The sequence below is a fragment of the Protomyctophum parallelum genome (genome assembly GCF_964188405.1).
Source record: "Protomyctophum parallelum genome assembly, chromosome: 14".
NCBI lineage: Eukaryota > Metazoa > Chordata > Actinopteri > Myctophiformes > Myctophidae > Protomyctophum > Protomyctophum parallelum.
In genome coordinates, this window is record NC_139709.1 from 46,854,229 (window position 1) to 46,906,932 (window position 52,704).

General features: G+C 42.5%; 2 protein-coding genes across 4 annotated transcripts in view; both read right to left on the reverse strand.

Annotated features, from left to right (window-relative positions):
• The window catches only part of LOC310870121 (lactosylceramide 1,3-N-acetyl-beta-D-glucosaminyltransferase A-like), a 20,439-nt gene extending 19,453 nt beyond the window's left edge, over positions 1 to 986 (reverse strand). For all 3 annotated transcript variants that reach the window (XM_083781181.1, XM_083781180.1, XM_083781178.1), the window contains exon 1: positions 908 to 986. The gene's annotated coding sequence lies outside the window, so the exon portion shown is untranslated. The remainder of the gene's footprint in view (positions 1 to 907) is intronic.
• A 24,529-nt stretch (positions 987 to 25,515) lies between these two features.
• Positions 25,516 to 50,310, reverse strand: LOC310870120 (F-box-like/WD repeat-containing protein TBL1XR1). Its single transcript, XM_083781177.1, has 16 exons — positions 50,152 to 50,310; positions 44,579 to 44,646; positions 41,413 to 41,516; positions 39,964 to 40,109; positions 38,831 to 39,080; positions 34,355 to 34,487; positions 33,369 to 33,513; positions 31,519 to 31,582; positions 30,974 to 31,071; positions 30,804 to 30,864; positions 29,984 to 30,105; positions 29,090 to 29,164; positions 28,802 to 28,929; positions 27,784 to 27,949; positions 26,852 to 26,953; positions 25,516 to 26,080 (listed from the first exon to the last, which is right to left on the reverse strand). The coding sequence occupies exons 3-16, from the start codon at positions 41,468 to 41,470 to the stop codon at positions 26,054 to 26,056; spliced, it is 1,575 nt and encodes a 524-aa protein (XP_083637303.1). The 5' UTR covers positions 41,471 to 41,516; positions 44,579 to 44,646; positions 50,152 to 50,310; the 3' UTR covers positions 25,516 to 26,053.
• Positions 50,311 to 52,704: the final 2,394 nt, after the last annotated feature.

Sequence of the window (52,704 nt, forward strand, 5' to 3'; positions counted from 1 at the left end):
TGTGTATGTATCCGTCGGAGCGCACACACACACACACACACACACACACACACACACACACACACACACACACACACACACACACACACACAGTGTTTTTTGGGGAAAAGTAATGCTTGGAATGGATTCAGAATCATGAAAACCCCCTAGTTTGACATGTCACATGCTAGCATAATTCAATTGACATTTTTGCCATATATAGGATGTTAATGCTATGGTCACATATAAACCCCTATAAAAAAATGCCGACAGCTCAATGCCGACAGCCGGTCAGCAAATATATTCATGAATGTATATATATAGACAATATTTTAGGCCAATAAAAAAAGATTATAGTCAAAGTCAAAGTCATACGATTTGTCACACGTTACCGCAGTGAAATTTGTTCTGTGCATTTGACCCATCTCTTGGAGCAGTGAGCCGCAGCCAAGGAGCGGTGAGCTGCAGCCGTGCCATGCTCGGGAATCATTTGATTAGTAGATTTGACCCCCCAATCCAACCCTTTCATGCTGAGTGCCAAGCAGGGAGGCATTGGGTCCCATTTTTACATTCTTTGGTATGACCCGGGCGGGGATCGAACCCCGACTGGTTTGGGGGGTCAAATCTACTAATCAAATGATTCCCGAGCGCGGCACGGCTGCAGCTCACCGCTCCTTGGCTGCGGCTCACTGCTCCAAGAGATGGGTCAAATGCGGAGAACACATTTCACTGCGGTAACGTGTGTGACAAATCGTATGACTTTGACCTCCCAATTTCAGGGCGGACACTCTAACCACAAGGCCACTGTCTGGTATAGAGATATACAAATTTCCCAATTTAAACAAAGGAAGCCTGTTGACTCCGCACACACGCACACACACAAAAGATTCACAGAAAACAAAGTAGGGAACAGAAATATTATACACACCTCACTGGCTGTAAACTCCCACCTTTGCTGAGTGATACGAGTGGATCACAGTGTTGAGACAGCAGTGGTGTGTGGTGTGCGGGGTGGAGTTCCTTTCCTAAACGGGTCAACAGACAGGAAGATCAAGTTGAAGTGGTGTTGTTGTGGGTATGATGATGCTGGCGGTGGTGTCAAGACAGCATGACTACAGAACGCATGTTGTTCCACTAAAGACGACCGCAGGCCAGCCCCTTATCTCCACTGTAACCATCCCTCAAGAAGACACTGCTTCTCAAAGTCTGTGGAGCCCCAGGGGGTTCCCAGACAAACGGTCTAAACCAGGGGTTTTCACAGGGGGCCCGCGTGTTTTGCTCAAGGACACTTTGACACTTTGCCAGAAGCCGGGAATCGAACATGGAAACTTTGGATTCCAAGGTGGCCGCTCCACCTCCTGAGCCACTGTGTGGTAAGATACCCCCCAGAGCAGACCAAGTACAGAGCCAAAGGTCAAGTTTAAAGAGAATCCAGGGTTTAAGTAGTTAAATGTCTGAATATACACATCAACATGACAACACTTATGCTGTGAAACAAGTCTGTGAAACTATCAATGAAAGCTATGAAAAAGTTTAATCTGCAACACAATTTTATACAAGGGGTCACCGCCCCGGCCTGAAAAATCACACCTGTGTGAACTGAGCGGTGCAACTATACATTGTTATAGTTACTGTACTGTGCTCTGAACTGCATTGTACTGTATTGTTCTCTGTAGTGTACTTTGATTATTTTTGGAAGAATCTTCGAGAAATGACAGTTACCATGTGGGGCAGTGGGGGTCCCCCCCCCCCCCCCCCCCATGAACGCAGCCAGGGGGGCGGCCCGGTTCTGGCGAGCCTTCCCGCGACAAGCACACAAGGCATTGCAGCAGGACACGTGTATTTGCTGATTGGTTATTTTGGGGCCCAGGGGTTACGGTTAGGTAGATATTGACAGTTTAAAGTAGAAATAACATGCATTTTAAAACCGTTTTTAATATTTAATATCATATTGTCTATGTCCCTCAAAGTTATTTCTAATGGTTTGAGCCTCGATCACCACTCAGATATAACCAGTCAGTTAATTTCAGTTCAAATGCAATTTTTTTACTGAAGACTGAAGAAGAGGAGGAATTATACAAAGTAGGGTGACACTGATGACATCATGATGAGGACAAAATGAGTTGAGCTGTTCCTGAGAGCAATTTCCATTAAAGCACCCATATGATATGAAAGCCTGATTGTTCAAAATTGGTTATTTGTGGGGATAGAAAACACATATGGGAGCCCCAAAAACACAAAATAAATTGAGAAAGTTGTAGTTAGGTCCTTTAAAGAAAATCACAACAATGTAATTAATTAGGAACGCTTATGTGGACTACAAAAAAGCTGTAGCTATTTTCCATTGTGGTCCACCTTGAGACAGAACACGCAACATAGAAAATGTTTATATAAACTTGAGAGCAATACATGCATTAAATAGGAGAGGTACCCCAAGAGAAGAATCCAAGTTAGTGTTAAGATGGAGCCATGATTTGAGTCCATACTTAAATCTTGTAAGATAATTTAGGGAGTTCAGGGCTGAAGGGAGGGCATTCTGCAGTGGCTGCGTGATAAAACGTAAAAAATCTCACCTGTGTGAAGTGAGTGGTGCAACTCCATGTGGGTGGGGGGGGGGGGGGGGGTGTTCCAGACCCACAGGAAAACACTCAGGGTGCCGGCCCGATTGTGTCGAGCCGCCCCACGTCCGAAACGGTTGAGAAATGACAGAGTTACCGTGTGGCGGTCCCTCTACTGTACTGTACTGTACTGTACTGTACTGTACTGTACTGTCACTGTACTGTACTGGCACACCCGAAATCACCATATATACAGTTAATGTGTGTTTGTTAGGTTGCGCACAGGTGGTGAAAAAAAACCATTCTGTGTTCGTGCTCAGACGCACCCAGCCAGCCACCCACCCACCCACATAGCTCCGCAAGGGAGTGGTTGCACCACTCAAAAAATGGCTCACACAAAAAAAAAAACACATGTTTGAAATGCTGAGGAAGGCCGACGTGTCAAAACGTGTCCGTTTCTCTTGGTAGACTGCTGCTGCTGTGCATACCTATTAGACAGTCAAGAGCATAAACTACTCAAGAGAGTGCAGATAATCCTTTCATTGTATAAATTCAAGAATCCGCAGCCAGTTTAATTCATTCATTGTAAGAGACACCTACTGTAGCCTCCACTTGAGTTGATCGCGCCTTCTCCTGGCGGATTTGATCCGGTAGGAGAGTTGCCTAAAATGTCCTCACAAGTATAGTAATACAAAACGTGTGTGTGTGTGTGTGTGTTACATGATGTGTTTGTATACTGTACATGCGCAGTGCTAACTGCCAACTGTGGGATCTATTCTACTGTGTACATACTACTACCTATAGGCTTCCCAAAAAGGTCAGCCAGGAGTTGAAGAATTTTAAGTGTTGTTCCCAGTTCCTTCATGTTAATCAATAGCTAGACTGAAGAAAACTTTAAAAAACAAAACACTGCAGTTTCAATTCCATGTCAATTAAAAACAAAACACTGTGTAATATGCTCTTTTTGTCACTATGTCACTATTAACCACACGAACCCTTTTCTGCGAAAATATTCTACAAGCTGGATCTGCTAAGAGATTTGGTGTGTAGATCAAGGTTTTCAAATTTGGTACGCCGTCATGAAGAATTACAGACCGCCACGCCCTGACAAGCACTTGGAATTGTAGAACATTTTGTTCAACTCAGTTCCACAAATAAATATGTTGTGAAAATGGCTGATCTACAAGCTCACAACGTCTCACACTGAGAGGCATTGTGAGCTTGTAGATCGCCTATTTGCACAATTGACGCCTTGGCAAAAAAGCTTAAGTTCACGCTGAGTTTCTTCTACAGAATGAAGTCCTGCTTTTATAATGCGTCTCGCAAAAAGCTCAGGGCTCTTCCTGTCTCAGCTCGATTATGGCGATGCTGTCTACCCCTTTGCTAGTTCCTAAACTCTGAGCAAACTCAACCCCTTGTTTCATGCTGCATTGAGGTTCATAACCAACTCCCCCTATAGGACTCATCACTGTACTCTGTACGCAGGTTGCTACATTGGTACCGTAATTTCCGGACTATAAGGCGCACCTGAATATAAGCCGCACCAGCCAAATTTAGGGAAAATCCCAAATATGTACGTATACAAGCCGCACCGGACTATAAGCCGCAGGTGGCCCCCTAGTGGCCGTTTCGTTAGCTCAGAGCCTTAGATGGCTCTGCGTTAGCTGTAAAAATCCATAGATAAGCCGCACCGTTGTATAAGCCACAGGGTTCAAATCATGGGTAACTAGAAAAAGTGCCCTTCCGGGCACAGGTCTCCACCAGGTTATCCACAGATCCGTGCAGTTAGAGGTAAAAACACTTTTCGGCCAGTTATAGCGCCACCTTGAGGCTGAGTTGAAATTGTTCATGTGGCATTTCGTCCTCAGCCTAGTGGGAATGTGGGTGCACAATTTCACGGAAATCACGCGATGTGTTCATGATTTGCAGCATTTTGTTTGAAACTGAGCACTCCTGTGAACTTTGGAAGCCAATCTTAACCAATCAGGATGGAGTCTGATAAATCTGAAAGACCCGTTTCGTTGAATGGCTCTAGAGAGACTGTGTACCAATTTGCGTGATGTTTGGACAAAATCTGTAGGTGTACTGTGCAAAAACTTGTTTTGCACAAAGCGGCCTCCTGGTGGCGCTATAACAGGCCGTTCTGGAAAGTTTGGGGCAGAGGTTCATGGTTGGCATCCAGGGAGTGTGTGTGCAAAATATGGCATCGACCGGGTTAACGGTGGCCGAGATTAGCTGTTCACGGACACACGGACACACAAACGGACGGACGGACACGCGGACGGACGGAGTGCAAAACATACTCTCCCCACATGCCTTCGGCCTGGTGGAGACAAAAAGCTGCGGCTTATAGTCCGGAAATTACGGTATATTCTCACTTATACAGCCATTCTTGGTAATCTCCCACTATTGGTTGCGTTACTAGACGTTCCTGTTCTCACTTTGAGCTTCTTCGGTAGTGGGTGGTATCCACAGGTTTGTATACCACCCTTGGGGGATCTTTGAATACATTACCTACTTGTGGGTCTGTACTAACTATATGCCAATGTTTTTTAATGATGCCCTCGAGTTCCTTGCCAACAGGAGAGTACTACAGGAAACAATACAGTACAACATGTACTGGTGTCAGTAGGTTTAGCCTGTCTTTTTGTGAGACACTCTTCCTTAAGATTTTTTTTTTTGCGGCTTACGCCTTTTATTGATTTTTGAAGGGACAGACAGTAGGCTGACAGGAAACGGGAGAGAGATGGGGGGATGACATGCAGTAAAGGCCGTGTCGGGTTCGGGAGTCGAACCCGCGGCACACTGCGACTGGATTACCAGTCCGGTGCCCAGACCGTTACGCCACGGCCTGGGCCGAGACACTCTTCCTGCGTGATAAACATATACTTATCTCTAGCTGATTTTATCCACTGTTCTGGGTAACCCTTTTGTCTAAATCTCAAGTCTAGTTCGTTTGCTTGTTTTTTGAAAACGGCCTCATCGCTGCAGATTCTGCGGATCCGACTATATAGGCTGATTGGTAGACTTTTCTTTAGATGAGTAGGGTGGAAGGAATCGGCCTGTAGATAGGAACACTGTTTTCTTTCTATAGAGGTCAGTGACAAACCCATTACCATCTCTCTTTATGAGTATGTCCAGAAAATTGATTTCCTGCAGGTCATGGCAGATAGTAAATTTTAGATGTTCATGACAACTGTTTACATAGGTAAAGAACTCCATAAGAGTGTTCTCAGAACCTTGCCATATCAGGAATACATCATCCACATAACGTTTCTATAGAAAGAAAACAGACAAGTGTTCCTATCTACAGGCCGATTCCTTCCACCCTACTCATCTAAAGAAAAGTCTACCAATCAGCCAATATAGTCGGATCCGCAGAATCTGCAGCGATGAGGCAGTTTTCAAAAACGAACTAGACTTGAGATTTAGACAAAAGGTTACCCAGAACAGTGGATAAAATCAGCTAGAGACTAGACAAAGTGCCAATCGGCACAGGTCTCCACCAGGGCAGGTCAGGTTGTGGCCTCATGGTGGCGCTATAACAGGCTGTTGAGGAAGATTTGGGCCGGAGGTTCGTATTGGAGGGATGCAGGTACAATGTTTTTCCATGTGTGCATACATAAGTTGTATACAGATCGATGCAGTTATAGATAAAAACAGGAATTGGCCTGTTATAGCGCCACCGTGAGGCTGATTTTGAGGAATAAATTGTGGCATGTCGTCCTCGTCCTAGTGAAAATGTGCGTGTATAATGTAATGGAAATTGCACACTGTGTTTGTGATTTGTGGGCTTTTTTCGAAATGGACGAATCGTGTGAGCTTTGGAAGCCAATCTTAGCCAATCAGGATGGAATATGAGAAATCAAACAAACCTGTCTTGATCACATGACTATGGAGATCATGTGTACCGATTTGCGTGAAATTTGGATAAAATCTGAAGGAGTAATAATAGAAAATGTGTTTTACATATGTCGGCCTCCTGGTGGCGCTATAAAGAGCAGATGTGAAATTCCAGGCAAAGGTTTTTCCTTGGCCTCTAGGGAGTTGGCATACAAAGTTATCCACAGATCCGTGCAGTTAGAGGTAAAAACAGTTTTCGGCCAGTTATAGCGCCACCTTGAGGCTGAGTTGAAATTGTTCATGTGGCATTTCGTCCTCGGCCTAGTGGGAATGTGGGTGCACAATTTCACGGAAATCCCGCGATGTGTTCATGATTTGCAGCATTTTGTTTGAAACTGAGCACTCCTGTGAACTTTGGAAGCCAATCTTAGCCAATCAGGATGGAGTCTGAGAAATGTGAAAGACCGGTTGGGTTGAATGGCTGTAGAGAGACTGTGTACCAATTTGCGTGATGTTTGGACAAAATCTGTAGGTGTACTGTGCAAAAACTTGTTTAGCACAAAGTGGCCTCCTGGTGGCGCTATAACAGGCCGTTGTGGAAAGTTTGGGGCAGAGGTTCATCGTTGACATCCAGGGAGTGTGTGTGCAAAATTTGGCATCGACCGGGTTAACGGTGGCCGAGATTAGCTCCTCACGGACGGACGGACACACACACACACACACACACACACGGACACACACACGGACGGACACACGGACGGACGGAGTGCAAAACATACTCTCCCCACATGCCTTCGGCCTGGTGGAGACAATAAGTATGTTTATCACGCAGGAAGAGTGTCTCACAAAAAGACAGGCTAAACCTACTGACACCAGTACATGCCGTTTCCTGCAGTACTCTCCTGTTGGCAAGGAACTCGAGGGCATCATTAAAAAACATTGGCATATAGTTAGTACAGACCCACAAGTAGGTAATGTATTCAAAGATCCCCCAAGGGTGGTATACAAACGTCCCCCAAATTTGAGAAATTGATTGGTTAAATCAGATCTACCTCCCCTAAGAAAAGGTACTTTTCTAGATGTCCCAGATGGGAACTATAGATGTGGAGCCTGCACACAGTGCAATTTCACTACGAAGTGCACCACATATAACCATCCTCACACAGGGAAGAAAATAAAAATTAGAGGGATCATTACCTGTAACCAAAACAATGTTGTGTATCTAATATCATGTCCCTGTGGTATCGCCTATGTAGGAAAGACCACCAGAGCTCTCAAGACCAGGATTGCTGAACACCGGAGCAACATACGCACCAGGGATCAACGCAGTCCAGTGGCCTTACACTTTGCTGAAGCAGACCATAGTGTCTCCTCCCTGAGATACATTGGTATAGAGCATGTAAAAAACCCCAAGAAGGGGAGGTAACATAAATAACCTCTTATTAAGAAGAGAAAGTTACCACATTCATACTCTTCAAACCATGATGCCGAGGGGCCTAAACCAAGAAGACGAAATTAGACATTTCCTGTAGAAACCCCTTTGTTTGGAGTGAAGCTCTGCTTCTCCATTTTAATTTAAAAAAATTAAAAAGTAAAAAATGTGGTTCAAAATTATACTGTCCTAAGCTTTAAAAAAGTGGCCTCCTGCGTTGAATAAATCCAACCTGGTGCATATGTTGTTGTTTTCATGCATTTCTTTTCGGTGTGTACTTTATATATATATATAGTTTTGGTGTCTTTATGTAGTTCATTTGGTAGTGTTCTTGATTGTTCTTTATGTGTCTGCATCAGTATTTTCCTGTTTTTCAGTTTTTTGCAAAGTTTTACCCTACAAAAGGAGAACAATGCAACAAATTTCTCAGAGACTCAGCCTTTTCCATAGCTCCAGTCATCACCCACATAGTTAACCTCTCCATCAAACAGGGACAGGTCCCCCAAGATTTTAAACTGGCCAAAGTAACCCCCTTGTACAAAAAAGGGAGTAAATTAGAACCCGGCAACTACCGCCCCATTTCTATTCTAAGCTCCATCTCGAAAGTGATGGAAAAAATAGTCTATGAACAGGTTGAAAAGTATCTTGCCACTAATAAATTGCTGTACGAGTTCCAATCTGGTTTCAGAACATCCCACTCCACTGACACATGCCTCCTCTATTTGAGCGATCACATCAAACACGAGGTGGATGCTGGAAAATACTGCGGCATGGTCATGCTGGACCTCCAAAAGGCTTTTGACACCGTGAACCACTCCATACTGGTTAACAAGCTTAAAGCTATTGGTTTTGATAGCACATCAGTGAGCTGGATGCAATCCTACCTGGAGGGGAGAGAACAGATGGTGGAGGTGAACGGAACACTGTCCCCTCCCCTCCCAGTGAGCTGTGGCGTCCCACAAGGAAGCATACTAGGGCCTTTACTGTTCCTAATTTATGTTAACGACATGACTTCAGCTTGTGACTGCAACTTGTTCCTGTTCGCAGATGACTCAGCACTGCTGGTCTCGGACAGGAACAAACTGCAGGTTGAAAAGACCCTCGGCTCTGAACTCGGTAGAATTTGCACCTGGCTCGCTGATAACAAACTATCCTTACACCTGGGAAAAACTGAATCCATCCTCTTCGGATCAAATAGTAAACTCAGCAAGGCAGATGGCTTCTTGGTTAGAGTGGGTGACAATATTATCACACGAAAAGATCAAATTACCTACCTAGGTTCCATCCTGGAGGCCAATCTTTCCGGTGATAAAATGGCCACCAACGTAATCAAAAAAGTCAATCAAAGAACAAGATTCCTTTACAGGATCTCCTCACTGGTCAGCAAAAACACCTTGAAGACCTTGACAGGAGCCCTCGTACAAGGTTTCTTTGACTATGCATCCACCTCTTGGTACCACAGCACCTCAAAGGCCCTTAAAACAAGGCTCCAGACCTCCCAAAACAAACTGGTCAGGCTCCTACTTGGCCTCACCCCCCGAACCCACCTCACCCCTGCCCACTTTGACAGGCTGGGATGGCTTAGGGTCGTCGACAGAGTACAGCATCTTGCAATGGGTCTGGTCCACAAGATTCGATACACCACCAAGATACCCATGTACCTGTCTAAATACTTCCTTAATGTAAACGAAGTCCACACCCACAACACCAGAGGGAGTGCAACAAACCATGTACAACCCAGATTCGGCACAAACAAGGGACTAAATTATTTTCGCTCCTATGCCACCAAAATGTGGAACGCCCTACCAACAGTCATTAAGACATGTGAATCCCTTGACTCCTTCAAAACCGCTCTCAAAGGGCACCTACGGATGGCTGCAATTCGAAACTGGCCTCTGTAAAATCTGAATCCCCCCCACCCCCCCACCCCATTTTCCCTCACTGTATATTGTATCTTTTCCCTTTTTTGCTTCCCATATGATGAATTCCTGTTCTGTTCTTTAGCTACATAGAAATGTCTATTTGTATGTCTCTAAATGTTTGTATGTCTTTAAATGTTTTGATGAATTGAACAATGTGGACCCTGTTGTAAACAAGTGTAATGCTTAATTGGGTCGTCCACTCACAGTTGACAGTCTTTGTATTGAGTTTGTGCTTAAAATGTACTGTAAATTCTACAAACTGTTAATAAATATTTCAATCAATCAATAGAAATAACATTGGAAATGGAAATTTAAGCCCACAGACCGAGTACAGGACATGTGGGACCTTTATTTGATGTACCGATAATTTGAATATAGACATACATGTATGTTTTTTAAAATTGGTGTTAAAATGTTTTTAACTAGTGCACTAAATCTTCTGAACAGACTATATTCACATCAATATGTCTGGGTCCCCACCCACTCACTCAGGGTTGACGAGTCACACCTGTAGTGATGGGAGGGGCACCAAAATGTGGTGTTTTTGATTGGGTAATGGGGGCACTCCCTTATTATAAATGTACAAACTTGTGTGTATGTTCACATGACCTGATGAAGATCTAACAGATCGAAACGTTGTCAGTATTTAAATAAAGAACGTCTTACTAGTACCTATGGTGTGCGGGCTCCATCCAATTCACTTAAGGACCCCCAGTTTGACATGCATTAGTCTATTTGGAAACCATTGAATGGCATTTCTAGCTTTGGGACCGCCAATATATAATAAAATAAATGTAAATGTGTGTAACAAATGGAACCGTTATTGGTTCCATTTGTTACACTCTCAGAGTTACAGACCCATAATAATAAACTTTATTTGTATAGCACCTTTCATACATAAAAAATATTAAAAATGCAGCTCAAAGTGCTTCACAGGGCAGGACACAAAAATATAATACAATAAAACACAAGTAGTTAAAATGATAGAACAATGGCAAAGAACAAAATTGAATATAAGAACATAAAATAATTAAAAACAAATAAAAACACCACATGCAGCAATCAGTCAGGGCAGGGTAGGAACGTGCATAGTAAAACTCAACTAAAAGCAAGAGTGAAGAGGTGAGTCTTGAGTTGAGATTTAAAAATGTCTACAGAGGGTGCGTGTCTGAGCTTGAATGGAAGTTTATTCCAGGCTGTTGGGCCGTAGAAGCAAAAAGCTGCCTCACCATATTTTTTTGTGCACATTCTTTTAGGCACTTCAAGTAGGCCAGCATTGGAGGACCTGAGGGGGCGGTTAGGGACATATCCAGGTAGGCAGTCACAGAGGTACGGAGGTGCGAGACCATTGAGAGCTTTATAGACAAGTAAAATAATTTTAAAATCAATCCTAAAAACAACCGGAAGCCAGTGCAGTGATGCCAAAACTGGAGTAATATGTTCGCTCATCTTAGTTCTAGTTAAAACTCTAGCTGCTGCATTTTGGACAAGTTCTAATCTGTCAGTCGTTTTCTTAGACAGTCCTGAAAAGAGTGCATTGCAGTAGTCAAGCCGAGAAAAAACAAAGGCGTGGATTAGCGTTTTTGCATCGTCCAAGGACAAATAGGCTCCGATTCGTGCAATATTTCTAAGGTGAAAAAAGGCAATCTTGGTAACATGATTAATGTGTGAATTAAAATTCAGTTCAGAATCAATAACCCCCAGGTTCTTTACTGTACTGTTACTTTCTACAGTCAGGTTGCCAAGTCTAATATTATTGATTCTTTCTGCTCGCTAGAACCGATTATGAGAACCTCTGTCTTATCCTCATTCAGCTTGAGAAAGTTCTCACTCATCCAACATTTGATGCCAGACAGACAGGTCAACAGCGGGTCTAAAGCACAGGGATCATCTGGGGCCACAGAAAGATATAGTTGGGTATCATCAGCATAGAAATGAAAATTGACTCCGTGATTGGTAATGAGTTCGCCCAATGGCAGAATGTACAAGGAGAACAGCAGAGGACCAAGAATCGAGCCCTGTGGAACACCAGAACTGATGTCGTGTTTGTCTGAGTCAAACTCGGCTAGATTGACAAAGTAACTTCTGTTTGATAGGTAGGAGGAGAACCAGGACAGGGCCGTACCAGACAGGCCTATCCAGTGCTCCAGACGCTGTATTAAAATTGAATGATCAATCGTGTCAAATGCAGCCGTTAAATCTAGAAGTAAGAGAACGGATACATGTTTCTTGTCAGCAGACACCCTAAGATCATTCATTACTTTTACAAGTGCTGTTTCTGTGCTGTGATTTTTCCTAAAGCCAGATTGGAATTTGTTGTGCACATTATTGTTCTGTAGAAATACATCCAATTGATGAGAGATGCATTTTTCTAAAACCTTGCCCAGAAAGGGTAGATTTGAAATGGGTCGATAGTTACCCAAAACAGAGGGATCAAGATTGTGTTTCTTGAGTAGGGGCCTAACTACGGCAGTCTTCAGCGAGTCTGGGAAGACGCCTGATTGTAGAGAGCTGTTTACAATTTTTAGGATATCTCCAATCACACTGTCTAAGACCTCTTTGAGAAAGGTGGTGGGAATTGTATCCAATGAACAGGAGGAAGATGTCATCTGTGATATGGTTTTGCGGAGTTCGTCTTCATCAATTGTGCAAAACGATAATAGGCTCCCCCTGGAGAGATCTACCCTGGGACCATTAGCTGCTGTTTGAAGGTTTGCGCTAGCAGCAGCACCATTCATAATATCAGCTCTAATGTTAAAGATTTTGTTATCAAAAAAGCATGCAAAGGCCCAGGCCGTAGCGTAACGGTCTGGGCACCGGACTGGTAATCCAGTCGCAGTGTGCCGCGGGTTCGACTCCCGGACCCGACACGGCCTTTACTGCATGTCATCCCCCCATCTCTCTCCCGTTTCCTGTCAGCCTACTGTCTGTCCCTTCAAAAATCAATAAAAGGCGTAAGCCGCAAAAAAATATCTTAAAAAAAAAAAAAAAAAAGCATGCAAACTCATTACACTTAGCTTTAGAGGCCGGGAATGACTGCTTGTAGGACTGGGGGGGGGGGTTAAAAGTCGATCAATGGTAGAGAATAGGACTCTGGCATTTTTCTTGTTCTCGTTAATAATGCCAGAGAAATATGCCTGCCTTGCTAGACGCAAGGCTTTGTTATAGGTGACTGTTGACTTTTTAAGAATCTCTAGGTGGGTGGGAGTTTATTTTTTCTCCAAGCTCGCTCAGCTCTACGACATCCTTGCTTCAGTGAGCGTGAATGCTCATTTAACCAGGGCGTCACTCTGGTGTTATGTTTCTTTTTTGTTTTCAAAGGAGCCATAAGGGTCCATTTAGTTCCAAACTATCATTTAGCTGGGGACCCCCTGGAACTCCCTCAAGGACCCCTGCGTCCCCAGAACCCACTTTGGGAACCACTGCTATAATGCAGTGTAACAGCTCTGCCATCACACAGTGCAAGATCTTATGACAATGAATTCCCATGAGTCCATTCAAACAAAGTACAGTTCAGATTCTGTGCTGATGTCAAATTATACAGTACAGTATACAAATTGCACAAATGGGTACCATATTTTCAACACACACACCCTGCTACAGAATCTTTCTCTAAAGAAAGTTGCTGTGTGTGTGTGTGTGTGTGTGTGTGTGTGTGTGTGTGTGTGTGTGTGTGTGTGTGTGTGTGTGTGTGTGTGAGAGAGAGAGAGAGAGGCAGAGAGAGAGAGAGAGAGAGAGAGAGAGGCAGAGACAGAGAGAGGCCACTCAAGGGACAAAAACGTTTACAATCTAATTTGTACCTCAATGGCAGCAATCAGCCTGTTCTAATTTGGTTTCTATCTCTCTCTCGCGCACGTGCACACACACACGCACGCAGTACTCAGGGGCTTTCCTTCAGTAGAGCTATCATCTTATTTCTTACACAATATAGATAGGCTAATCCACTTTGTTAAAGCAATAATTATCTTGATGAATAGATGCAATTTAGTTACCCGTAGACTACTCTTGTGCTCAAATCTGGTCTGGATCGTAGACTATGTACCTATTCTATGCCGACATACTATAATTTATCTTGAGTATGCATCTGTAATAATAACAGAAAACAGTATTCTTAAAGTTTGGACTCACTTTGGTGCGTGCACAACAGAATGAACGAATGATTGTTGGTGGCGGCGGTGCAGCCGGCGTCCACCTTGCAAGCATAATCCAGCAACACATTATTCAAACCAAAAGACTTGCATAACCACGAATCATAATATTAAATAGTCTACTATACCCTCAATACACGTCCTCCATATTCAGGCACAAGTTCAAGGAAACAAGAGGCTGCAGGTGGGTACGTGGTTCCTCTTCATGGTGATTTTAACAAGCGGTATTATATTATTAATGTTTGTGTGGTTGGCTTCGTAATGGGTCGATGCCTTCACTGTCACGTACACTCGATCTGATTTACCAGAAGTCAGAAGAGAAAACTGTTACAGCTGACAGGAGTTACAGGATTGATGAGAACGAGCTGGCAGACTTCCAAGTTCCAACTGCTGCTCACACACACACACACACACACACACACACACACACACACACACACACACACACTCTACACCCCCAAAAAAAACAAATCGTGTCGATAAATAAATAAATAAATTAATGAATTAAATTGTAGAGGCGTGTCATGCCATATGTCACATGACGTCGAAAAATGAATAAACACAATTAAGTAAAGAAAAATAAATAAAGGAAAAAAATGTGTTTACTTTAATAAATTAATTGGGGGCCTGTTGGCACAATTTTAATTAATTAATTGGACACAAAGTCCATGAAATAGGTGTAGTTTAGCTCTTTTGTCATCAGTGTTTTATTTTGATTGAAATATTTATTAACAGTTTGCAGAATTAGGCTACAGTACATTTCAAGCACAAATACAAAGACTGTGAGTGAACGACCCAATTAAGCATTACACTTGTTTACAACAGGGTCCATGTTCAATTCATCAAAACATTTAGAGACGTACAAATAGACACTTCTATATAGTTAAAGAACAGAACAGGAATTCATCATAAAGGAAGCAAAAAGGGAAAAGAAACATATACTTATACACTATACAGTGAGGGGGAAAACGACTGTAGCTCTATAGCTGGTCCATATAGCTTTTGAGCTAGCACGACTGTATGATTGTTAAATACTTAAAATCCAATATTTGAATTCATAAGGCCGCTGGCGATGGGTTGGGTTCCCAGATTCCAGCCCCATCATGATTTTCTCTTCGCAGATAAGGCTGCACCGAGGGTACAAATTCTGACCCATTAAATGGGCTGTGTGGCACATTTATTGACGTAACCACTAGATGGCACTCATTCCCTAGCTTTCATAACGTTGAAGCGAGTCTGTTTAAAAAGACTGTGATTGCTCATAGTAGTGTTTTCATCCGTTTCTGCAAATATAACGGAACATATAGAAAATATCAATATATCAATGAGATAACAAATATCTCATTGATACCTTTAATACTTTTGTGTTGTATTGTGCCAACTTATATTATTTAATGAATAACACTTTCTATCTATAGCCTCACATACAAAACCAGTTTCACAGCACCTCAAAGGCCCTTTAAACAAGCCTCCAGACTTCTCAAAACAAACTGGTGGTCAGGCACTTGGCCTCACTGATACCCAGGGCCGGTTGTAGCCTGGCCCACTAGGGTGGGCAGGACGAATATATGGGCTATAATGGGGGGGCATCCGCATGCACCGCATAGCGTAATAACCCACCGAAATGCATAGAAAACTATGCGATCATCATATCAGATTATCTATCTATCTTCTCCTTCTTTAACAGTAAACCAATTTCCATCAGCACCCTGTCGGTTAACGGCACTGATGGCAATTTCTCTAAAAATGCTGCACACCCAATCAGAAATGATATATGGTACTGATATTTTGTGGTATTTTTTTTATAGGCCTATTGGCTAAAAATAAATATTCTCCGTAACATTGATTGATTTGATATTTTGATTGAGTCTATCCAGTGCCTCAGTGAGGTGCATAAAGTTCATGCTACCATGCAAGGCCAAAACAAAGTTATTATGGAATACTGTAATCACGTAGGCCTAATTGTTAAATTTTTATTGACTGTCTTATGTCAAACTGTGAATATCAGCAGTCAAAGGATTTTTATTGCAGATGATTTAACCCATTTTGGGCGGGAACCCCTTTTGGTGTTATGCTTTAGCTATTGAAAAATAGCAGATCTACAAGCTCATAGCGCGCCATTTAGAAAAATCGAATCGAATCGGATTTAGAAGACATTTTTAGAATCTGATCTCAGGTCAAAAAAGTACAGTGTCCTTTGTCCTTTTGATAATTATGCTTTCATATTGTTTATGCAGTATATATTAATCTGTCCGACAGCAACACAGTTCCCTAAAAGATGATCGTCCGAGCCAGTATATATATTAATTTGTCCGACAGCAACAGTTCCCTAAAAGATGAATGTCATGCTAGTATATATTAATCTGTCTGACAGCAACACAGTTCCCTAAAAGATGATCGTCCGTCCGTGCCAGGGCCCCTCCTACGTCTCACCAGGTCCACTCCTGCTCTCACCAGGCCCAGGACCTGTGCGCTGCACCAGACTCCCAGCACCAGGCACTTCATTCAGGAGTGGTGGATTATAATGGCCCTCCTAAAGGCCTCACTGAGGTTTGTTGGGCTTCGTCCTCACGGAGGACACAGGCTGGGGTGCTAACCCATACTGCTCACCCGGTTGCCGTCTACATTCCGGCTGTCTCTCCGGTTGGCACCAGACTATACCCGGTTGTCACATAGTCTATTCCTATGAGTCACTATATATATAGAATAACTATAACTAAAAATACATCGCATGGATGCACCTGGGACGTATCCTCAGTGATGTATCCTGAGGTCAACAGGGTTTCGGGTCTACCAACATCATACCCCTCACTCAGGCGACCCAGCTGGGGTTGATCAAATCCTGACTTACGTCCCAGTAGCTACCCTCGATCAGTCCATCAGGGAATGAGCAAGGCCACACAATCCATTGCTCTGGAACTACTCTGCCCCTCTGCCCCTCTCTCTCTCTCTCTCTTTGATTAGGTGGGCAGGACACAGATTTGGGTGGCCCACCCTCAGCCCTGCTGATACCCACCTCACCTCACCCCTGCGTCCCTGCCCATTTTGATAGGCTGGAATGGCTTAGGGTTGACGACAGAGCTAGGACCTTGCAATGGGTCTGCATGATCACCAAGGTCACCACCAATTGATTGATTGATTGATTGAAACATTTATTAACAGTTTGCAGAATTACAGTACATTTCAAGCACAAACTCAATACAAAGACTGTTAACTGTGAGTGGACGACCCAATTAAGCATTACACTTTGCAAGAGGGTTCACCTTGTTCAATTCATCAAAACATTTAGAGACGTACAAATAGACACTTCTATATAGCCAAAGAACAGAACAGGAATTCATCATAAAGGAGGTAAAACGGGAAAATAAACTATACAGTGAGGGGGAAAAGGGGTGGGTGGTGGGGGGGATTCAGATTTTACGGGGGCCAGTTTCGAAATTGCAGCCGTCCGTAGGTGCCCTTTGAGCACCACATCAAGCACAAGTAGTCATTACGTCATACGCTGGCATGGTGCATAGTTGCATACACATCAAACGGCGACATACAAAGGATTAGTAACAAAGGATTAAATTAATTTAGCTCCTATAGGCTATGCCACTAAAATGTGGAATGCCCTACCAACAGCCTTTAAGACATGTGAAACTCTTGACTTGCTGCAATTCGAAACAAGTCCCTGTAGATAAAGCCTGAGTCCCGTCCCCCCACCCCTTTTTCCCCATACTGTAGGTTTTTCCCCTTTTTGAGGGGTGCTAGCTCTATATTCAGCTATTAGTGTAGATTTTCGTCTTTTATGATTCTCCATTCAGTGTCAATGGGAATTTAATGTTTGTGTGTGTCTGAGCAAATCTGTATTTTTGAGGGGCGCTAGCCCCTTCTATATATAGGTTTTTTTAAAAACACCATTGACAATGAAGGGAAAATGTACGTCATCTTGTCCCTAACACAAACATAAAAACCCATTAACAATAAAGAGAATTGTTTTGACACCGTTTGTTTTATATCATCATTACATCACCTAATCATAGCAACATGAGTTAGAGTAGACCTTAATATATTAGCGCCCCTCACTTCACACAGGTGTGACTTTTGTCCTACAAAGTTCCCATTGCCAATGGGGAATTTAATCTTTAACATAATCTTTGTGTAGGACAAAAATTCCGATTTGCTCAGACACATGATGTAAATTCTCCATTGTCAATGGGAATTGAATCTTGACAAACCAGTAAGACGCCTGAGGGCAAGAATCGACGCGTGGTCAGGTTCACGCATCCGCCTGGGTGACAGCAGACTGCTGGGCGAGCACTGGCGCTTTGGAATGGGGGGTAAGATCAACATATCTGCCTGGGTGACAGCAGACTGCTTGGCGAGCGCTGGCGCTTTGGCATGGGGGGTAAGATCTTAATTTTCGGGCCTGTTAAGAACTTATAGTTTTTGACGGCTGCGGCTGCACTAATAACTTTGGGGCAGGCCCGTCTAGAGTTTAAAAGAACAGGTAGTCAAAAGGGAGACATCGAAGAGGAAGGATGGATGGGGAAGGATCAACATATGGAATGTCAGAACAGGTCAGCTCCATATATGGAGATCTAAGGGTTTGAGGTCAGATGGAGAGTTGCTGATGACATCAGGGATCTCCATATATATGGGCTTAATATTGATGATATCAGGGATCTCCATCCCTTATGTCACGTGATGTCACGTGCTCTCACCCGACCAAACACACACAATGCACGATTCCATAGTAACTGCGACCTTCAAGTCACAATGAATGGAGAATTTACATCATACTGTATGTGTCTGAGCAAATCGGCTTAATGTCCATTTTTGTCCTACACAAAGGTTAAATTCCCATTGACAATGAATGGAGAATTTTACATCAGTGTCTGAGAAAATAGGCATATAGTGTCTATGGTGATGTACGATGATAAGAGCGCCCCTTACGTCACACGGGTGTGATTTTTAACCTTTATGATGATCTCAGTGCTGCACTGTTGCCTGCTAATGAGAGAGAGAGAGAGAGAGGAGTTGCACCACTCAGTTCACACGGGTGTGATTTTTGATATAGAAGTGTATATTTGTACGTCTCTAAATGTTATGAATTGAAAATGGTGGACCCTGTTGTAAAGAAGTGTTAGTGCTTTATCATGGTTCGTCCACAAAGTAACAGTTTTTGTATTGACTTGTGCTTTCGTTTGAAATGTATACATTCAACATACAGTGAAATAAAATGTTCAATTTGTATACTGTTGTAGGTACCGCCAACCCAGCACAGACCGTTTCATTTGAGAAAACTGGGAAGTTAAAAATGACACTTTATCGTGTCTGGTTGTGCTGTGCATTATAACCAGTGGGGACCATCCAGGGACCCTTAAGGTTCCTTGAGGGGGTTCTAAATGGATCCTTATTACGAATCTCTTGAGACCTGTAATAACGGTCAGAGATGAGGGTCGTTGATATTCACAAGTTTGAGAGCCACTGAATCATAATGACTCATTCACATATAAGACACAAACAAGAGAGAACGAGTTAATGTGAGATGATCAGTGAATAAAAAAAGCACACCTTAATATTATCAAAATAGATTTTATTCTAGACTTTTGAGATCTGAGTGATATGCCAACAGTCAGACCGCACCGCAGGGCTGCAGACTGAGCAGCCATGTGAGTGAGAGAGAGAAAGAGAATACAACATAGGTGAAGACAACACAACATCAACAAACAGAAAAAAAATCTGTAAATTGGTATTTACATGGTCTGGGTGTTATGATACATCAATAATGATGTTTTCTTTTTTTCCTTTTTTTTCTTCTTTTTTTTACATTTTGAGTTCATAGCTACACAAATAATCAGAATTACAAAACGTTTTTTTTTCTTTTTCTTTTTTTCAAAGAGTACAAAAACCTTTCGAGGGCTTTCAGACCATAGCAAAGATAGAATTAGTTACTTTAGGTATAGAACAAAAAAAAAGTAGCAAACACACTTGAAAGCAGTGTAAAAAGCGTCGTCGTCTAAAACCCTTCAACATTATAAAATACCATTACACCGTCATAGGCAATATTTGAAGTATTAACTGTTGATCCAACAGTACAACATTATTTATTATGTTTCTCTTAAAAAAAAAGGTAATCTAAATAAAAAAAGATTACAAAAATGGTTCAGAGAAGAAATGTATGAACATTGCCGTTTTGTTTCGTTTTTTAGTGTCATGGCTATCGGATGAGATTTGGAATGCCATGAAGTTAGCTTGATTCCAATATACTTAACCCCTTAAACCCCAGCATACTTATGGTGGAGAAAGCTTTTGCACAAAACAGCAGATCGAGAAGCTTGTCGTTCAGCTATTTTCAGCAAAAGCTTTCCCTACGATAGCAGAAAACCGAAAATACACCAATATAGAGCCCTGAGGGACTCCGCTCAACCATACAGGTTTAAGTGGTTAAAACCTTGAACACTTTTTAAATCTAAAGTGCAGAAAGAAAACGTAAAAAAAAATCTTAATGAGCTGCTCTCTTCATTCTGCTATGACTGTTTAATGGTATTTTATAAAGCATCCCTGTCAGGCAGAAACCATATTGAAACTTTTTATGATTTTTTCCCATCACTTTAATGCCCTACTTCGTCATACAAGAGTGTTAAGTAAAAACACACAAAAGTAGCTGACGCAGAAGCTCAAAGCGCTGCACGTTTTGAGCTTGTGGATCTGCTACTTTAGCAATTTCCTGAAAAGTAACGTTTTTGGACATTGCGGTTTCCACCAGACAGCGACGAAAAAAGAAAGCCATTCCTCATTGATCCAACACCCCACCGGATGCATAAGAATAAATCACATTTCCAAGTTGTCCTTGAAAAGGTTTTAAAATCCACCCTTTAGCATGAGTGGAATATAAAAAGAATCCCCTGTGATAACACAGATATATATTATATGTAGTTACAATGTTACATCAAGTCATATTTCTGCCTTATCCTCACCACCCTCACAAAAAGAAAATTGAATGGTAACGAAAACCCAAAACCACAGAGCTGCGTCATAAGGTCACCTCTAAGCACACTACAAATAGAAGCGCAGACTAACCCCCCTGCATAGGCTTCAATGTAGCCCGTCTCTCAAAGAGTTTAATACAGGTGCTACACTAAAATGGGTGATATATGGAATTCTGTGACAACTTCTGTGGTCCCAGTTTTGTACATTTAGGCAAATCCAGGATTTTTACTGTTGCACAAAGGAGAGGGGATGGCAGGCAGGTTGACCTGAAAGGTTTGACATTATTTGAAGTTATTGTCACATATCGTCTCTGTCGGGTGGAAACCTAAACTGTTACTCTTCAGGATTTAAATTCAGAAATGGCAAAAGTAGCAGATCTACAAGCTCAAAATGCGAAACTATGCTCTTGTGTGACACTGTAGTAAAGTGTAGTATGATCAAGTAGGGATTTAATTTAAGAAAGAAATGCAAAACATAAAACATGGAGATGAGAGGTTTCTGCGCGACAGCGACGATATCTTGATGGGTATAAGTGCCAGTTTTGATTTGTTTGTATTTAAATATAGAAACAAAAAGCATCGAGAAGGACATGCAACACATGTCTCCAGCCCCGAATTAAACCAGGGATGATGCAACTGTGTGGTGGTCGACATCCCCAGTGGCTGCATGTTATCGAAAACAGAATCAAAGAATCTTAATGCCACCAATTGCCGTGTAGCACCCGGGCAACCACCACACAACGGACAGCCAAAGCTATATGGTTACCAAACTAAACAACTGGACAAGAGAGCTGCACACACGCACCAACACAGAGGTTTTTCTCAGATGAAACAGAGATCGAAGGCAAGCTCTGCGAACGCCACAGACGAGCTGCTCGACACAACAGGACTGTGAAATGAAGTACAGTACAGTATAGTCTGTAAAGGTGGAGGCCCTTACACATACACACAGGCACAAATACAAAATGATGTCCTGATTTGATGTAACCACTCAGGGCCCCATCTTACCGTTGCTGTTAGGTAGAAACCTCTTATATCTACATTTAAACTTTGAGTTTTTTCATAACTTAATGCAAAACTATATAAAGCAGCACATTTACGGGCTCGAAACACAGAGCTTGTCAATCTGCTACTTTTTGCTATTTTTGAATTTGAAAAGTAACCGTTTGTGGACATATTCAGGTTTTTACCCGACAGACGTTCTATTTTTTTGTACGACGGTGTCACGAGGCTTGCACATACGCTATTTTAGCTAAATATGCGCAATGCTGTCTCTCATTTTAGGTCTCTCATAATTAGGAGTATTAAGCAAGACTGTGTCCATGATCTGCAGGCCCGTCAGCAAGGGTGGTGAGATCGACACCATCAAGTGGAGTCCCACTGTGCATGATGGGACCTTGAACGTTTTCACCCATCATGACACACACTAAATAAGGGAAGCCGAATGACCTAAGCCAGCGAGGAGGCGAAAGAAAAACCGTTTAAAGAGGACAGGTCTGATTATCATTTTGCACGTTAGCAAACAAGCCACGAATCAAGGGAACAAGCACTCTAGTGATGTACTATGTGGTTCTCAAAGTGGGATCCCCAGGGGTCCTTGAAGGGGATTTCGACAGGGCTAAATCTAGCATAGGAACCAAATGGACCTTTACAGGTCTGTAACAAATCCAACTGTTGGGCGGAAATGTCCAAATCTGTTACTTTTACTGTAGTATGAAAAAACACAAAGTCAGAATATGGAGAGAAGGTTTTTTTCCCCCGACAGCAGCATAATGATATACGAAAGTATAACCACTGTGCATTCCTCAAGAGTTATGGGGTTCCGGCATGGACTAATAAAATTAAAAACGTACTGTACTATGAAAAAAGATTCAGGTCATACAGATGCTAGCTAGTAGTTATTGTGGGCCTGCAGTAGAGCTACCAACGGAGAGCAAACTATTCCAACAGACCAAGTACAGCTGGTACACCTAGAATGTAAATACATACAACACTACCATCACTTCCCATCAAGCACCATCTACACTGTAGGGCTGGGCAGTTAACTGAAAATATATCCAGACAGACATTTAGAACCAATAGCCCACTTAACACGTTGTGCCTCGTTACCATAGGCGGCGACCAGTACCAGCAAAATACACAAACAATCCAGAGAAGAGCCGTTTACTGGCCACATAAGGCGCAAGTAAAAACCGTACATTTTCGCAGCTGTTTTCTAGCAATAGAACCATTGATATGGTTAGCGGGACCTCGAATTTGTGTTTTATTAAGCTCCCAATATCGTACTTTATCCCATTCTGAGCCCTAAAACCACTAAAGACCACACGCTCGGAGGATTTGGGATTTAGGCCGTTTCTACCATGGAAGCAAGCGGTGGCTAGCAACAGAAGCTAAAATAAGGTAAAAATATTAATTCGGGATTAATGCCCTTTTTATCAAAACTCGTGTTCAGCCAAGATGGGTTTAATAGCTTTCCACGGGATATCTCGAGGTTAGCATGGATTGTGTTCATGTTGCTTATGGTTGCTGTCAGGCAGAACCTCTTATCTACAGATCTTTTATTTATTTTTGTCTACTACAGCGTCAAACAAAATCATCAAAAGTAGCAGATCCACAAGCTCTTAACAGTTTTGAGCTTGTAGATCTGTTACTATTTTTTTATTTGAATTGAATGAAGTAACAATTTTGGACATGTGAGAATTCCACCCGACAGACGTGCTATGTAGGTTAATTGAATATAAGAGAAGGGTTAATTAAAAAAAAAAAAAATCCTATATCAACGGATTGACAAAAACATTTTTTTTTAAATAATCGACTAAATCAATTAGCCTGATTAACCACTTAAAGCTTGCATAATCTTTCGTTGTACAAAGGTGGCATGTGAAAATAGCCGATCTACAAGTACAATGTGTTGACGTTGTTGTGAACTTGTAGACGGGCTATTTTCACAATAAATTACAAATATCTTTAATTGCAATCGCAGGGTTAAAGTTAGAAATATTCAGGATATCGATTTGAAGTCAAAATGGCCCAACCCTAGCCGACCTTCACAGTAAGCCAGGGGAACATTCCTTTCGACCTGAGCACAACAATGACGGGGTGCATGGCAAGTATACAGCTTCTCTGTCTGCCAAAAGGCTGAGGAAAACATTTGAGATTCTATGCGTTAACCTGAAAGCTATTTAACACCTGAAAAAAAGCATTATTGAGAAAAAAGAAAAAAAAGATTGTTGCTTGCAAAAAGATTGTTAGCTGTGCCACAGCTAACGCACCCACACAAACTGCTTTATAAACTGCTAAAAAGAAAGAAACTATGGTCAAAATGAAAAGAAACCGGATGCGGGGACAAAATGAGAACTGAAACAAATTATATATATAAAAAAAACATTTCAAACATTTGAAATATAATCATTTTCTTTAACCTACAAAAAAATATTGTACAGTGCCAAAAAGAAATGAAGGGATTTTTTCTCTCTCTCCCAGTGACAGCTTTGAAGCCAGTTGTCTCTGCCTCCCACCGTGTAGTAATAATAATAATATATAAAAAACCTATGGAAATCAGTAAAATGCTAAGTCAACATAACAATGGCCACAGGACAAAATATGCTGAAGCGTGCAATATGCACGCACACCGACAAAGACCAAAATAAATCCTTTACAGTTCTGGTACAAAGGGTTAAAAAGAGCAAAAAGTCAAAAAAACAAAAGCTGACATTTTGGTACGTGTGTCATGGGTCCTTTTTTTTAAACGTCTTGAGAGCTTTTTGGGGGCGTGGGTCTGCAGGAAGGCAAACCGTCTGCAACACTGGTTCTCAACATGCGGCTCAGGGACCACCAGGGGTCCAAAATGTACCCACAATGAGAACCAATGGTCTAGAAGAGGGTTGGTCTGTGTGTGTCCAGAGCCAATCTCACAAACCACTGGACCGATCAGCGCCAGATTTCTTGTACCGCCATGCATGTCTTTCCCCGACATAATGTTTTAGATGTTTTGAAATATTAAAACTGTAAATTGTATATAATGGAAGTCAATGTGGGCTCTGGTAGGGGCTGAAACACTAGCCCAGAGTCATAGATGACTGACGTCACAGCCTGGCCAACATAAAGTCCCAGATCCACAATGGAGCCACGCTGTTCCCATGGGTCTGACAAGTGCCCACGAGACGTGTGTGTGTGTGTGTGTGTGTGTGTGTGTGTGTGTGTGTGTGCGTGCATGTGTGTACTTGTATTACTATACTCTACTAATAGAATTACAGTAGGTTGCGGTAGAAACCTCTCATCTCCATATACTAACTTTGGGTGGGTTTTTTGTCTCGTAAATTAACCTGACCTGAGATCAGATTCATACGAGGTTTCCACCGGACACACACTGGTCTGATGAACCCATTCTGACCTGAGATCAGATTCTAAAAATGTCAGTCGTTCTTCGATTTTTCAAAAAATAGCAGACCTACAAGCTCGTATCGCGCCACTCGGTGGCGCGATATGAGCTTGTAGATCTGCTATTTTTCAATAGCTAAAGCATAACATGATGCCGACACCAAAATGGGTGCCCGGTCAGAATGGGTTAACACCCTACTTGATCATACTACAGCGTCACACAAAAAGCAACCAGCAGTAACAGATCCGCAAGCTCGAAAAGCTTGTCGAACCATTTTCCTGGTCCTCATGATGAATATTGTTTTTTGTATGGTTACACCAAAAACAAAACGTAAGCTTGCAATTAGGAAAACACTCAAGTTGGAGTTTGGATTAGGCAATTATTAACCTGGCCCAGCCAGCGTGCTTTCTTGGTCTAGAGGGGGTGAGCAAGCCCTGGACAATATTGGTTCACCGCTCACTGTGAGCTGTCGTTAGGATAAAAAAGTCAATTGTCAAAAAAAGAAAGAAAAAAAATTGGCGTTCATAAACTCACCATCCTAAAATGATGATGTCCTCACAAGTATAGTAATACAAATGTGTGTGTGCGTGTGTGTGTTTGGGGGCAGAGTGCTGGGTTTTGGCTGTATTGACAGGCCATGGCGTGGTGACGTGACAACAGCAGTGTGGGGGACAGACAGGCAGAGGGACGGGGGACAGACAGGCAGAGGGACGGGGGACAGACAGGCAGAGGGACAGGGGACAGTCAGTCAGTCGTTTTGGCTGCTATGTACACATTCGTAGTCGGTCCACGTGTTCCCCAGCAGGCAGAGTGTCATTTCCTCAGGTCTAATACACAAACCTGCAGCAGCAAACGACAGGAAGACAAGACGAGACATCCTCAGGCCAAATGGAACAGAAATGCAATTTTCAGTCCTAGGTAAAGTGAATCGTGGCATTATGGTCTGCGTATCGAGTTGTTATCATGTTCCAATTACAGTCGTGTGATGTTACACAAAGTTGGAAGTGATGATGCATCACCTCATTGGCCAATGGACCGCATGTCAACACCGCCACCATATTATATTATATTATATAGGGCAGCTTGCCAAAACTCCACTGCAAGAAATTATGCCAATTGTAATACAATTATCGATTGTTACTTTTTATCTTTATAAAACTATATGTCTATAATACTAATCAATTAGTCCTATTAAAGAAATGGAATGCCGTGATTTTTGCACTTTTTCTGTTCTGTGTGTGTCTATGGAGTTAACATTACAATAGTAGACTTCCAGGTGTGGGTAGAATATTAAAATATGTCTTCCCTGTGTATTTTTGGTTTGTTCCTGAAAACTGAAAGCCTTTGAGTCAAAAGACCCAACCATTATCATACAACACACAGCTGTGGCAGAGGCTTCAGTTCAGGTGGGTGGTGCTAAGAAGAAAAACAGGTATACTTAATGAACTGGTGGGTGTAGCCACATAAAAACATAATTTTAACACAATCTATGCCATGTTCGAAAACTCTCGCATCTAGAGCTTAAACCCGGATGTGCCAAGACGAGATTTCTCGTCACGGCACTCCATCTTTAACTAGAATGAACACACAGGCAGTGGTGGCAGAACTCACCGATCCATCTGATGCACTGGCTCCCACTTTGTCTCCCGTAGCGTTCCAGCATACCTCGAAGATTCCCCCTGTCCCCCGGTAGCTGTGGACTAAAGCCCCCGTCTGAACGAACACACACACACACACACACACACACACACACACACACACACACACACGTTTAAGAGAATGCAAAAAATTGGATATACTCAATCTGTTGAATAATTCTGATTGGTCAATCACTAAATTCATCAGTCTGCTATTTCTGAACAATGACCGCTCAAGTCAATAACAGACTGCTGTCTAATCAAAGGCTCAGAGCACACCTGGCTCATATCAATCTGCACTGCTTGATTCTGTGCCGTGTCCAACATGGCAGCCATGTAAACAAACACACAATGTCATTTACAGCTGCTAAACATTGCTCTCAAGAATGTTTAAGCGAGAAATGCAATGCAGTAAACACTTCCAGTTGCTTTCCGAGGTCGACCGTTGCATTGGACGCACCTGGCATACAATTATGGACTACTTTCATTACTGTAATCCCGTTTGGTTGTTACTTTTTGGGTAAATGTATTAATTTCTTTATTAACCCATTCTGACCGGGCACCCATTTTGGTGTCAGCATCATGTTATGCTTTAGCTATTTAAAAATAGCAGATCTACAAGCTCATATCGCGCCACCGAGTGGCGCGATACGAGCTTGTAGGTCTGCTATTTTTTGAAAAATCGAAGAACGACTGACATTTTTTAGAATCTGATCTCAGGTCAGAATGGGTTAATCAGACCAGCGTGTGTCCAGTGGAAAACCTCGTATGAATCTGATCTCAGGTCAGAATGGGTTCATTTCTTTATTAACTAGCGAGATAATCACTGGGGAGCAGTGAAATTGGTAATCATGATCACAATATCTTACAGCTGGAGTGTGCGGTGCCATGGCATGGATTGCATACCTGAGTGTTCCAGATGTGGACACACTTGTCGAAGGATCCGCTGGCCAGGTGTCGGCCGTCGGGGCTGAAGGCCACGCTGTAGACGGGCTCCTGGTGTCGGGTGAGCGTGTGGATGCACACGCCTCGCTCCACGTCCCAGAGACGCACTGTCGAGTCAAACGACGCGCTGCGTAGCACGTCCGGGGGCAGGAAGAGGAAGAGGGGACATTATGTAAAGCGAGTCACAATGGTGAACACTCTCCCAGCCAAGGATGCAAAATATCAAAAGAGGAAGTGAAAAGTAAGCGATTTGTACCTTACCACGGAGAAAACGAAACCTAATTATTATATGTACTGTATGCTGGAGACACCTGTTACTGACAGTTTACATATTCATGGGTTAAAAGTCCTACTATTTGTCAACATACATTGCTGTGTGCCGTGCGCGCTCGGGACGACACTAAAGGTGTCAAAAGGTCATATTCTACTTAACCCTTAACCCTCCAGGATGAATTAATACATTCGCTGTAATTCGCGCGAGGATTCTTACCCTTATTTTGAAGATGTTACAAATGTTTCTTACACCGTGTGTGTTGTCGAACTTGTCGGGTTAGATAATGTATACTAATTTTTACAAATGATTGTTTGGGAAGAAATTTGCGCAGCCTACCGGGTTGTTGTGTTGCTGTGCTGGCCTGTCCCCAAACAGCATGACTGTGATAGCCACGGAGCGTGCCGTGCGCTCCCAAACGCACGCGCATGAGCACACCTCGCAGGCACGTAGCGGTAGCGTGGGCCGCACACAATTATCATCAACGTGACTGTGAGAAGTGTGTGTTTGAGCGACGGTTTGTCTTTTCTCACCACAACGGACATTCCGTTTATATTTTCCCTGTGCGTCCTTGAAACAGTGGCGAGTTGTCTACTACCATCTTGCTTCATGCTATCTGACTGAACGAGTGAAATATTTTATAACCACCAAGCAGTCCAGCAGCACCACCTATTCCTTTCCAGCATTAAGTGCTAGTGTTGTCTGTACCTGGCCAGCATGAGGTTAGCGCTGGGGTTGTTGGTTCCGGGCCCTGTGGGACTCCACTTGATGGTGTAGATCTCCTTGCTGTGGGCCTGCAGGTCATGGACACACTGGTCTTGCTTCATACTCCAGATCTGTCCCATGATGAGAGAGCACACGGCAATGTTAAAACACTTAACATGGTTTTATACTTCATCACATTACTCCATTAGTGTTAATGTCGTCGACTAAAACTGTGACTAAATATACTGGTAATTTGATCAGTTAATATAAACTAGAATAAAGGCTACTGACCTTCAGTGTCATGTCGTCGGAGCAGGAGGCCAATAGGCTCCCGGTTGGATCCCACTTGATGGCATTTACCTCATTCTGAACACACGCAAACACAAGAGACCAACATTATAGGTACAGTAGCAACAGTGACAGACACGGCATGGAAATGTATCAGCCTCACCACGTCTGTAATTAAATCCCCACTATGAGAACCAACTAGTGATTATACTGTACATGTTTAACTCAAATCTTTGCTTCTGGAGGTCCCTGTAACAAAATAATCTTGCGATGGGGGTCCGCAAGCCAAATACATATAATTGTGGGGTGGTTCTTGACATGGAAAAGTTTGAGCACTGCTGATATAGCTAAAGGGTCAAGACGGTTTTTAGCTTTAACTCAACCGTTTGGACCCTTTGGTGTAGTTAGGGCTTTACTGGGGTTAACCCATTCTGACCGGGCACCCATTTTGGTGTCAGCATCATGTTATGCTTTAAGCTATTTAAAAATAGCAGATCTACAAGCTCATATCGCGCCACCGAGTGGCGCGATATGAGCTTGTAGGTCTGCTATTTTTTGAAAAATCGAAGAACGACTGACATTTTTTAGAATCTGATCTCAGGTCAGAATGGGTTAATCAGCCCAGGCCGTAGCGTAACGGTCTGGGCACCGGACTGGTAATCCAGTCGCAGTGTGCCGCGGGTTCGACTCCCGGACCCGACACGGCCTTTACTGCATGTCATCCCCCCATCTCTCTCCCGTTTCCTGTCAGCCTACTGTCTGTCCCTTCAAAAATCAATAAAAGGCGTAAGCCGCAAAAAAAAAAAAGAATGGGTTAATCAGACCCAGTGTGTGCCCAGTGGAAACCTCGTATGAATCTGATCTCAGGTCAGATTGGGTTAAACTGAAGCCTTTTACCGTGTGTCCCTGGAAGGTCTTGACGGGCCGGTCCTGGCCTAGTTTACACACGTGGATACACATGTCTGTGCTGCAGGACGCAAATGTGTTGTTGCTCTGCCAGTCCACGTCCAGTGCTGGTGCTGTGTGGGAAGACAAGAGGACAGAGGTGTGAGGTTTAAGCCTGGATTTCTGGACCGGCTGCCAACACTATAGCTTTCATATCATGCCGTCTTTGTTGTGTGAAAGCCTAATGCATGTACAGTGGAATAAAGCTAAATAGAATCTGACTGAAAGTTTAATGATGATGTTTAGGAATCATCATTCTAAACCGTTGCTGCTTGTTTTACATAGAGCCAACCGGGTTGAAGAAATCCGTTTCGAGCCTTTAACCTTTTATTGTTTATGGAAGAATAAAACGCTTCTGGACATCTATTCTATATTGCTAGTTTGACCACTTCAAATACCCTTTAATCTTAAAATAACTAATGACGGAGACTATCCGATCTACAAGCTCACAACACGTCGTGTTTCCCATAGCAACATGGCTACTATGCTGCCTTCTATGGAATCCAAATGACTGAAATCAGTCATGGCGACTGAGAATTTTAATCCATGTATCGTATATCAAACTGATCCTTTTTTCATTGTGGAAAGCAGCAGCAGCAGCAGGGTTTTATGGAAGATGCTTCTGATATACCGGTACTCTTTATAGTCTTAAAATAAAATCTATTATATCTGTATGGATTGACTTTACCAGCCACATAGTGGTTCAGGTCAGCAGTGTTTTGAAGAGGTAGACTATTGAATCCAAATGACTGAATGTCATGGTGGTGCTCACCTGAGTGGAAGGGAAACTGTTGCTTGGCCTCGCCTGTATGTGCATCCCAAATGATAGTTGTCTGGGGAGAGGGAGCAACAATTTTTTTTTGTGTCATTGGAAATAAATCGAGCCAAACATCAGCAACCAGAATGCATGTAATGAAACAGCAGCGATCTCATTTGTCCAACCTTGTCTACGCCGGCACTGAGGATGAAGTTTCCTTTCTTGTTCCACTTGAGCGCAAATATAGGACCCTTATGCTGCCCCAAGGTACTGGCCAAATTACCTGGAAAGGGCACAAGCATTACAGGAGGGATTTATTTAATAAGACAGCTCATAGGAGTTAGCAACACTGTTTTATATTGTGGCAGTTGTGGTTGTGGCAGTGGTTTGCAACCTTTAATTGAGCCCACTTGTTTATCGTCTCTGTCGGGTGGAAACCTCATACTGTATGTCAAAACTGTTACTTTTCAGGATTCATATATTTTTTTAAATAGCAAAGGTATCAGATCTACGTACAAGCTCAAGCTTGCAGATGTGATACTTTTATGCTTTTGTGTGACGCTGCAGTATGGTAAAGTTGGGCGTTAATTTACCAAAGAACACAAAAATAAGAGGTTTCTGCCCTACAACAAGGATATTTGATTGTGTTCCAGCTGGGATCATGCCATACCGTCACGGCCCACATGTTGGGAATCAATCAAATGCACTGTGACAGAAACACAGATTTTACCGTCTTTCGTCCATATTCTGGCGAAGCCGTCATAGGAGCCTGTTGCCAGCAAAGTGCCTTCACTCTGAAAGAGAAACAGGCCGTTATTGTAGGTAGGTTGTAGTACTCAACACCTGTGGTCTATATATTCGAACTGTAGTACAGACAACCATATAGTTTAACCAACCATATATGTTAACTTTCTCTTCTAACTATGGAACTGTGTTCAGAAAATAATCCTAATTCAGCTAATACTGACAGAGAGACAGCCAAGGAGAGGCAGACTGAGTGAAAGCCGAGAGGTTTTAATGCACCTGTTTGGGTGGGACAACACATGGATATTTACAGCGTGGCCGTCAAGAAGTGTGCGTGTGTATGTGTGTAAAACAAAAAAAATATCACATATCACGCTGTTCCCATCTTGTTTTATGATTGGTTCACAGAATTAATTGCGTGATTCTTGTGATAACAATGCCTGAAACAGGATAACCATATACTGTTATCGTCTCTGTCTGGTGGAAACCTCATTTGTCCAAAACGGTTACTTTTCAGGAATTAAAATAAAAAAATAACAAAAGCAGCTGATATTGTTCGAGCTTATAGATCTGCTACTTTCTATGTGTGCCACATATGCCTGAAGGAGGTCTTTGACCGAAACGTTGCCAATAAAGTTCGTATTGCAAGTGCAGACGGTGTGCAGGTCTTTGTGCACTTTATGTGCATTTTTTTGAATATGTGTGACACTGTAAAATGATCAAGTAGGGCATTAACAGTTACAATTATGGAGAGGAGAGGTTTCTGCCCAACAGCAATAATATCAGTCAATGTTTACATACCCTAAATGGCAATTCACATTTTGTATTGGAAACAAATTAATTTCGAATGAAATTTCAAATTTTAGATGCTTACTATTTATGAACATAAAAGCCTGAATGGCACAGTTTAATGATTGGTTAATGTGGATTTCCAGCATGAAGGGAAGGGAGAGTAAGAGACCAAAACACGACAGAAGGATCTGGGGTTTGTATTTTCTCTAAGATGGGAGTGACTCCACCACACGTATCCGGTTCACAAGGACAGCCAAGGAATGCCTTTGGCAGCCGCGGTAGTCACATGCATCAACACACACACACACACACACACACACACACACACACACACACACACACACACACACACACACACACACACACACACACACACAAGGACATCAACATGTTAGGGCGGTGATTTTAGGAATGCTTTTTGGTCCCATAACATTGAAGCCGAAAACAACCCCACGTACAAGCTCACGTCGTGCAGCTTGTAGATCAGTTATTTTTTAGTAGGTTTAACTCTCTCCAACTCCCAAACTCTAAAACAAAACCTCCAAATGCCTATGATCCTCACTCCTCTCAAATTCTACTATACTCGTGGGGACATTTGAACCATCACATGGTATAGTACCGGCAATACAAGTACACTACACACACACCACTAGATTAGATTACGAGAAATTGCAGTCACTGCAACACTGACACAAACGCATTCCATTTCCTCCACACACACAGTCACACACACACACACACACACACAGTCACACAGTCACACACACACACACACACACACACACACACACACACACACACACACACACACGTATTACTATACTTGAGAGGACATCATCAAGCCTCATCAACATTTAGGATGGTATAGAAAAATGTTGAAAACAGCCTAAAAATAACTACCGGTAATATAAAATAGGGAAAACTTCTAACCCTTAATTTTTCTCACAAGGGCCAGGAAAATGGTCCTCCTCAAAGCATGTATTTCTCATATTCTACTATACTTGTGGGGACATTTGGTCCTCACAGTTAAACACACACACTCACATTCCAGTCCAAGGAGGTGACGTCTTTGTTGCTGGGGACGTCCTGCCCCCCCTCTCGTATGCAGTGTCTCAGCACTAGCTGGGTGGAGCCTCCCGTGCTGGTGTTCTCACTCAGGTTCCATATGCGTGCCGTCGAATCCCCGGATCTGCACACACACACACACACACACACACACACACTATTACTATACTTGTGAGGGCATCAACATTTTAGGATGGTGATTTTATGAATGCCTTTTTTTACCACCTAAACCGTCTAGACTCTAGACCTGTAAACTGGACCTGACAATTTATTTTTATATTTTTTTGGGGGAAAATGAATAAAAAAATAAATAAAAGAAAAGCGCTGTTACCATGGCCCCCTCATGCATTTAGAAGGACAAGTCACCAGTCACCAGAACCAAGAACATGTGTTTTCAATTAATCTAACGTGGCTAAAATGGGAGTTTGGAGTTATGCCCAAACAGTTTTAAGGACATGTCACCCCAATGCAACTCAAGTTGCCATTGGGGATATTGGTTTCATGCAACTACATTAAACAAGGAGTTCATAGCGAATCATTGGTACGGTTTGGGCCTTACAATGGGTTTGTATAAGAAGGGTCAAATAAATCAAATATTTAAATAAATACTGAATCAAGCAACTTAAAATGTCTGGGGTAAAACAGAAAAGCCTGTGCAGACGTTTAAACTGCCCCGAAAAATGTTTGAAATTGAAATATGCCTTTAACCCATTCTGACCGGGCACCCATTTTGGTGTTGGCATCATGTTATGCTTTAGCTATTGAAAAATAGCAGATCTACAAGCTCATATCGCGCCACCGAGTGGCGCGATACGAGCTTGTAGGTCTGCTATTTTTGAAAAATCGAAGACACTTTTAGAATCTGATCTCAGGTCAGAATGGGTTAAATCAACGCAGCCATGTGTACACTGTACAGGGGGAGACAGAGTCAGACAGAAGATCAGGACATGCAGAGAGACACTGACCCGGATGCGAGCAGGTCATTCACTGGGTTCCAGGCGCAGATAAAGACTTCGGACTCGTGTCCCCGGAGCACCATGGCTTTGTTCTGGGGGATTTCCACGTCGTTGTCCACGTCCATCATCTCTGCGTGGTGGTCTAGAGAGGGAAGGAAGCAAAGTGAATGTTTGTTCACCCGTTCTTCTGGTGCAGGGGGGGCCAATCAGGTGCCTTCACTGCTGCCCTTTAAAGACCCAAGTCTACAAATGTCTGCTAAATCAGTAGTTATTTTTTATTTGTGGCATTTTGAGCCAAAATTATATGCATTTGGCCGTGTGCTTTTTCTCAAATTCTCAAAACAACTGGAAAAGATGGGTTTCAGCCCTAAATGTGTTTTCCGAGAATCAAATAATGATTTTGTTTTTATTATTATTATTATTATTAAAATACAACCACATAGCTTTTTAAACGTGTGTAATTATAAATGTATTGCTTTTCCCACATTTTAATAATTTTGTTGGCACATCAAAACCCCAGAATTATTTGTTTACCTCTGTAAGCTGTTACCTTTCACCCTAAATATTTATTTTAAGGCAAAAGAGTGCCATCTAGTGGCCAAATGTTTTGTAGTCCACATAATGGGGACTGGATATCCTCGCCTGGAATGGCAAGACTAATATCACTGCGTAGATTTTGTTCCTGTGGCAGAGTGGCAGATTAGTCTAGTTTCCAGGCTAGGGACTGTGGAGTAACATGAGTTGACAGTCGTGATGGACAACGCAAAGAGTTATAACAACGGTTGCAACGTTAACGTACAATTAAAGCACGTTTCGGTCAACTGACCATCATCATCTGCCAACTTCCTCTCCTACGCACCTGTCCACTTATCCTGGGTTTCTAGTCATTACTTAATCTCCTCCTGTGTGCTCGTTCATGTGCAACAGGGTGCGTGTGTATGCCGTATTTAAACCTGGCAGTGGTACAACTCTATGTGGCGTTGCTTCACTTGAAAGAAACTTCACTTGAAAGAATCACACAGTCTGTTCATGAGGAAAAGACATTGCTGGATACGACTGCTTTTATACTATGTCTATCTGTCTGTTTGTCTGTCTGTCTGTCTCTCTCTCTAGGTTGATTAAGATAGATAGCTAATTTGTATCTGCATTTGCATGATAATATTTTCTAATTGATGTTGACCGGGAAAAGTGCTTAAGTGTGCCTGTGTTCAAAAAAAGGTTTTCTTTTATCTATTTCCTGAAAAGTAATAAGATATCATATGTTGGTTGGAAACGTTGTGTGACGCTGTAGTATGATCATTTATGAACAAACTCAAAACGTTAAAATATGCAGATAAGAGGTTTCTGCCCGACAGCAACGATATAAGACAGCGGTGTCGGTGTGTGTGTGTGTGTGTTGTAACAAGTGCAGAGCTCTGCAGAGGATGTGTGTGTGGAGACTGTGTTCTTCTCAGGAAATGAAACAGTGAGGAGGGAGGCCTCCCTCTGCAAATGTCAGCGTCACCTCAAGAGGTTGTGACTTTTGGTTAACAGGGTCATGACGATGCCTCCCGCGTAACCCGCGTTGTCATTACCAACGGTGTCAAAGAGCTCAGAGGAGATTCAATAGCATCCGTGATCACACAGCACTGTCGCCGCATTTACCACAAAGAGATTCATATTTGGCACAAAGCATTTACACCAGAGGCCGAACGCTTTCCAAATACAGTTTTCCAGAAAGAAACAGGGATGCTTTCCCGGGTTGAAATGTATGAAGAGAAGACGTATAGGTTACAACAAGAAAGCATCCGTCTGTCATTTTAGAATGTATGAACTTTAACTATTATTTTATACTACTATTTTATATGTGAGCCTTTAGATCTGTTTTTTTTTTTTTTTTTTTTTTTTTAATCGCAAACATTTGTGACAACTCTTTGAATATATACATGTATATTTTTAAAGTGAACATTTTAAACTTAAATCTTTTCTTCTGGGCATCCATAATGTTGTTGGTCCTTGACATGGAGAAGTTTATGAACCACTGATATAGAGTAGTAACATGTGTTTTTCAGAAAACTGTAAGAATGTAGAAGACATTTGTATAATACAGGTCTTAATGGGTTAACAGAAACCAATTTAGAGGAAAGGGTAAGGGAAACTACAATTGAGGTCAGCGCGCCATGTTGAAAATGGTAAACAGCTGAAATTAATTTGACGTCTAAACACAGGTTTCTCCGGGGAACAGCCCCCCAGGCAATTCTCCTAGCGAAGCTGCATGTTGACAGGAAATTTGACTGAGTAAGCATTGTGTAAGGTGGCAATGCTTTTAGTCGTTAAACAAGCTATTCAAATATCGTCGCTGTCAGGTGGAAACCTTATGTCATGTCTAAAACGGTTTTCGTTCAGGAAATGGAAGAAAGTTAACCTGTGTTCCAATGGTGGACGTGGTCATTATTTAGTTGCACGGTCTATTAAGGTTCAATTACTTCAATATATTGTTGCTGTAGGGAAGAAACCTCTTATCTCCACATGTTAAATTAAATGAATGCCCAACTTGACCATACTACATACAGTGTCACACAAAAGCATCAAAAGTAGTAAAGCAGGCCCAGGCCGTAGCGTAACGGTCTGGGCACCGGACTGGTGATCCAGTCGCGGTGTGCCGCGGGTTCGACTCCCGAACCCGACACGGCCTTTACCGCATGTCATCCCCCCATCTCTCTCCCGTTTCCTGTCAGCCTACTATCTGTCCCTTAAAAAATCAATAAAAGGCGTAAGCCGCAAAAAAAATATCTTAAAAAAAAAAAAAAAAAAAGTATTAAAGCAACATATCTGCTACTTTTGCAGTTTTTGAAAAGTAGCAGTTTTGGACATGCAAGGGTTTAAAAATCAGCCTGCAGTAACTGGAGTTGCACCGAGGCTGAGATGTATGCTGTTTGACACGTTGTGAGTTTGTAGATCAGCTATTTGAACTATTCTAAAATGTTTTACAATAGTAAATAATGACAAATAGGTTTAGCGATAGGGTTAAGGAGGCGTGGCACAAGATATAGCTGATGAGGTTTCCACACGGCAGAGATGGGGAGAAAAAAAAGATAATGTCACATTCCCAGAAATCATTTTCTATGACACAGCACAAGCCTTTCTGGAAATGTTTTCATTTTGCCTGCACACACAACAGGGTGGTAATAATTATGTCTTCTTCTGCTTTTCCTGCTGCGTAGGTTAAGCCTGATTTACGGCTCCTTAACGTACGACCAGTGACGTCTGCCAAAAATAACCTATTCCTATATATATATCAATATATATCTTTCTTTGCAGTCTACGTACATATTTGTACCCGAAACCGGAAATGAAGATCACCAAAAATAGCCGCCTAGCATGGCACAGAAAGAAGAAAATCACAACTTTTCATTATTGAAAAACAATTCCAATATTTTTCAAAAGAATTTCATGAATAAAATGAATCTGCTAATTTCCATAAATAAATTAAAACAACGTTCAAGAAGTAGTGAAAATATCTACAAGCTCACAACGTGTCGTGAGCTTGTAGATATTTTTCACTAGTTTGGGTCCCGGGCAAACGAGCTATAAAGTTTGGGAACCACTTATCTACAAGCTGTAGATGGGCGACTATACGCTGCACCGTGCGCCAACTAAGTATAAATCAACCTTATGCAAGTGCGGGGTGTGGGGTGGGGAGGCCTTGGACAGAACATTTTCCACAATGAGGTCAACTTTTCTTCCTCCTCCTCCAAAAAGAAAAAGGAGGAGTCCTGTTTTTGCTTAAGTGCTGACTCAAGGAGTCCTTACTGCACTGGTTCTCAAAGTGGGGTCCGGCGACCCCCCCAGGGGTCCTTGGGGAGGTTCCAGCTAAATTTTGAGCATCAAAATCAGTTTACCACTTTAGCCTCCTTTTATATGGTCGGCATTTCAAAACTAGCCAATCTACAAGCTCACAACACGTCACGTGGCAGCTTTTAACCCATTTTGGGCGGGCACCCATTTTGGTGTTAGCATTACGTTATGCTTTAGCTATTGAAAAACAGCAGATCTACAAGCTCATAGCGCGCCACCGAGTGGCGCGCCACGAGCTTGTAGGTCTGCTATTTTTGAAAAATCGAAGAACGACTGACATATAAACATAGCTTTTTCAGAAAACCGTCAGGATGTAGAAGACATTTTTAGAATCTGATCTCAGGTCAGAATGAGTTAAGACCTGCCATTTTATTATTTCATTCATCGTTTTGAAGTTTTGGTCCCTGGCAAAATCATTTCGGATTTTACGGAAACCTCATACAGTATGTCCAAAACTGTTACTTCTCAAAACGTGTCACACTTTGAGCTTGTACATCTCCTACTTTTGTGTGATGCTGTAGTATGATCAAGTAGGCCGAATAGGTTTTTATACCCGACAGCATCAACATAAACTTAAAAAAGCGTTACACAAATAAAGTTTATAATTATTGACATGAAAAGGTTTAGAGAATGGGCTGCCGTCCTTACTGGCTAAGGCGTGGGCTCCGTTCTCCTCGCCGTTGGCGGCCCCTCCCTCGCCATTCTTGGCTCCTCCTCCTGGTCCCTGGGGCGGGCCTACATTACCGCTGGCGCTGCAGCCCGCCGCTTCCTGCTGCCTCTGCTGCTGCTGTGCCAGCTTGTCTCTGTAGGCCTGCTGCCGGGTCTGGACCACGTCTGGCATCACCGCGTCGATCAGGGACAGCGACTCGATGGGCCGCCCGTCAAACAGCGTCCCGTCCTGCACATTATTATTATTATTACACTGTTCATTGTCCTCGAAGAACTAGGACCAAAAATGTCCCTCGACTGGCCTTAAATTAAAAACTAAATAAAAACTAAGCTATGATGACAAAAACTAAGACTACATATACCGGTATTGACAATTTCGTCAAGTAAACCCCAAAAATGGACTAAAATGTTAGGGAGGGACTAGTTGAGAAGAGATCCAGTACAACTAAAAGACAAGTCAATTTCAGTTTGCTTTGGTTGCGCTTGGGTGAAAATAGAAGATCTACAATCTCACGTGCTTTGACGCGTTGTGAGCTTGTAGATCGGCTATTTTCAGCCATCAAGGCCTGAAAAGATAAACCAAAAATATATGTCATGTCACGATCATTATTATGTTACTTGCAGATTAATTGTCACGGAAATAATTCCGATTAACGATTTAATTGTTTATTTGGCTTTGAATGATATGAACAGAAATTACATTTATGTTCTTTTAGGCCTTGTAAAACACAGATTGCACAGTGCAGAAATGACAAATAACTTAACCCATTCTGACGGGGCACCCATTTTGGTATCAGCATCATGTTATGCTTTAGCTATTTAAAAATAGCAGATCTACAAGCTCATATCGCGCCACCGAGTGGCGCGATACGAGCTTGTAGGTCTGCTATTTTTGAAAAATCGAAGAGCGACTGACATTTTTTTAATCTGATCTCAGGTCAGAATGGGTTAATCAGACCCAGTGTTTGTCCAGTGGAAACCTTGTATGAATCTGATCTCAGGTCAGAATGGGTTAAATATACACAGAAAATGACTGCCAATGACTAAAGAAAGTATCATTCAGTAAACTCAATGCCAATATGCTGCGTATGGTTGTTCGGGGGGGGACTGACCTCGTTGATGCTGACTTCAGCCTCCACATACTGCAGACCCTTCTGGATGATAGAGATGAGGGCAGCGGGGGGGACCAGCGCTCCGTTGATGTTGGACTGGCTGATGTGGCTCTCTATGCCAAAGGTGAACGCTGAGTGGGAGAAGCCTGGAGGGAGATCAGGGGCAGTGTAAGGACTAAGTAGCCAACATTTGTTTTTTGTTTGCATCATATTTTCTGAGTGGTACCACCACTCCTATAGGGTCCCTGGCTGTGTCCCTGGGTCAGAGCACGGAAATAGCATATTGTCACCACCAAGTGTCACTGTTGTGCAGCCTAAAGGCCTATTCATAGTCTGGATTTTCGGTGGTAAGGTGACCACCGCTCCGGTGGTGAGCTGACCACCGGAGCTGAAATAACGTTGAGCGGTGGTGAGTAAAAACAGAGAGAAGGGCTGGAGCGGTGGCGGTGGTTTGCTCTTCACCGCGGCTCGTGACGTCATGTTGTAGTTCGGTGGTCACCCCACCACCGTAAAACCAGACTATGTATGAGCCTTAACACACCACCACGTGAAAATGTTGTGCAGCCTAACACACAGACACAGAGGCCAGGGATGAGAGCTTGTACAGTACAGTACAGTACAGTACAGTACAGTACAGTACAGTACAGTACAGTACAGTACAGTACAGTACAGTACAGTACAGTACAGTACAGTACAGTACAGTACAGTACAGTACCACTCACTTCAGACGGGTCTGATTTTTTTTTTTTTTATATATTTTTTATCCCACGATTTTGTAACCCATTTTTCACCCCTGTGTCAATCATCTAATGTGATCCTGGGCTCTACACACCCTCCACCAACCTGGGGAGAGCAACGGACTTAACTCATGCTTCCTTCATGCTTGAGTGTCCAAGTTGCTCCTTTACACCTGACAGGGGGGAGTTTCCCTGGTTGGACGTAGCGCGTGGAAGGAACACGTTATTCCAACCAGTTCCTTTCCCCTCCATCAGGCGCCCCGGCTGGCCAGGGGGAGGCAGTTTAGAGACCAGGATTACTGCATGTTTTTTGTGAGGGTATCTACCCTAAGGGGACACGGGGAGAACATGCAAACTCCACACAGAAAGGCCCTTTCGCCAACCCCGCCTTCGGGTATGGGCACTGATGACGCGGAGGAGGAAACACGCCGCCAGCACCCACAGCGCCCCGAGCGGGAATCGAACCCAGGACCTTCTAGCTGTGAGACGACAGCACTACCAACTGTGCCACCGTGCCCCTCGACGGGTCTGATTTTTGAGGGGCGCTAGCCCCTCCTATATACAGGATTAATGTTTGTTTTTAGGTCAATGTTTGTTTTAAAAATGCCATTGACAATGAAGAGAAATGAGAAAAGTGTGTGGGTACACTCATCTCTGCTGTTGGCCAAGCACAGCACGCACAAAAGCAGGCCTTACACCAGAGTCACCCTACCTGACTCTTGCAGGTATCTGTACACCAGGAAATTGACCTCATCGCTGCTTATGCTCATTTTCACTCCTGGTGGTTAAACCATCTGGTCAGCGCAGGATACGAGCCTAGGAGACAGACAGAGATATAGAGAAAGACAATATATATAGCACATTAATTTGTAGCGCAGATACAAAATGCATTACATTGACTAGCGGTCAATAGACCATGGTATGTGGCTAGATGTAAGCAGAGCTGTTGCACACACCACGAGCACGATGATATAACCACACTGCCAGAGAGAGAGAGGGACATCACCTTGCTTGACCTAGATCTGGCACTTTCACAACGGGTGTTAGATTCTAACAACCCGTGTTTCCCAAGCCTTTTGTCCTCGGAGGACCCACTTCTTTTCTTACTAATAAAAGTGCCCCCTCCCCCCACCCCCCAGTGGAACACACACACACACACACACACAGGCACACGCCAAGCACGCACTATATACTTCTACGACAAAAGCAAAAATTACAGATCTACCACTATATCAAACACGACATCAGTTCTGGTATTCCACAGGGCTCGATTCTTGGCCCTCTGCTTTTCTCCTTGTACATACTGCCATTGGGCGAACTCATTGCCAATCACGGAGTCAATTTTCATTTCTATGCTGATGATACCCAACTATATCTTTCTGTGGCTCCAGATGATCCCTGTGCTTTAGACCCGCTGGTTACCTGTCTGTCTAGCATCAAATGTTGGATGAGTGAGAACTTTCTCAAGCTAAATGAGGATAAGACAGAAGTTCTCATAATCGGTTCTAGTGAACAGAAAGAATCAATATTAAGCAGACTTGGCAACCTGACTGTAGAAAGTAACAGTACAGTAAAGAACCTGGGGGTTATTATTGATTCTGAATTGAATTTTAATTCACACATTAATCATGTTACCAAGATTGCCTTTTTTCACCTTAGAAATATTGCACGAATCAGAGCCTATGTGTCCTTGGACGATGCAAAAACGCTAATCCACACCTTTGTTTTTTCTCGGCTTGATTACTGCAATGCACTTTTTTCAGGACTGCCTAAGAAAACAACTGACAGATTACAACTTGTCCAAAATGCAGCAGCCAGAGTTTTAACTAGAACTAAGATGAGAGAACATATTACTCCAGTTTTGGCATCACTGCACTGGCTTCCGGTTGTTTTTAGGATTGATTTTAAAATTATTTTACTTGTCTATAAAGCTCTCAATGGTCTCGCACCTTCCTACCTACATGACTGCCTGCCTAAATATGTCCCAAACCGCCCCCTAAGGTCTTCCACTGCTGGCCTGCTCGCTTTGCCTAAAACAATGGCAACTAACAAAAAAAAGCAGCTTTTTGCTTCTACGGGCCGTCGGCATGGAACAAGCTCCCACTGTACCTTCGTCAGGCAGCCTCTGTAGACATTTTTAAAGCTCAGCTCAAGACCCACTTAAACAACATTGCTTTTAATTGATCTTTTTTTTTTTATTCATGTCCTCACTGTATTGCATTACTGCTTGTTTTTTGTCGTTGCCTTGCTTTTCTTTTATTCTCCATTGTTCTGTAAAGCACTTTGAGCTGCATTTCATGTCATGAAAGGTGCTATACAAATAAAGTTTTATTATTATTATTATTTTATTATTATTATATCGTGGCTGTCGGGCTGTGTTTCTTTTTTCGCCATACTACATTACTACGAAAGCATCAAAAGTAGCCGATCATTTTTTTGACATTTTTGAATTTGAATCCTGAAAAGTAAAAGTTTTGAACATGAGGCTATTATTTATTTTTTTTAAACTTTTATTTTAAACTTTTAACAGTTTTTGGCAATTTAATGACATGCCTAAAATAAGGACATTTTGGGGCCACCATCAATCATTTAACTGGAGGGACCTCCTGGAACCAGCTCAAGGACTCCTGGTGGGGGTCCCGGGCCCTACTTTGAGAACCCTTACATTAATACAAAACTGGTAATGATTAGCAGACCCTTCCTCGCCAGGCGGATCGGCTCGGCTCTCGTGGACCGAGAGAAAAAAAATCCTCTGAAGGAAGACGGGGCTTTTTGAAACTCCTGCAATAACAGAAACTCGCTGCATAGTTTGCATCCACTGTGTCGTATTTCTTCGAGCAGAAGCCGCAGTGTTTTGAACCGTGGGCCTGTGGAAATAAACGAGAGGGAAGGAGGTCTGCCCTGCCAGCCCACTGCAGAGTCAACATGACCACCCCCCTCGCCTTACCAAGAGCTTAGATCCACAACTATAATCAAATCATGGACCCTGGGATCTAACACAAAAACTTCACCCAGCCCCGACCACTAGGCATACTAACTAGTGGTTTTGAATTCCGTTGCTGTCTGGCACAAACCTCTCGTCTCCAAATTCAATTTTATTTGTGTGGTTTTGTCCGTAATTAACGGCAATAATATGCACAAATAATATGTGAGTAGGGCCATAAAATCCTCAGCGACGTCCCTGGGATCTGTAAATAGCACATTTGACACCTTCTTATTGCACTCTCCCCATTTGATGCGAGAAATCTGCAATCTCACAAAGCAGTGCGTTGCAACGCGTGGGCTTGTAGATCTGCTATTTTTGGCAAAAGTTCCCTCTAGAGTAGGGATGCTGGGGGTTCAAATAGCCTTTTATGATTTAAGCATATTTTGATTATCACAAATATATCGTTAATCTCTATCATTTTTGCCACAATAATCCTGTCAAAACAAATTCATATGGCCCCATCCCTACTCAAAACCAGAAAAAGGACATAACATAAGTTGGAAGCTTCATGCAGTTCAGGCCAGTCTCTGTCTATTGCATTAGATATGAAACTCAAACGATGGCGTTACAAGTGTAACTAACATCCGAGAGACAAAACTCATATCACTGAATATGAATAAATGTAAGTCTTAAATGAGTCTGCTTCTGAAAGGTGTCCCCTAAATCAGTGGTTCTATTCCAGTCAGATTGATATTTGGTCACGGACCACCCTCGTCTGAAAATGTTTTGTGCCAGGGACACCCAGAAGAGAATATTCATGTTCAAAATATTCAAAACCATTCAAAATCTTCCAAACAGTTTAGATATTTTTCAAAACAAATCTAAAATGGTTGCAGTGTCTCTAAATGGATGTTACGCGCATCATGTGAAGTGATGTACATTAGATACTGACCATGTGATCAAGGTGTCTTCAAATGCTCATCATTGCTCTGTTGTCTTGAGCAGATAAACTTGGTGCCTCTAAAAGAAAAAGAAACGAATATATAATAATTTCAGTCAAAATTACTGTAAGTAACTCCAAAGTAAAAGTGGGGCGGCAGTGGCTCAGTGGTAGAGTGTCCCGTAGAATGGCCAGATGGGAAAACCGTGAGGTTCCCAGAGTTGTCCAAGTGTCCTTGAACAAGACGCTGATCCCCTAATTGCCCCCGATGAGCAGGTTGGTTTCCTCCGCCATTGTGAATGAATGATTTGATTTATTCAAGTGTCATGACACCTTGTGGCCCATCCCTCATGGGCCACATACTTTTCAGTTTGTAAACACAAAGACGCAAATATAATCCATTTCTAATGGATGAAGCCTTGGCCTGGAAGAGGTGGTCTCCAACCTTATTAGAGCGTTTCAACCCCGACTATACTCTCCAGTTGGCGGGTCAGCAGTGATTGGCCAAGTCACTGCCCCTCTCCTCCAGGCTTCCAGCTACAGACGAATCCACGGAGGGGCGCCCCAGGCGCAGCCATCACCGAGGTGCAACCAGCACCGCGGGGAGGGCCACACCTGGCCAACAGGGAAGGGCTGCACCTGACCGGCCAGGTGCAGCAAACCGGTGCTGACCACACTCCAGCGACTCCAGTCATCCACAGCCTGGAGTGAGGCTAGACTACAGATATGAAGGGCTATCACTTCCGGGTCGGACGGATGAGGGCTCTTCTTTGATTTTTCGCGCATTTCACTGGCCTCACGATCCCGCCCATGGTAATAGTCAGGGAACTGAGGGAAGGGAATATTATCAGAATAATGTCAAATGTGGGAATACATTTCTTCACCAATGTGTTTGTAAAGGTGTCTACTAACATATCCCACATTGGTTTCTATTGGTTTCATTGGAATTTTTGACAGCTGCTGAAAGTCGGGGTACCATCAACAACCAATATAAGGCAAGATTTTCTAAATTTCATTATGCTTTAAGTAGCATGTGATGTGACAAACTAGAGGGTTTTCATGATTCTGAATCCATTCCAAGGGTTACACTCCTTGGGTTAAAAACGGCCACATGACAAATGGGCACATGGCTATGGCCAAATTTAGCCCAAGTAGAGTTTTTCGTGTAAAACTAATGCTTGGAATGGGTTCAGAATCATGAAAAATCCCTAGTTTGACACCTCACATGCTACTTAAAGTATAATTTTCCAAAGATTTTCCATATATTGGTTACTTTCAGCAGCTGTCAAATATTCCCCTAGGGTGGTTGAATATAAACCAATGTGGGATATGTTAGAACTTAGTAGACACCCTTACCAACAAATTGGTGAAGAAAATTCTTGGTAAGAAATGTATTCCAAGATTTTATTAATATCCCCCGACTATAACAGGAGGGAATGTGTTAAGCTTCACCCATTTTCAACCTTATCATCATATAAATTGGTCCTCACTAGTACTCATAATATGGTACAATTTTTGTCTACTCCGTCTGTCTCAGAAGAGGATAACGGACAATTATTCTATACTTCTTTTAAGTATTAACTATTTTCACCATTTGAACTTTTTAAGAATGCTTTGGAAACATTGAGCCTATGTCAAAGATAGGTATTGATTATAAAGCAAATATTGTATCTTATATTGTGATTTATTATCATTGACTAAATCGATTAGTTCTAGTTGGCGACTGTTGCACCCCATAATATAAATGTATAAATTGTCCTGTTTACATAGGCTACTGTGCATCTGTAAATCTTATTACTGTAGTATTAGTTAAGTAGTGTTTGTTTGCACGGAAGGTCTAAAAAAGAACTTGTCACGGTCAGAAAGCAGAAGAGAACAATGAATGAACAAAGGGGTGTGTCTGTCTGTCTGTCACTGCTGTCTAAGAAACTGGGTCAGGGGTGGAGAAGCCAAAACAGTGGCCACTTGTGTACCAACAGGTCAGTCAGCTTGATGCTACGTGGCTGACAAACCAAAGAGGAAGATGACATCGTTTTTAACCCATTCTGACCTGAGATCAGATTCATACGAGGTTTCCGCCGGACACACACTGGTCCTGATGAACCCATTCTGACCTGAGATCAGATTCTAAAAATGTCAGTCGCTCTTCGATTTTTCAAAAATAGCAGACCTACAAGCTCGTATCGCGCCACTCGGTGGCGCGATATGAGCTTGTAGATCTGCTATTTTTCAAAAGCTAAAGCACGACATGATGCAGACACCAAAATGGGTGCCCGGTCAGAATTGGTTAAAGGACTAGTATGTAGTGTAAAATGTTCTATTTATATAACAAAACTATATATACACTTTGTTATACCCATCATTTCCCCAGAACTTAGCTAGTATGCTGGTCCGATATCATTTGTTTCAGACAGAGTACAAATACAAGTACTTAATTTTTAATACTCGCCAATACCGAGTACCGATACGAGTACTTTATTTTGGTTGAGTAACCACTTATTTTACCGCCTTAGATGCCATAGATGCAGATTATCTCCGATCTACACTTGTCAGTTGTCATTTATGCTTGTACAGTAGACTGTTTTTGGCATTTTTCTGCAGTATTGGGTTAGACTTGCTCCCGTTGCATTCGTTTAGCCTAGTGTCAATTGGATGTATTGGTACTCGGGTCAAAGTATCGGGGCCGGTTCCAAGTACTGAGTACGAGTACTTGAGGGTGGTATCGGCCCAAGTAACCGATACCAGTATCGGAACAACTCTAGCCCATTCTGACCGGGCACTCATTTTGGTGTTGGCATCATGTTATGCTTTAGCTATTTAAAAATAGCAGATCTACAAGCTCGTATCGCGCCACCGAGTGGCGCGATACGAGCTTGAAGGTCTGCTATTTTTGAAAAATCAAAGAGCGACTGACATTTTTAGAATCTGATCTCAGGTCAGAATGGGTTCATCAGACCCAGTGTTTGTCCGGCGGAAACCTCGTATGAATCTGATCTCAGGTCAGAATGGGCTAGTGCTGGTGTTTACTGTTCACCTGCAGTAACACACTGCACTCTCGCTGTATTTTTGCGGTTTGTTTTGGTTGCCCAAAAACATCTCCGTCTTCCAAAACAAAATACAACCACACCACTCCAGTGGCTCATAACTGCTGGTAGGCCTATAGACGGAAATTATATATATATATATATATATATATATATATATATATATATATATCGTTTTGTAAACACAGAGCAGTATGCTAACGGTACCAAAGCATTTTACCATGCCATTTACCAGTTACCTAGTTTCATTTCAGTTGGTAACTGAAATGGCTGGATCAACAATTGAGGTCAAGGACTACAGTGGTTATACACATACAAATACATATATATACATTATTATTTCTAAAAAATTGTGATGATGAAGGCGGTATAGTGTAATTTAGTTCTTTGTTCTGGTTTCATAAGCTGTTGTGTAGGCCAGACGCATGTGTGACTCACGGCTATAGATTTGCTGCAGGCAGATTGTAGTACATGTCTGTTATGTCACCATGGTGTCTATAATAAACAACCAGCAAGGCTTAAGTTGCCACTACGTGCCCTCCCACCCCTTCTACACCATTAATGGGCTCAGCAAACCGCCACAAATAAGACAATGACTTCACTATTGCAAGTGCGTACAGGACACTGTACAGAAGAGTAGTGGTTCTCAATATTTGCCTCTTTCTTGCGTAATGTACTGTATGTTGGTTTGTTTACTGTCGAGTGAGAAAACTTTAAAGGTCCTTTCGAACGGCCAGCGATTAACGCACCTAGTAATTCATTTTCAATGAGACCTTTTTTGTACACGCAGAGAAGTCGAGGGGCGACAACGCAAGTCGCAAGCGCATTTACGTGAGCACGGCCCTGTGAAATTGTCGCGCGCGTGCTCGTTTCGTGCAAACACCCGCGACTGACCAGACCTGGATTCTTTTTTTAAATATATTTTTTATCCCACGATTTTGTAACCCATTTTTCACCCCTGTGTCAATCATCTAATGTGATCCTGGGCTCTACACACCCTCCACCAACCTAGTCCCCCATATATGGGGGACAAGGGGAGAGCAACGGATTCTGGATTCTGTTTAGCTTTTTTTCTACGCTTGCGTCGTCGCACCCCTCATGAGCAGAGCTGGAGCAAACCTGTCGATCCAGGTGACGTCGTCTGTGTTAATCGATGCCCATCTGAAACTCGCGTGACTATTCCTGTGCCAGTTGCCGTGGGCTCCCCCTCGCCTCCCCGCTCCTCTGGCTGTGACCACGCGACAGACTGTATCAAATATATGACTGACTGACTTATCGTAAACGATACAGAAACACCTTCAACAATATCACAGAGATGGTTTGTTTATTTTTGGACCACAATTCTTATATTAGATGATTTAAGATGACGGGGAGGCGGGTGGGCGAGGGGGGGATTGCACGGCAACTGGTACGAGAATTAGTCACTCGCGTGTGAAACGGCTATTTGGCTCATTGCATCACGGTATAAGCCTAAACAAAAAAGGACATTTTACTTGTGACCCATATAAAAATGAGTCTGTGACCCAAACATGGGTCCTAAGGACCCAGTGTTTGGGAAACACTAGTCTAGTACCTTAATTTGGCCTTCGAGTCACGTCCATAGCCTTAAGGACTCCTTAAGGCTATGGACCAGAGCCAAGTACTGTATATAAACTTGCTTAGTAATAGTAATTTATGAAAATGTATTATCCACAACGTCATCCTGGCTGTCAACCTCACAATGTTGTGAGCTTGTATTTCGGCGCGCAACACCGTCGTACGACGCAGCTAGTGACGTCACTGACAAATCCTTTTCATCTAGGTAGCAACCTGAAGCTTTTACTCCAATCAACGCAATCCACAAATATAAGAACATCTGTACTACAATCTAACCTGTAGCGCTGGTTATGTGTGATTATTTTGTGCAAGCAACTCCGTCGTCGTACGACACAACGGGGTTAAAACTACGTCCACAGCTTCTACTAACTGAAATGAGATAGTTCCACCGGAAATTGACTTTTTTGGATTTCAAAATAAAAGTAATGATCACTATTACAAAAATATATCTACCATATATATATATATAATATATATATATATATCACGCATAGTTGTGCGTAACAAAAAATTTATCAACGGCACCCAGGGGAAAGAATATAATAAGGTTAAATCACAGAGTGAATCCAGGGTGAAAACGAACTACCGGTAGCTCCCCTGTGCTAGCTGTTAGCTTCACCGTCAGATCACATGCTGAACGCCGGCAAAGCAAGGCGGTTTAAAAGTGTCCCACTTGCTGCAGGGTCAGTGGGTGTTAGCTAGCCTCACACCACTGTCAAATAACGCTTATAACACCGTTATTAGACAAAGATGGACCATTTAAACCTCACAAAGTTGAAGAGGACCATCGGGATAGTTTAAAAACAAGCAATAACACATCCTAAGTGCCGCCGATCACCAGCGAGCTACGATTTCAAAGCCTTTAGCGAACGAGCTAGCGGTTAGCACAGCGCGCTAGCTCGTTAGCCGAGGCTAAGCTAAAGACAAGAAGAAGTAATCCCGTACCTGCTTGTCTTATTTTAGCCCCCCTGTGATCGAAAATCTGACGGTGTCTCTGTTCTGCGGTTGTTGTGACGGTGTTCGATCAGACCATGTTATCTGTACGTATCGATCGCAGGGTTGATCAAATGAACGCTCATAATTAAAAGGCTTGTTGTATGTTGAACACACACAGAGCAAGCAGAACAGGCGGTGGAGAAGCTACATCAACGGACGTTCCATCCACACAGCACTGAGTGACCCACACTGCGGAAATGAGCTGCCTTCATTGCCTGCATGTAACTTGTATTGTAACACTACTGTATTTATTATTTCCAAACATCACCAACTGTAAGTATTTAGAAAGGTCGTTATTACATTCACAAGTATATGTTTATATATATATATATATATATATATATATATATATATATTAATAATTCTGACTGACTGTTAAAATAAGACAACCAAATGCATGTTATATAACATTAAAAAAATATATTATTAAAAACCCAACATATCATAATTCATAAATAATTCTCAAATAAAAGAAGTATTTCTCACTTTATTTGTACCACATGATTGAAGTAGGCTAGTCTACAGTCAGATAGTCCTTTAAGACCAATGTAGATTTAAATATAGTGCAGTAGCTTGACAAAATTGGTTTGTATGATTGCCAAAACCCAGCTATTATTGAGTTGATAGTTTTTATACTTTTTAATGTTCCCTTACGAAAGCACAAGCGGTCTTGTCTGCAATGCATTCACTCACGAACCAATGACCATCAATTAAGATGGAGCCATATTCCCTCGCCAAACTCCACCAATCGTCGCTTGCAAAAAAAAAAAAAAAAAAAAACAGATCTACAAGCTAACAGGGCGTCGTTGGCTTGCAGGTCTGCTCTGTTTGGACCAGCAGCGACACCGTCCGTACTACGTCAGCTTGTCCCGCAGCCAAACGCCAGTCATAACAACAGCGCCTCGCCCATCCCCCACTTCACCTCATTTCTGCCTGCCGGGTCACCACTAGGCATAGATTAATGACCCCCCCCCCCCTCCTCCGCTCTGCTCAGTCATTCAGACTGGGAAAGTCAACAACTCTGACATCACCAGCTCAAATGGATGTTTTACACTCATATTTTGTACGTAAATACATAATCCATGATTGCATTTTGTATTCATATATAGTGTTTGACCACATAACATAAAGAAAAACACTTTAGAAAGCCTTGTCACTTAATACCAGGTCCCTTTGTATGTGTTTGTGTACAGTATGCCTAAACATACTGTACATTGATTGATTGATTGATTGATTGATTGATTTATTGATTGTACAGTCAAACACTTAGTCCAAAAGGGATAGCACCAAAAAGTCCTTGCGGTCCTGTGCCCTATGACCTATGCAATCAATTCATAGACATGACATGAAGAATAACAACAAAAATGCAATATCATCAATATCAACAACCAAAATCTATATAATTACAGATAAATTAAAAATAAAACACTGTGTGTACAGAGTGGGAAAAAAGATAAGGGGGCCTTGCAGAAAGGTGGATTTTCATGCTTTAAAAGACTAGACCAGTGCCCGGCTGTAGAGCACCCAGTCAGTAACTTTGGAAGTTGGAGATCCACGCCCCACCTGGCTATGCAATAGCCATAGGTCAGAGTACCCATGTCTGTGTCCCTTTTATGCACATATATGGAGATTTCTGTATCTGTCTCTCTGTGTTGTGATGTCAGAACAGGCCAGAGCCCGGGGAGAGGCTTTTGTGCTGCAGGTTCTCGACAACCGGCTATCCGTCGGACCTGACACCTGGAACGTGTGTGTTGAATTTGAAGTCGGTGGGTTTTCGAGTTACGTGGATTACAGACATACACACGTACGTACGTACGTACGTACGTACGTACGTACATACATACTGTACGAGACGTGGTGCATTTATAGATAGATGTAAGTGATCTGCATTTTTTGACGGAGCTTGGTCAGGGCATTCCACGCCTGGGTGGCCATGCTGTCGAAGGAGAATTTACTATTTGTTTTGAAAGTGGGAGGTACGAGATGGTTGTTTTCGCTCCCTCTAGTATTGTGGCTGTGGGTGTCGCTCACTTACAGCAGGCAGATTCATCAAGAGAAGTGCTTCTCAACGGGTCCGGGCGGAAACCCCCTTGAAAGTTGTTAGTATAGCATTAAAATCAGTTACTACTTTGCCTTTAACCCTATATATTTGATGATATTCAATATACAAGCTCCCAAGTCACAACGCATCACATAGGACATGTTTTGCAAAAGGGGGAAAAATCTTGTATGGTCTCTGTCACAACATATTTTCAGATGGGAGGTCCGCAGCCAAATTCATATTAATTTGGGGATCCTTCACATTATTCTCAAATGTTTGAAAATCATTGCTAGAGAATAATAATCAATAAGGTTTATTTGTCACTAGTCAGGAAAAAGCAGCGAATTGCAACCATCTGAGGTCCTCAGACAAATCTGTGCAATGATAAAAACATTTTTTATGATGACTGTTCCTCCCTGCACCCAGAGGCCCTCTCAAAGTGACAGTGGCAGTGTCATTGA

What these genes read in the sequence shown, in the direction of transcription:
- LOC310870120 (XM_083781177.1), bottom strand. Translation starts at nt 41,470, where the DNA reads ATGAGCATAAGCAGCGATGAGGTCAATTTCCTGGTGTACAGATACCTG. An exon ending in CAGATACCTGCAAGAGTCAG is followed by an intron (nt 40,110 to 41,412) that starts GTAGGGTGACTC and finishes ATCTCCCTCCAG; the next exon opens with GCTTCTCCCACTCAGCGTTC. An exon ending in CAGAATATGGACGAAAGACG is followed by an intron (nt 31,072 to 31,518) that starts GTAAAATCTGTG and finishes TGCCCTTTCCAG; the next exon opens with GTAATTTGGCCAGTACCTTG.